Source organism: Perognathus longimembris, chromosome 10 (genome assembly GCF_023159225.1).
Source record: "Perognathus longimembris pacificus isolate PPM17 chromosome 10, ASM2315922v1, whole genome shotgun sequence".
Taxonomy (NCBI): domain Eukaryota; kingdom Metazoa; phylum Chordata; class Mammalia; order Rodentia; family Heteromyidae; genus Perognathus; species Perognathus longimembris.
In genome coordinates this window covers 30,875,044-30,947,132 of record NC_063170.1, presented here as the reverse complement: position 1 = coordinate 30,947,132, position 72,089 = coordinate 30,875,044, and the positions used below count along the sequence as shown (strand labels likewise).

At 38.0% G+C, this 72,089-nt stretch overlaps 4 protein-coding genes across 4 annotated transcripts; all 4 read left to right on the top strand.

The window, feature by feature from the left end:
* Positions 1-29,535: 29,535 nt before the first annotated feature.
* Positions 29,536-30,489, top strand: LOC125357919 (olfactory receptor 4Q3-like). Its single transcript, XM_048354763.1, has one exon. The coding sequence runs from the start codon at positions 29,542-29,544 to the stop codon at positions 30,487-30,489; it is 948 nt and encodes a 315-aa protein (XP_048210720.1). The 5' UTR covers positions 29,536-29,541.
* A 19,677-nt stretch (positions 30,490-50,166) lies between these two features.
* LOC125358467 (olfactory receptor 4S2-like) lies at positions 50,167-51,105 on the top strand. Its single transcript, XM_048355621.1, has one exon. It carries the CDS (start codon positions 50,167-50,169, stop codon positions 51,103-51,105), a length of 939 nt encoding a protein of 312 aa, XP_048211578.1.
* Positions 51,106-62,290: 11,185 nt separating this feature from the next.
* Positions 62,291-63,232, top strand: LOC125358070 (olfactory receptor 734). The gene has a single exon (XM_048354919.1). The coding sequence runs from the start codon at positions 62,291-62,293 to the stop codon at positions 63,230-63,232; it is 942 nt and encodes a 313-aa protein (XP_048210876.1).
* Positions 63,233-67,808: 4,576 nt separating this feature from the next.
* LOC125358511 (serine incorporator 3-like) lies at positions 67,809-69,885 on the top strand. The gene is given in 3 exon segments (XM_048355692.1): positions 67,809-68,277; positions 68,506-69,295; positions 69,298-69,885. Coding segments are annotated over 3 exon segments (1,395 nt in total). The 5' UTR covers positions 67,809-67,872; the 3' UTR covers positions 69,498-69,885.
* The last annotated feature ends 2,204 nt before the right edge of the window (positions 69,886-72,089 follow it).

Below are 72,089 nucleotides of genomic sequence, written 5' to 3'. Positions count from 1 at the left end.
GACATGGCATTGGACATGTTCATAGATAAAGTAGGGTCACAAGATGAGTTATATTCAGTGCAGTTTTTCAACCACACACCAAAAGGTCCCCAATCATACCAAGTATGCTGGGATGTATTCCAAATAGTTGGAAAAATTCCTCGACAACTTTCCCAATGTCTTTCAGTAAAGTTCAGGTTTAGGTAAGTAAAATTGTCACATTTAGGCAGGCCAGCAGGAATAGGATAATTATCTAATTCATAGGTATGAGATCCCACAGACCAGGAAGACAGTCTAATCAATCGAGTTCTACTGGAGTTATATGAACCTCCATGCTGAATCCAATATTGATATCTAAAAGGGTAACATGGGGAGCGGCCTAGACAGATAGCTTTAGAGAACTGAGAATAAGAGAAGTTAAATGATCTTTCCTCTTCCATAGGAAAGACTGGAATGCCAGACCCATAGGGGGAGAGAGTAAATTAGGAATAGATGTAAAAACAGAGACAGGGGCTTTTGTCCATAAATATGGACGTAATAAAGGAGGGTTAGAAATATAGGCCCAATACATTACCTCTGATGTAGCCCCTACAGGTTACCAGTGCACACCTGTCCATTAGAATGGCCTTATCACTTGGATGAGAATGTTTCACCCCGGTCTTGATGCACAGAGGGGTGTTTGTTGCTGGATCCACTGGAGCAGGTGCTAGAAAGATGGGCTGTCTTCTGTAGAACATAAGCATACCCTCGCCCCTGGGTTAACTCCCCGGGACCCAATCTAGCCCAACCCCCAATCTATTCCAAACTGGCTGTGGTTTGTTTTGCATAGGCGGAGCTAGGAAGTGTCGCTCAGCTCTTGCTAAAACATCTCCTTGAGGCAAATTTAAAAAGTTAAGGACAAATAGTGCTTCTGCAATAACGGCTCGGGCTGTTTTATAAATACTTTTCATAGAAGTTGCATATCCCTCAGTACTATCCATACTCCCCCTCTTTAGTTTTTTAATTTGTGTTTTTAATGTATAATGAGCTCTTTCTACTATACCTTGACCTTGAGGATTGTATTCAATTCCTGTAACATGAAAAATGTTATGAAATTCTAAAAATTTTCGTACTTGTTTACTGGAATAAGTTGGTGCATTGTCAGTTTTTATTTGAGAAGGAATCCCCATGACTGCGAATGTTTCTAGTAAATGTTGAATGACATGAGTCCCTTTTTCCCCTGGTAGAGGAGTTGCCCAAATAAAAGAAGAATATGTATCAATGGATACATGCACATATTGTAAGCGGCCAAATTCAGGGATGTGTGTTACATCCATTTGCCAAATTTTATTAGGAGCAGTTCCTGACATGTCAATTAATTTTTGAGGGCTACATAAATCCGAATCTCCTTGAAGAATGGAAAATAGATTAGGAATTCTGGGAATTCCTAAGGAAGGGCGAAGCCAATTGATGTCCCTAGTAACTTTTGAAAATTAAGAGTTTTAAACTCTTCAGTACAAATTTTTATTAATTGGGGGGTAATTACTTGTCTTCTAACTAAATATCCCAGATACTTAAATGGTTCTTCTGTTTAAATGAATTTTATCAGGGGAAATTATTAAATTATACTGTTGAAAGTCTAAAGGCAAAATTTGTAACAATTTTGATTCAGTATTTTTATCAGGTGTAGCAAATAATAAATCATTTTATTGAAAACCTGTAAAACAAACTGGAGTAGTAATTAAACAATCATCTTGATAGCCATCGTTTTCCTATATCCAACTTAAAACAAACATTTTAAATTTCATATCTCAGAATACATTTTTGATCTCAAGTCTTTTACCAAGCCTGGTTGTATTAAAAGAAATCTGGAGCCTAGGTATCACCCATTGCTTCATGCTGCTTGTTTTTCACTTCCAAATTTCTTATCTAGAAAGGCATTCTAAAACCTTTTAAAGTAGAGGCTTTCACACCTTTACCTCAGCCTGTATTTGCATAGAAAAACTGAAGCCCAGGGGGCACATTGCCTCCTGGTTGTCTGCTTTAAAAGAGCCATTTTCCTATATACAGAGAGTTAATGAAAGTTGTGTACTTCTATCCTCCATTAGTTTATATACTTTAAAATATTTACCTGATTATATGTGACTTAAGATAGTTAATCTTACTGTTACAGTACAGTTTACACTTAAAAAATTTAGTACCTGATTCATTAAAGTGATACCCAAAACAATTGTAACAAGAGTACACTTAGCAGTGTGCCCCAGAATTATAACCATGAGATTTCAGAGTTAGCATATTTGCCTTTTTAATACATCCAAATTGCAAACCTGTACAGAAATCGAGTTATATCAGGTAAATAAACTTTTAACTCTCCTTTAAGATATTCCAATTTTAATCCATCCTAAGGGGCAGTTTTAGAAGTATCAGTCAAATCATACATTTTACCCTGAGGTTTCCAATGTTTATACCTGAAAACAAAAGAAATAAAAGAAAGGCCTCCATTGGCCTGTCCTGTAGAATGGGCCTGTCTCCATCCTACTCCTTAGAGCTTGATGAACTGCCTTGGGGCCAGCTTGCCCTCTCCCACTATGAATGGACGCCACCCTACGGCTGTCCCATCACGTGGATCGGCTAAACTGTACTTTTGTCAGTTTACCCCTCACTACTGAGGATAGGTTCAAGGGCCCATGCTAAGATCTTATTTATTTATTTATTTATTTTTAACCATGAATTAAAGAAATTTTTTAACTATAGTTCCTTTTAAAATAAATAATCCTTTAAAGCTTTTGGTAATGCCCAAATTCGATGATCTTTTGAAGTTTAAAGTTAAACTAACCTATTTTTACATCATACATTTTTAATCTTGAACACATTCACACCCACATACATTTGTGCACGTGCACACACACATACATACATTTACATATGTAGGTATTAATGTAAAAAGAACTTAAAAGCAGTCCAAACAACTATCAGCCATACATTTTTTAGTGGCAAAAGATGTATTTTCCAATCTTACTCTTGTAATGACCAAAACTTAAACCAAAACCTTTAATGAATGATTTTAACATTGTTTAGTCTTATTCACTAGGGCCTATTAGTTTTAGAAAAGTATCTTAGCATACTAAACACTGAAGATAACTGGGTTGGGGTCCCCTGGAGTATTACTGAGTCCACCTAGCACTTGACTCTTAGTGTTTACTCTCAGGCTAAGATTAGCCTAGCCGGCTGTTTGAACTCAACTCTTAGCAGCCTGCACTTTTTCTGCCTTCTTGCAGAAGGAGACACAGTACCTAGTAAATGTTTTGCCCATAGACATGTAAATGGACAACAGAAATAAGGGAAACAAAAGTTTATGTTTAAAACTGGTACTAATCTCAAAGACAAAACTAGTCAAGACAAAACAGAACATAGAAACCGAGGCTTTTATGCCTTGGATGGCATGTCCAGCGTCCACAAGCTGCCAGCCAGAGTGATGGAAAGTCCATAGGGCCCTGAAAATTCTCAGGGGGATCCTCCCCAGTGGAGATTTCCATCCCCTGGCAATCAACCTGCCGAGGCCGCCCACCAGAGGACTTTTTCCCCAATTTAGCACTCCACACGAAACACAACTAATCAAACAAGGACAAAGACACATGAAACATGTAGCGCAGGCGCAAATTAAAAGTGCAATTACAGTAAAAAATTCTCTTGAGAAGTAAAAGAAAAATCACTAGTCCTTCCCCAATTCCAGGCTGATGGACTAAAACAGGGAGTGTCAGCTCCCCTGCTAGTGCCTGGTTGTAAAGAAAAGATGATGGGGAAGCCTCCTTCACTGGAAGGGAGCCATGAGACGGCCCTGTATTAGCTGTCCTAAATTGAGTGAATCTGGTCAATATCTTGATAATGACGGGGCTGTGCCACACCTCTGGTTGGAGGGGGTTCAATGACAGGAAAAGTTTGATAGTAAGAGAGAGAAGCAGAACCATAGGACTTAGATTAGTTAAAGTAAAAGTGGGCTCCACGGCCACAATTATTTGTTCTTTACTTTCACCTTCCTGACTGCCCCTGGCAGATCGAAAGAGCATCTGTAGCACTTTGACTGCACTGCTGAGCTGCCTAAATTAGCATCATTCTCTGAAGGAGCATAGGTAGAGGCTGAAGGCTTATTTGATGTTAATTTTTCTTTAACAAAACTGACAGGAGATAGTTCAGGTGTTGCCATGTCTTTTAGCTCCTGCCCAATTTGAGTTTTTACCTCCCCGGACAAATTATAAGCCTTCATAGCTTTTTCCACGTCAGCCTCTGGCTCAGCAGCTGATGTTATGATAGCATCAGGAGACATCATGCTCACGGCTGTATGTATTAATGCCCAACCAGACCAAAATATAACTGGAATCTTGTCTCCACACCGATATTCATTTTCCATATCATTCTCTACTCGTTCCCAGACTTCTAAATCTAAAGTGTCTCCCTCCGGGAACCACAGATTATACTCTACTACCACCTGTCCACACTCATCTCTTTGTGAACACGAGACCATAGCTCCATCCCATTTCAATACATGGTGGATAAAATTAGAAAATGGAGTTGGTTTAGCTTGTCCCATAACCCCGTAATTTTTTACGAATAGGAGCTCACCACACAGATCCCTTGTCTCCTGTGAATTACACACAGATCCCTTGTCTCCTGTGAATTAAAAATATCTCTCACCTCACTCGAGAGCTCGGCAGTTCCGCAATCTCCTGTGGATCAATTGTCAGGTCCCTGGGTCCGGACGCCAGATGTTGAGCCTGGGTAACTGCAGTCGAAATCAGGACATGGGGGATGCAAGGCGAGTGAACCAATGCATACTTTATTTCAAGAGGGCCAGGGTTTATATAGGGTTAGAAACCAATATTACAATTACAGGGTAAAAGATCAATACAGCATGACATTTGTCTCAAATACAGAAGTGGAGGAAATTTCCTACTGTGAGGGCAGGAACTTGATACAAATGCCTTTCTAATTACAGGAGGTAGTGACTACAAAGATTATTGATATCAAAACAAGGAACTGTATACAACCGAGGTAGAACTATAATTATCTCCTAGCTACTATCTCCTTAAGGCTAGATAACATCAATCTTGACTTCTCCAAATACTTGTGAAGTAACAGTGAGGAGACTTTCCTGTTTACAGTGAGAATCTAGTGAGGAGACTTTCCTGTTTACAGAGAGAATCTAACACTAAAGGCAGCTGGTCTAGCAAGTCTCCTCAGAGAGACTTGCTAAGTAGGGGGAAAAAGGAGATTCTCACAACAACTGGTGGCTTCCTTTGGCCCACAAACACCAGAAATTCCTTACTGGGAATGAGTTCCCAAGGGCCTATTAGTGTGCTAATGAGGCATCGGAGTAACCGTGCCTGGGCTAAATTTTTCCACTGGTTGGTGACTTTAATTCTCCAACAGTGGTGGTCATGTACTCCCTGAAACACTGAAACTTTGTTCTCAGTTTTCATGTATGCATACTTATACATACATATGCCTATACATATAGGTGATTAAAAGTACACTTTTTACTGTGTGTGTGTGTGTGTGTGTGTGTGTGTGTGTGTGTATTTGATGCTGGTACTGAGGCATGAACTCAGGACCTGGCACAGTCCATTACCTTTTCCATTCAAGGATGGCACTCAGCCATCTCATAGACTTTCCTGCCATGGATGCCTTCAAACCATTATCCTCCTATCTCACCCTTCGAAGTAGCTACGATTATGGGGTGATCTATTACTTCTCTTTTTGCTAGAATATGTGTAGTACTGTAAGTACACTATAAGTCTAGTACCAACTGGAGGTGATATTCATCTTTTACCCCATGTTTCATAGCATGCTCTGTTTGTCATATTTCAAATACTTGTTGCTAAAAGGCAAAATGCCGTCTTGCCATGTCCATATTCCCACCAGGGCTTAATAGTTCTAAGCTACTGCTTCACACTTGTCATCCAGTCCTCAGAAATTCTAGGGTCATCCCGTTGCTTGCTTCTTGCTACTCTGAGAATTTCATTTCACTAATGTGAGGGCCAGTTCCTGTTTAGTCTCTTCTATGGCAAATTTCCCCTCAGGCAGGAAATCCCTTCTTCTTACATCTGTGGCAAAAGGCAAAATTTCCCCCAAGGAAGAGAAGAGCCAAAAGTTCAGACCAGAACATTTGCCAGCAACAGTGATGTACTTGTTCCTGTTCCAATCAAGTGATAAATGATAATAACTTCTTTTCTGAACCCTTTCAGAGACAAAGATTGAGGTAATGATTAACCAGGCCACTCCTGTGATGAGAATGATTAATCACTATGCATGCCTCTTGTCCTCCATTCCAATTCTCCCTATTTAACAAGGAAAAGCTCTATCTATAACCCTGATGATAGACGATGGCTTAGATGTACTGGAGTGTTGTTTCCTGTAGGTGCACACAATAAGCTTCCTTTCTCTGCTTCGTGCCTTGTTGTATCTCTTTATGTGGTTTATAAGGGCAAGTGACAAGACCTAACATCTGGAATGACTGGATTTTGTGTCTGGAGTCTGACACTGGTTTCATATGTATTCCTCCCTCCCCCCTAAAAGTAGAACCCTGGTTTGGTACTAGCTAATGGTTTTACAAGGCCCCAAGCTTTGTTTGTAATGATAAGAATTATTTCCTAGCAGGCTAACCACCTTAAAAACTTGGGGAATATTAAGAACAGAAATTCACACATTTAAGGTTCCTACAACAACATCTAGTTTATATTAAGTAGTTTATATTAAGAGGAGTAAAAATGCACTTGTGGGACTATAAAGGTAATTAAAGAATGTAATCCAGGGTTGCTACATCTAACTTTGAGACAGAATTCATTTCTTTGGCTTTAGTGTTGGAGCAGGATTTGTTATATATAATATAATAATATATGTTATATAATCAATATATTATATATTACATATGATATATTGTTTTGCTCGAGTTCAGGACCCCCGAAAAGACACCAAAGACCAAGACCGATGTAAGCAGCAAAGGGGCATTTATTGCGAGCTAGCTTGGACCTACACACACACAGCAGCAGCTGGTTGCTCTCACAGGCCCTGAGCCAAAGTCTAGTAGTTTTTTTATATCATGAAACAAACAACTCTTAAGCAATCTGGGGAAACTTCCACACAGTCAGGCATATGTTTGATTACCAATCACATCACACTAAGAAAGCAGAGGGAAATAGGCTAACCTTATCTATAGTTAACTTTGTCAGCAGAGGGCTAAAGTTAAACTTTGTTAGCAGAGGGCTATAGTTAACTTTGTTAGCAGAGAGCTAAACCGCATTCGTTCCTCTTGTCCCTTGTCTGTCTCAATCTCTGTTTATATTTAACATAGATCTTCAGCAGTTTTTCTTTTTTTTTTTTCTCAAATTTTTATTATCAAACTGACGTACAGAGAGGTTACAGTATCATACGTTGGGCATTGGATACATTTCTTGTACTGTTTGTTGCCTTGTCCCTCATGCCCCCCTCCCTCCCCCCCTTTCCCTCCTCCCCCCTGGTGTTCAGTTTACTTACACCAAACAGTTTTGCAAGTATTGCTTTTGTAGTTATTTCTCTTTTTTTACCCTGTGTCTCTCGAATTTGGTATTCCCTTTGAATTTCCTACTTCCAATACCAGTAAACACGGTTTCCAATATACTCAGATAAGATTACAGAGATAGTGTAGGTACAAACATAGGAAGGTGATACAAAACATTATCTATAATGAAAACTACACATACACATAGGACGTTGAAAGTGGTTACAACTGTGATATATCACTTGTTTCCATAACATGGAGTTCATTTCAATTAGCATCATCTTATGTGTTTCTAAGGGTATAGCTATTGGGCCTTGTGATGCTCTGCTATGGCTTGCCTAAACCTGTACTAATTATTCCCAATAAGGGAGGCCATAGAGTCCATGTTTCTTTGGGTCTGGCTCACTTCACTTAGTATAACTTTTTCCAAGTCCTTCCATTTCCTTACAAATGGAACAATGTCATTCTTTCTGATAGAGGCATAAAATTCCATTGTGTAAATGTACCACATTTTCCTGATCCATTCATCTATGGAGGGGCATCTGGGTTGGATCCAGCTTCTCGCTATGACAAATTGTGCTGCGATGAACATTGTTGTGCTGGTGGCATTACTGTGATTTTGTTTGTGGGCTTTTGGATAGATACCCAACAGTGGGGCTGCTGGGTCATAGGGGAGTTCTATATTGAGCCTTCTGAGGAATCTCCATACTGCTTGCCAGAGTGGCTGAACCAGTTTACATTCCCACCAACAATGAAGTAGGGTTCCCTTTTGGCCACATCCCCTCCAACAATTGTTATTATTAGTTTTCTTGATATATGACATTCTTGCTGGGGTGAGATGGAATCTCAATGTTGTTTTGATTTGCATTTCCTTTATGGCCAGTGATGTAGAGCATTTTTTCATATGTCTATTGGCCATTCTCATTTCCTCATCAGAGAAGTTTCTTTGTAAGTCTTTAGCCCACTTGATGAGGGGGCTATTGGTTCTTTGCAGTTTTGTTTTGGAAGAAGGTAATTTTTTTAGTTCTGCATATATTTTAGAGATGAGGCCTTTGTCTGTTGAATGTCCGGTAAAGATCTTCTCCCAGTCTGTGGGCTTTCTGTTTATCTTGAGAGCTATGTCCTTTGCCGTGCAGAAGCTCTGGAGTTTGATGCAGTCCCATTTGTCCAACCTTTCTTTGATTTGTAGCCTTTCAGGGTCTTTGTTAAGGAAGTTCTGTCCTGTGCCAAGGAGCCCAAGTGTTTCTCCTACTCCTTCCTTTAGTGTCTTCAGGGTGCCTGTTTTGATTTCAAGGTCTTTAATCCATTTGGAATTGATTTTGGTGCAGGGTGATATATAAGGATCTAGTTTTAGTTTGTTGCATGTGTTGAGCCAGTTTTGCCAGCACCACTTGTTAAAGAGGCTATCTTTCTTCCATACTATTGTTTTAGCTCCTTTATCAAAGATTAAGTAGGCATAGTTCTGTGGGTTTAATTCTGGGTCTTCAATTCTGTTCCATTGGTCTTCAGGCCTGTTCCGGTGCCAATACCAAGCTGTTTTTATTACTATAGCTTTATAATACAGCTTGAAGTTGGGTATTGTAATTCCTCCAGCACTGTTCTTTCTGCTTAGGAGTGTTTTTGCTATTCTAGGTCTTTTATTGTTCCATATGAATTTCTGGATTGCTTCCTCTATTTCATTAAAGAATGGTGTTGGGATATTAATGGGTATTGCATTGAATTTGTAGATAGCCTTTGGCAATATTGCCATTTTGATTACATTAATCCTCCCAATCCAGGAGCATGGGAGGTTTTTCCATTTTCTTAGTTCTGACTTAATTTCATTTTTCAAGCTTTTAAAGTTCTCTTCAAAGAGGTCTTTCACTTCTTTGGTTAAGGTTATTCCTAGGTATTTTATGTTTTTGGGGGCTATTGCAAAAGGAGTTGCTTTCCTGATTTCAGCCTCGGTCTTCGGGTTGTTAGCATAGAGAAAGGCCGTTGATTTTTGAAGGTTTATTTTATATCCTGCAACTTTGCCAAAGTTTTGTATCAGCTCTAGTAGCTTGGGGGTAGAGTCTATGGGATTCTTTAGGTATAGGATCATGTCATCTGCGAAGAGAGAAAGTTTAACTTCATCTTTTCCTATTTGGATCCCCTTTATATTCTCTTCTTGCCTAATTGCTCTGGCTAGGAATTCTAGTACTTTGTTGAAGAGCAGGGGAGAGAGTGGACATCCCTGCCTTGTTCCTGATTTTAAAGGGAAGGCTTTAGTTTTTCACCATTTAGAGTTATGCTTGCTGTTGGTTTGTCATAAACTGCCTTGATTATATTCAGGAATGTTCCCTGGAATCCCAGTTTTTCCAGGGCTTTTAGCATAAATGGGTTCTGGATTTTATCGAACGCTTTTTCCGCATCCAGCGATAAAACCATGTGGTTCTTTACCTTGCTCCGGTTGATGTGGTAGATTACATTAATTGACTTGCGTATATTAAACCAGCTTTGCATCCCTGGGATGAATCCAGTTTGATCGTGGTGTATGATTTTTTTGATGACCTGTTGAAGTCGATTGGCCAGAATTTTGTTGAGAATTTTTGCATCTATGTTCATCAGGGAGATTGGTCTGTAGTCCTCTTTCCGTGATGAGTCTCTGCCTGGTTTTGGGATGAGGGTTATACTGGCTTCATAAAATGAGTCTGGCAGTGAACGTTCTCTTTCAATTTCATTGAAGAGTTTGAGAAATATTGGAGTGAGTTCTGTTTTGAAGGCCTTGTAGAATTCTGCGGTGAATCCATCTGGACCTGGGCTTTTCTTGGATGGGAGATCATTTATTGCTGTTTCTATTTCAATACTGGATATGGGTCTGTTTAGAAGGTTTAAGTCTTCATAGTTGAGTTTGGGGGTATCAATTTTTTCTAGGAAATCATCCATTTCTTCCAAGTTCTCGAATTTGTTGGCATAAAGGTTTGCAAAATAGTCCCTTATTATTTTCTGAATTTCGGTTATTTCTGTGGTGATGCTACCTGTTTCATCTCTTATCTTGTTTATTTGAGTGTGCTGCCTTTGTTCTTTGGTCAGGTTTGCCAGGGGTCTGTCTATCTTGTTGATTTTTTCAAAGAACCAACTCTTTGTTTTGTTGATTCTTTCGATGGTTTTTTTCGTCTCTAATTGATTTAATTCTGATTGGATTTTAATTATTTGCCTCCGTCTATTGACTTGGGGTTTGGCTTGCTGTTCTCTCTCCAGAAAATTAAGTTGCTTCCTTAAATTACTGAGTTGCTGTTTCTCCAGTTTGTTGATGTATGTACTCAGAGATATAAATTTTCCTCTGAGTACTGCCTTTGCTGTGTCCCAAAGGAGCTGGTACTTTGTGCCCTCAACTTGGTTGAAGTCCATAAACATTTGAATTTCTGTTTTAATTTCTTCAATGATCCACTGATGGTTCAGCAGTGTGTTCTTTAGTCTCCATGAATTGTGGGATTTTCTGTGGTGGCTGAATGAGTTGAGCTCTAATTTTATTCCATTGTGGTCTGAAAGAATGCAGGGAATGATTTTGATACTTCTGAATTTGTACAGATTTTCTTTGTGCCCTAAGATGTGATCTATTTTGGAGAATGTTCCGTGTGCTACCGAAAAGAATGTGTATTCTGTCCTTGCTGGGTGGAATATTCTGTAGATGTTGATTAAGTCTAGTTGGTCTATGCAATTGTTTATTTCTGTGGTTTCTTTGTTCAGTTTTTGGCGTGTTGATCTGTCCAGAGGTGATAGTGGAGTGTTAAAGTCCCCCACTATCATTGTGTTTGGGTCTATGAATGTTTTTAGAGCCAGTAGTGTTTGTTTGATGAAGTTGGGTGCTCCTGCATTTGGCGTGTAGATATTTAGGATGGTTATTTCTTCCTGTTGGAGAGATCCTTTTACTAGTATGTAGTAACCTTCTTTGTCTCTTCTTACCTTTTTTAATTTGAAGTCAATTTTGTCTGATACTAGGATTGCAACTCCAGCCTGCTTATGGGGGCCATTTGCTTGATAGATTTGTTTCCAGCCTTTCACTTTTAGAAGATGTTTACTTTTGCTGGATAGATGTGTCTCTTGGAGGCAGCAGAAAGATGGATCTTGATTTTTCATCCAAGTTATGAGCCTATGTCGTTTGATTGGAGAATTAAGTCCATTAATGTTGACAGTTAGGATTGAGAGGTGATCGTTTGTTCCTTTCATTATCACTATCTTGTTTAAAGCTGTGTCTTCCCATTTCTTGATCTAGTGTTTACTAATTAGGGTTCATTTCTCTGTCTGTGTTGGGATCTTGATTATTTTCCCTGTATAGTACATCTTTAAGGATTTTGTGTAAAGCTGGTTTGGTGGAGATATATTGTTTCAGTTTTTCCTTATTGTGGAAGACTTTTATTTGACCTTCGGCTATGAAGGAGAGTTTGGCGGGGTACAGAATTCTTGGTTGGTAGTTGTTTTCATTTAGAGTTTGGTATACTTCATTCCAGGCTCTCCTTGCTTTCATGGTCTCTGCTGAGAAGTCTGGGGTAATTCTGATTGCTTTTCCTTTATATGTGATTGTTTTCTTTGCCCTAACAGCTTTGAGTATTTTTTCCTTGCACTCTGCTGAAGCTGTTTTGATCACAATGTGTCGGTGGGAATTCCTATTCTGGTCTGGTCGATTTGGGGTTCTAAATGCTTCTTTTATCTGTATAGGCCTTTCCTTCTGGATGTTTGGGAAGTTCTCAGCTAATATTCTGTTAAATAGGTTGCCTATCCCATTAACCTCTTTCTCCAAGTTTTCCTCAATACCTATTATCCTTAAATTGGGCTTCCTGATTGTGTCTTGAATCTCCTGTAGCGATCTGTTTTGTTGATTGGACTGGATTTGTATTGATTTTTGATCTTTCTCCATAGAATCTAAGGAATCTTCAGCTCCTGAGATTCGATCCTCTGCTTCAGTTAGTCGGGACTGTAGGCTAGCTACTTGATTTCGAATCTCTTTTCCTTCTGACTGGTCTTTCCTGATGATTTCCATGTCATTTCTTAGGTCCTGTATGGACTCCTTTACTTCATTAACTTCATTACTTTGGTTTTGAGTGTTGTCTCTCAAATCTTTAAGTTGGGTAGCTATCTTTTCATTTGACTCTTGAAGCTCACTTATCTTTCTATTTGTGGATGCCATGAAATTATCCATTAATTTTTGCTTTGCCTCCTCACGCTCTAACATAATTGACTGAAGAGATTCAAACTTTTCATTTATCATGTTTATCAGTAAACTTTGTAGAGCATTTTGGGGGTTTTCTTCTATGTTTTTGATTGACTGCTCTGCTTCCTGCTTGTTTTGGGTGGGGGATAAGACTTCATTATTTGCCATCTTTCTTGTGTTTCTTCTGCCCATTTGGATTGGGAATGCCAGTCTACCAGCACCTGTGAGCACCGTTTAAGACCCAAAACAGCCCTTACCAAGCACTGTTGTGTAAATCTTACAATTTCACAATTATATACAGATAACTTGTATACCTGTCTATAAAGTTAGATTTGGTGTTCCTAAAGAATACAATTTCAATATAACAACTGATCCTGGGCCCTGTATTCAGTAGTTACTTATTTACTGTTACAACCTTATACACAATTCTTGTTTTTATATTAAGTTCTTTTAGGACTGGCTTTCTCTATGAACCCCTTTGATTCACTCGTATTAAGCTGGGATATCCTCTATCCAATAACCAGGAGTCAATGGAGCCTGGAGGTCCAGGCAGTAAGTCAGGAGGGTAAGTTGGAGGTAGTAAAGAGAATAGAGTAAAGTGTATTGGGGGGGGTGGTGGTGATTTTGGTTTAGTTTCAGTGACGTGGAAATGTGGAGAAGAGTAGAATCAGTAGAAAGCACATTGATAAAATGACAGACACTGGAGAGTTAGCAGAAAAGGGTGTAGTTGTTATTTATAGGAAAGTAATTTTTAAAGGAAGAGGACGCAACGAGAGAAATGAAGTAAAAATACTGGAAGACAGATACACAAAAGAGAGAAAAATTATTTCAAGGAAGCATAAGTAAATAAAAAGGAAAATAACAGAAAAGGGACACCCAAGCAAATAAACAAACACAAAAAAAACTTGATAAAACAAACCAGTAAAAATGGAAAACAAACAAACAAACAAACAAAAAAAACAGCCAATGATGTTTCAGGTGTGAAAAAATTAAAAAGAAAATTTAAAAGAAAAGTTTAAAAAAAAAATGTTTGAAAAGAAAAAGAAACCAGTCTCAGGTTTCCCTGCAGTGGACTGCAGTCTATTTTCCTGATTGGCTGGTTTGACTTGATTTCAGTTGGCAAGGGGTGGATCTGTTCTGACCTTCTCCCCTGTTGGTGCAGTCGTGGGTCTCTGAGGTTCGCACAGCTTGCAGGCAGGCCTTGGGCGTCCTCTGTCGATGGGGACGTAGGCAGTCACAGGAACTGTGGCTCCTCTGTCTGCTGTGGGGCCGCTGCCATTGATGCCTGGACTTGACTAGACTGTGAACTCAGCAGAGCGTGGCGCCTCTGGCCTGTTTTGCTCCACTAAGAGTTGCTTGCCTGAGGGAGGCGGCCTCTTTGGCATAGGTAGCTATGGAATGCAGCTCCGTTTTGGGCTGGGAATTAGTTTCCTCTGTGACGGGACCGTTTAGCTGTTCCCGGAACTGTTTGTTCCTCCTTCTGTTGTTTCCGTGCCCCTGGTAGCTGCTCGCAGCTTTTGCTTTAAGTTTAGAAGTTCCGGCGGGCAGGGCGGGGCATCTCTGGATAATCCCCGGACTCGCCTCCCGCCAGGGCAGGGGGCGTTCTTCTGGGCGGAGCTGGTTCTCACTGATTCCGCCCCTCCTGCCCTTTTCAAAGATGGCTTTTTTGACCTCGCTTTCCCCAGGCCCGCTTCAGTTCCAGTCTGGTCTGACCCTATGCCAGTGGCAAAGATGGCGCTTTGCTCTGGCGGTGGGGACAGGGATGCCTTCCAGAAGCTGGACTGTAGGCACAAGCGAGAATAATTTTTTTTTTTTTGCGGGGTACTCACGCTGTCTCTGCGATGTCAGGTCCTCCGTGCTCAGCTGCCGTCTGGAGTATTTCTCGCTTTAGCTGCGCGGAGTGCGGGGGGTTGTGCCCCGCACTGTGCCAGAGCTGGCGCTGGCACTGCGGCGGGACGCCGCCCGGAGCTCAAAACTGTGTTTTCAGACCAGCAAAGTCGATTTTTCCTTCCTGTTCAGAATCCCTGTACTGTTAGAACTTACTTTGGCTGTCTTTCTCGGAGAAAGAGTTTCTATGAGGTGAGAAAACTACGATATCGGAGGGAGCTCTGCAGGGCTCAGCCACTCCTCCGCCGTCTTCCACCGAAATCCAGCAGTTTTTCTTAAAAATGTTTGTGTAGGCTTTAAGATGGAGTCACTTAGGTCTTTTGTGATCTCTTCATTCTCCCATTTCTTTTATGAAGCTTGGAAAGCAATAATGGGTTCCTCTGAGTTAGTTTATGAGATTTTTTACCTTGCCATAGCATGCAGGTTGGTACTGGGCTCGTAACACTATTAATTAAACAGCATTAACTCTGTCTTTTACAAAGGCAATAAGTTTGTTAATTATACAGGGTCCAATAGTAAGCACAAGCAGAAGTATTATTAGGGGCCCATAAGGGTAGAAATTAAGGTAGTCAGCCAAGGGAAGTTGCACACCCTTTTCCTTAGGCTATACGTAATGAGCGAATCCAGGCAAAACCATCTCAGTGAGGCAATCAAGCAGTTACAGATATTCACATGAAATCTTTCTGGTTTACATTTAGATGACATCATACAAGTCCCTTACCCCTGCAGATGCAGGTACAGATAAACATCGTTTCACGCCGAAACCCCAATTCTGACCCTATTTATATTATAGCCAATTTGATTATATACCAACTATACTCATAAGCTCTAATTTTAAGACATACTGATACTACTTGCTACATACTCAAACTTTCTAGGGAATGTCTTCCTTTTTCTAATCTAAAGGGAATCATTTGTCTTCCCCAATTCTCTTTCTAAAGTCTTTCCTTATTCCCATTCATGCCCTCTTCTACTTACTCAGACCATCAGTAACTTACTTGAACATTCTGTGACAATTGACAAGCCTTACTTTTCAAATACCTTTCTTATCCAGAGGAAACCATTTTGTTTCCTCCATCCCTTTCTCCGAGGCTTTCTATACTAACTTTCCTCTTTACATTTCCTGGGGCTTCTTTGCTGCTAGAGTTTTAAACTGTCTACATTTTCTTTTCCTCTGGTTTGTGGAATCTAGTTTATCTAATTTACTGTGAATTCACTCACAGGCTGTTGGGGAAAACAAAGATGGGGCAAGTGTCAGTCCGATGGGACTGCTGCTCCTAAGAAACCAGACCAGAGCCAACTATCATGACTTACTATTTTAGAGTGGATTTCTCCAGTTTCCAGTGCCTCTAAGTGCGTAAGTTGGCCAGTGGCATCTGTAATATCTGCCCCCAGGAGGGCTCCATGAAGATGCCCCCAGCAGTTTAAATCTCTGTCCAGTTACCTTGGTAACTGGCACACCTGATGGCAGTTACCTCCCTTTCTTCTCCGAGGTCACACCCTAATCCATCTGGACACACTCCAATACACTTGGACACACCTCCAACCCCAGGCATTGCCTGGAAGTGACTCTCCAACTTGTCATACATGCTTTGGATTTAGCAGCAGGCCATCAGTTTCATGGAATTGTCTACTTGAAAATCTCTTACAATATCCAATTTTCTTAATAGAGGTAGTTAACTCCAGTCAACTCAAGAATGTCCCTCCAAAATTTTAGTTTCAGCAGATCCAAAGCACTTTCCAGAAGAAATCAGCTGCTTGTGATAGAGTCCCATCTGTTTTTACCAAGACAAGGCTGCACAGGGTGAAGATGTAGATTCTTTCAGATGACTGTCAGGCAGGGGGTGTGGCAGCAGCAGGCAGCAGTGCTTCCCAGTGGCTCCAATAGAATGTCACACCTCCTGCTGGGCTGCCTGCAACTCTGCATAGAGTCTTTGTTAAGAAATATTCTTACACATTACCTTTAAAACAACCTAAGCTTTGATTTTTATGAACTGAATGATAATGATATCAACATTCAGTAATCAAGTTCATGCTAAAATAATGAAAGTAAAAAAGGTTGGCCTACCTTTAAATTAGCTTCACAACATAAAAAATGTCAGAAAGCTCCATGTGGCAAAGGTCTTTCATTCATTTCTAACTTAAACTATTTTACTGCACCACTTACTACTTTCAGTAACTAAACCTTTTAAATTACTAATATTTTTTATAGGCCAACATAGAAAATTTGGCCTGCAATCATCTCTCACAAGTGCAGTTTTTACACTGTTTACCATTTAACTACTCTATCCTGCCTCATCTCCTAGACTGACTCTGATCTTTTTTTTTTTTTCAAATTTTTATTATCAAACTGATGTACAGAGAGGTTACAGTTTCATACATTAGGCATTGGATACATTACTTGTACTGTTTGTTACCTTGTCACTCATACCTCCCTCCCTCCTCCCTCTTTCCCTTTCCCCCCATGAGATGTTCAGTTCACTTACACCAAACAGTTTTGCAAGTATTGCTTTTGTAGTTGTTTGTCTTTTTTTACCCCGTGTCTCTCAAATTTTGGTATTTCCTTTCAATTTCCTAGTTCTAATACCAGTATACACAGTTTCCAATATACTCAGATAAGATTACAGAGATAGTGTAGGTACAACCACAGGAAGGTGATACAAGAACATCATCAATAATAGAAGCTACAGATACAGATGGGATGTTGAAAGTAGTTACAACTGTGATATAACAATTGTTTCCATAACATGGAGTTCATTTCACTTAGCATCATCTTATGTGTTCATAAGGGTATAGCTATTGGGCTCTTGTGATCCTCTGCTATGACTTACCTAAACCTGTACTAATTCTTCCCAATAAGGGAGACCATAGAGTCCATGTTTCTTTGGGTCTGGCTCACTTCATTTAGTATAATTTTTTCCAAGTCCTTCCATTTCCTTACAAATCGGGCTATGTCATTCTTTCTGATTGACTCTGATCCCTTGATCTCAAAGGGGAGCTGATGGGTGAAGATCATCCATCTTCTGTAATTTCTTCAAGCTGACTCATGGGTATTGCTTACCTAGTTAGGATCCTATTACCTTAAACTACTTTGCCAAGGGGCAGCAGGATCAGAAGTCCTTTAGGAGCTTTACTCCATACTGGAAATTAGTAATCATTTAACTTTTAACAATTATACAAACCCTCTATTGGGCTACAGCACTGTAGCTTCTTAACATTTTAATTTGCATAGCATTTTTTTGACTGGCTGAGGAAACCTAACAATGCCTAAATTACCTTTGTAGGCCTAGAACTCAATAAAGACAATTTTAGGTCCACAAGCTTTCTTTCCTGAACAAATATACCAGCTCAGAATTCTCGTTGCCAATTAGAACTTTGAGTAGATGCAGGGATTTGGGATTTTAAACTATCCCCCCATGAGACAATCTTATCACTACTACTCACTATTACAGATGGCTGGCAAGTTCCTGCCCAGTAACAGACATGGGCATTAGAAAGGCATGCTTACAATTTATTCTTCTAGGACCCCCTGGCTCTGATTAACTTTTGAAGGGCCAAGCACACATGACTCTAGGATCTGACACCATCTCTGCCATTTAAGCAGTGGCTTACTGCATCCGGATGCTCCATCCTTTTTGTCCCTGGTGTGACTTTTCCATTCTGAGGTAAATGCACCTTTGGCATTTTGCTTGGTCCCTTGCTGGGCTTGGGCTGGGGGCCTGAGTGCTGTCCCTCAGCTCTCCAGCTTAAGGCTAACACTGCCACTTTTGAGCTCTAACATAACTCACAACTCTGTTCCCAGGATTCTGCTGACTGATTAGAGATGAGACTCTCACAGGGACCTTTCTTTGCCTGAGCTGGCTTTGAACCACAGATCATGAGGCTGTAAGGCCACTTTATATTCCATTTAAAGCAACAAGGTGGTCCACACAGAAATAGTTTTTAAGCATGATCTTACCTGGAACTTAAAAGGACCAAAGTTACATCTGACAAACTTGTAGGAATCATCTGTCCTCCATGAACCTGTCTACAATTTTTACAGAACACCTGCAAAGTAAACTGGAGTAGCAATTAAACAATCATTTGGTAGCCATAATTTTCCTTTATCCAACTTAAAACAGACATTTAGGACAGGTTTTATTTCCAAATCTCATATCTAGAAATCCAATTTTTTTTGTTTTAAATTTAAAGTCTTTAACATTTACTCTCTAGCACTGTAGCTGTTCAAATTCTTTATCTAGAAATGTATTTTAAAGCCTTTAAAAGTAGAGGCTTTTACACCTTTGCCTCAGCCTTATTTGCATCTGAAAAACTCTGAAACCCAGGGGGCATCCAGCCTTCTGGCTGCCTGTTTTAAAAGAGTCATTTATTTATTTATTTATTTATTAGTCTCAACTACTGCATGAAGACCTTTAAACTCAAAACACAATTATTCTTACTGAAAGAATTACAAAATTAGAAATCCCCATTAGTTTAATATATACTTTAAAATATTTACCTGATTATATGTAACTTAAAATAGTCTCACTATTATATCACAGTATAAACATAAAATTCAGTACTTAAATCATTAAACTGATACCCAAGACAATAGTAACAAATATACATTTATCAGTGTGCACCAAAATTACCAACAGGAGAATCCAGACTTAGCATCTTTGCTTTTCCAATACATCCAAATTGCCAAATACAAATAAACCTTTCAATTCTCCTTTAAGGTTTTCCAATATTAATAATCCATCCTAAGGGGCAGCTTTAAAAATTCCAGTCAAATCATTTTTTACCACCAAGTTTCCAATGTTCACCTGAAAACAAAAGAGAGAAAAGAAAGGCCTCCATTGGCCTGTCCTACAGAATGGCCTATCTCCATCCTACTCCTCAGAGCTTGATGAACTGTCTTGGTGCCGGCTTGTCCTCTTCCACCATGAATGGACACCCCCTTATGGCTGTCCCACCATGTGGATTCCCTCCAGGGCCTGTGCCACCACGTGGACTGGCTAAGCTGCACCTTTGCCAGATCACCCCTCACTCCTGAGGATAGGCACACAGGCCTGTCCTAGGTTTTTCCTTTCCTTTCCTATTGGTCTCTGACTGAGAAACCCAAGCAGTTTTTTTTTAACAGTGATAAACCTTTACATCCAAAGTTCTAACACTTAGCCCTGATTTTTTTTTTAATTAAAGAAACATTTTTTTAAACCATGGTTTCTCTTTAAAACAATGCAATAATCCTTTAAAGCATTTGGTAACGCCCAAACTTTATACCCATTTGAATTTAAACTTAAATTCACTCAATTTTACATCATACTAACAGTCTTGAACATGTTCACACTCACACATGCACACACACATACATATTCAAAAGATCTTAAAGAGTGCAAGATAAACATCGGCCGTACATTTTCCAGTGGCAAGAGTACTTTTGCCAATCTTACTCATGCAACACCCAAATTGTAAGACAAAACTTTTAACAAATGATTTTTAGCATTCTCCAGCCTCATTTTCCACGGTTTGATAGTTTTAGCAAAACATTTTAGCACACCAAATAATTTTCTGCTGAAGAAGGCTGGGTGGGGGTCCCCCAGAGTTCTTTTTGTGGACACTCACACTCTGATTGTGAGCTGTCGCCTATACATCTTTCCAATGAGCTAAACATAAATGCAGGGAGGTAGAGGGAGTCTGTCCCATTTTGTCCGTCACAGTCAGGAGATACAGAAAACAAAGAAGAACAGTCCAGACCAGTCCTAAAACAATACAGGCAATTTTTCCTTTTCTGCAACACAATCTTTTCTAGTATCTGACTGCATTTGATTTGCTTAACAACCAAAATCAGTTTTTACAGTATCCACTCAATCCTTTTCCACTTTCTGCTTCCAATCCCAACTCCTCACCCTTCTCTTCACTTCACCCTCACATTCAAGCCAAAATTCAATAATCCTTTCTATCAGTAGAGAACATTTACCATGTCAGATTGGTTTAAAATATGCAACACACAGTAATATACTTAAAACAAAAGCAATACCATAAAATAAACAATAAACACCTAGGCCTTCGTGGTTTGGGGCCTGCTTAAGTTCTGAGGGGACCTCTTCCCCCTCAGCCAGAGACAACCAAAACAACCAAACAACAAACACCAACACAAATGTTACAAAAGAACTCGCTGCGCGGCGTGGATTGCTAACCGGAGACCAAAGGCAGTTGCAGACAGAAAATCCGTCACTAACAAATACAGGTGCCTTTAGAATGGGGCAATCCTCTCAGAACCGGAGGAGAAGGGGACGTCTCCCACAGACCCCATTGGCAGCCCTATAGTGCGTCCACCAGAACCCTTTGCCTTCCCTTCTCTTACTGGCCGGATTTTCACCACCTCTCCATCAGGTGTTTGGGTGGGCTTGGGGGGGTATCCTGGAGAGCCCCCAATGTCTTGCTCGAGTTCAGGACACCCGAAAAGACCACCAGAGACCAAGACCGATGTAAACAGCAAAGAGGCACTTATTGCGAGCTAGCTCGGACCTACACACACACAGCAGCTGCTGGTCACACTCAGAGGCCCCAGCCAAAGTCTAGTAGTCTTTTTATATCATGAAACAACCAACTCTTTTTTTTTTTTTTGGCCAGTCGTGGGCCTTGGACTCAGGGCCTGAGCACTGTCCCTGGCTTCTTCCCGCTCAAGGCTAGCACTCTGCCACTTGAGCCACAGCGCCGCTTCTTGCCGTTTTCTGTATATGTGGTGCTGGGGAATCGAACCTAGGGCCTCGTGTATCCGAGGCAGGCACTCTTGCCACTAGGCTATATCCCCAGCCCAACAACCAACTCTTAAACAATCTGGGGAAACTTCCACACAGTCAGGCATATGTTTGATTAACAATCACATCACACTAAGCAAGCAGAGGGAAATAGGCTAACCTTATCTATTGTTAACTTTGTTAGCAGAGGGCTAAAGTTAAACTTTGTTAGCAGAGGGCTATAGTTAACTTTGTTAGCAGAGGGCTAAACCACATTCGTTCCTCTTGTCCCTTGTCTGTCTCAATCTCTGTTTATATTAAACACAGACATTCAGCAGTTTTTCTCAAAAAATGTTTGTGCAGGCTTTAAGATGGAGTCACTTAGGTCTTTTGTGTCTCTTCAATATGCATAATACATATGTTATATAATATATTTTTATTTACATAATTTGTTTATGTATAATTTCATGCAAACAGCAATTAGATGTGGTGAGATATAAACTGTGATGTAGGATTTAAAAAAATTATTATCAAACTGTTGTACAGAGAGGTTACAGTTTCATATGTTAGGCATTGGATACATTACTTGTACTGTTTGTTACCTTCTCCCTCATCCCCCCTCCCCCTTCCCCTTTCCCTTTCCCTCCCTGAAGTGTTCAGTTCACTTACACCAAACAGTTTTGCAAGTATTTCTTTTGTAATTGTTTGTCTTTTTTACCCTGTGTCTCTCAATTTTGGTATTCCTGTTCAATTTCCTAGTTCCAAGACCAGTATACACGGTTTCCAATATACTCAGATAAGATTACAGAGATAGTGTAGGTACAACCACAGGAAGAACATCATCAATAATAGAAGCTACAGATACACATGGGATGTTGAAAATAGTTACAACTGTGATATAACAATTGTCTCCATAACATGGAGTTCATTTCACATAGCATCATCTTATGTGTTCATAAGGGTATAGCTATTGGGCCTTGTGGTGCTCTGCTATGACTTGCCTAAACCTGTGCTAATTATTCCCAGTAAAGTAGACCATACAGTCCATGTTTTTTGGGTCTGGCTAACTTCACTTTGTATAATTTTTTCCAAGTCTTTCCATTTCCTTACAAATGGGACAATGTCATTCTTTCTGATAGAGGCAGAAAATTCCATTGTGTATATGTACCACATTTTCCTGATCCATTCGTCTACTGAGGGGCATCTGGGTTGGTTCCAGATTCTAGCTATGACAAATTGTGCTGCGATGAACATTGTTGTGCTGGTGGCATTACTGTGATTTTGTTTGTGGTCTTTTGGATAGATACCCAAAAGTGGGGCTGCTGGGTCATAGGGAAGTTCTATATTTAGCCTTCTGAGGAATCTCCATACTGCTTGCCATAGTGGCTGAATCAGTTTACATTCCCAGCAACAATGAAGTAGGGCTCCCTTTTGGCCACATCCCCTCCAACAATTGTTATTGTTAGTTTTCTTGATATATGACATTCTTACTGGGGTGAGATGGAATCTCAATGTTGTTTTGATTTGCATTTCTTTTATGGCCAGTGACGTAGAGTATTTTTTCATATGTCCCTTGGAGATTCTCAATTCCTCATCTGAGAAGTTTCTTTGTAAGTCTTTAGCCCACTTGATGAGGGGCTATTGGTTCTTTGCGGTTTTGTTTTGGAAGAAGGTAATTTTTTTAGTTCTGCATATATTTTAGATATGAGGCCTTTGTCCATTGAATGGCTGGTAAAGATCTTTCAAAGTTTTAAAGTTCTCCTCAAAGAGGTCTTTCACTTCTTTGGTTAAGGTTATTCCTAGGTATTTTATGTTTTGGGGGGCTATTTCAAAGGGAGTTGCTTTCCTGATTTCAGCCTCGGTCTTTGGGTCGTTAGCATAGAGAAAGGCTGTTGACTTTTGAAGATTTATTTTATATCCTGCAACTTTGCCAAAGTTTTGGATCAGCTCTAGTAGCATGGGGATAGCATCTATGGGATTCTTTAGGTATAGGATCATGTCATCTGCGAAGAGAGAAAGTTTAACTTCATCTTTACCTACTTGGATCCCCTTTATATTTTCTTCTTGCCTGATTGCTCTGGCTAGGAATTCTAGTACTTTGTTGAAGAGCAGGGGAGAGAGTGGACATCCCTGCCTTGTTCCTGATTTTAAAAGGAATGGCTTTAGTTGTTCACCATTTAGAGTTATGCTTGCTGTTGGTTTGTCATAAACTGCCTTGATTATATTCAGGAATGTTCCCTGGAATCCCAGTTTTTCCAGGGCTTTTAGCATAAATGGGTGCTGGATTTTATCAAACACTTTTTCCGCATCCAGAGATGAAACCATTTGGTTCTTTACCTTTCTCCAGTTGATGTGGTGGATTACATTATTTGACTTGCATATATTAAACCAACTTTGCATCCCTGGGATGAATCCAGTTTGATCGTGGTGTATGATTTTTTTGATGACCTGTTGAAGTTCATTGGCCAGAATTTTGTTGAGAATTTTTGCGTCTATATTCATCAGGGTGATCGGTCTATAGTCCTCTTTCCTTGATGAGTCCCTGCCTGGTTTTGGGATGACGGTTATACTGGCTTCATAGAATGAGTCTGGAAGTGAATGTTCTCTTTCAATTTCATTGAAGAGTTTGAGAAATATTGGTGTGAGTTCCATTTTGAAGGCCTTAAGAATTCTGCAGTGAATCCGTCTGGACCTGGGCTTTTCTTGGATGGGAGATCATTTATTGCCGTTTCTATTTCAATACTGAATATGGGTCTGTTTAGAAGGTTTAAATCTTCATGGTTCAGTTTGGGGATATGAATTTTTTCTAGGAAATCATCCATTTCTTCCAAGTTCTTGAATTTGTTGGCATAAAGATTTCAAAATATTCCCTTATTATTTTCTGAATTTCGGTTATTTCTGTGGTGATGTTACCTGTTTTATCTCTTATCTTGTTTATTTGAGTGTGCTGCTTTTGGTTTTTGGTCAGGTTTGCCAGGGGTCTGTTTATGTTGTTGATTTTTTCAAAGAATCAACTCTATGTTTTGTTGATTCTTTCGATTTTTTTTTTGTCTCTAATTGATTTAATTCTGATTTGATTTTAATTATTTGCTTCCGTTCATTGACGTGGGGTTTGGCTTGTTGTTCTCTCTCAAGGAAATTAAGGTGCTTCCTTAAATTATTGAGTTGCTGTTTCTCCAGTTTGTTGATGTATGCACTCAGAGATATAAGTTTTCCTCTGAGTACTGCCTTTACTGTGTCTCAACGGAGCTGGTACTTTGTGTCCTCAACTTGGTTGAATTCCATAAACATTTGAACTTCTGTTTTAATTTCTTCAAAGACCCTCTGATGGTTCAGCAGAGTGTTGTTTAGTCTCCATGAATTGTAACATTTTCTGTGGTGGCTGTTTGAGTTGAGCTCTAATTTCATTCACTAATTTCATTGCATTGTGGTCTGAGAGAATGCAGGGAATGGTTTTGATACTTCTGAATTTGAACAGATTTTTTTTGTGCCCTAAGACGTGATCTATTTTGGAGAACGTTTATGTGCTGCCGAAAAGAATGTGTATTCTGTCGTTGCTGCGTGGAATATTCTGTAGATGTCGGTTAAGTCTAGTTTGTCTATGCAATTGTTTAGTTCTGTGGTTTCTTTTTTCAGTTTTTGGCATGTTGATCTGTCCAGAGGTTATAGTGGAATGTTAAAGTCCCCAACTATCAATGTGTTTGGGTCTATGAGTGTTTTTAGAGTCAGTAGTGTTTGTTTGATGAAGTTGGGTGCTACTGCATTTGGTGTGTAGATATTTAGAATGGGTATATCTTCCTATAGGAGAGATCCTTTTACTAGTATGTAGTAACCTTCTTTGTCTCTTCTTACCTTTTTTAATTTGAATTCAATTTTGTCTGATACTAGGATTGCAACTCCAGCCTCCTTATGGGGGCCATTTGCTTGATAGATTTGTTTCCAGCCGTTCACTTTTAGAAGATGTTTACTTTTGCTGGATGGATGTGTCTCTTGGAGGCAGCAGAAAGATGGATCTTGATTTTTGATCCAACTTATGAGCCTATGTCGTTTGATTGGCGAATTAAGTCCATTAATGTTGAGAGTTAGGATTGAGAGATGATCGTTTGTTCCTTTCATTATCACTATCTTGTTTAAAGCTGTGTCTTCCCATTTCTTGATCTGATGTTTACTAATTAGGGTTCATTTCTCTGTCTGTATTGGGATCTTGATTATTTTCCCTGTATAGTACATCTTTGAAGATTTTCTGTAAACCTGGTTTGGTGGAGATATATTGTTTCAGTTTTTCCTTGCTGTGGAAGACTTTTATTTGACCTTCAGCTATGAAGGAGAGTTTGGCTGGGTACAGAATTCTTGGTTGGTAGTTATTTTTAGTTAGTGTTTGGTATACTTCATTCCAGGCTCTCCTTGCTTTCATGGTCTCTTCTGAGAAGTCTGGGGGTAATTCTGATTGCTTTCTCTTTATAAGTGATTTTCTTTGCCCTAACAGCTTTGAGTATTTTTTCCTTTCACTCTACTGAATCTGTTTTGATAACAATGTGTCAGTGGGATGTCCTATTCTGGTCTGGTCGGTTTGGGGTTCTAAATGCTTCTTGTATTTGTATAGGCCTTTCCTTCTGGATATTTGGGAAGTTCTTAGCTCATATTCTGTTAAATAGGTTGCCTATCCCATTAACCTCTTCCTCCAAGTTTTCCTCAATACCTATTATCCTTAAATTGGGCTTCCTGATTGTGTCTTGAATCTCCTGTAGCGATCTGTTTTGTTGATTGGATTGGATTTGTATTGCTTTTTGATCTTTCTCCATAGAATCTAAGGAATCTTCAGCTCTTGAAATTCGCTCCTCTGCTTCAGTTAGTCAGGACTGTAAGCTAGCTACTTGATTTCGAATCTCTTTTCCTTCTGACTGGTCTTTCCTGATGATTTCCATGTCTTTTCTTAAGTCTTGTATGGACTTCTTTACTTCATTAACTTCATTACTTTGGTTTTGAGTGTTGTCTCTCAAATCTTTAAGCTGGGTAGCTATCTTTTCATTTGAGTCTTGAAGTTCATTTATATTTCTATTTGTGGATGCCATGAAATTCTCCATTAATTTTTTTCTTTGCCTCCTCACTCTCTAGAATAATTGACTGAAGAGATCCAAACTTTTCATTTATCATGTTTATCAGTAGACTTTGTAGAGCATTTTGGGGGTTCTCTTCTATGTCTTTGATTGACTGGTCTGCTTCCTGCTTGTTTTGAGTGTGGGATAAGACTTCATTGTTTGCCATCTTTCTTGTGTTCCTTCTGCCCATTTGAATTGGGGATGCCAGTCTACCAGCACCTGTGAGCACTGTTTAAGACCCAAAGCAGCCCTTACCAAGCACTGTTGTGTAAATCTTACAAGTTCACAATTATGTACAGATACTCTGTATACCTGTCTATAAAATTAGATTTGGTGTTCCTAAAGAATACAATTTCAATATAACAACTGATCCTGGGCCCTGTATTCAGTAGTTACTTATTTACTGTAAAAGCCCTATAAGCAATTCTTGTTTTTATATTAAGTTCTTTTAGGACTGGCTTTCTCTATGAACCCCTTTGATTCACTCGGATTTAGCTGGGATACCCTCTATCCAATAACCAAGAGTCAATGGAGACTGGAGGTCCAGCCAGTAGGTAAGGAGGGTAAGTTGGAGGTAGTAAAGGGAATAGAGTAAAATGTATTGGGGAGGGGAGGTGGTGATTTTTGTTTAGTTTCACTGACATGGAAATGTGGAGAAGAGTAGAATCAGTAGAAAGAACAAGGTTGAAATGATAGATAATGGAGAGTTAGCAGAAAAGAGTGGAGGTGTTCTTCATAGGAAAGTAATATTTAAAGATAGAGAATGCAAAGAGAGAAATAAAGTAAAAAAAGAGGAAGACAGATGCACAAAACAGAGAAAAATTATTTAAAAAAGAAAAAAAATAAAAAGGAAAAAAATCAGAAAAGGAACAACCCAAACAAACAGCAAAGAAAAAAACTTGATAAAACTGTTGTGCCAAGTCGCGAAACCACCACCAAGAAGACCACCGAGACTCAGACATTCCAAAATGCAAAAGCAAAGCAAGGCTTTATTTAAGTGAGCTGCAACTCGGGCCTCGTCCTACCCACCAACACAGCGGAGGTTAGGAGGGAGCCCCGAGCTGCGGTTACACAGGGCTTATAAAGGCAAAGAACAAGGTTACAACAATCAGGTGTTCAAGCAAGCAAGATTAGGATACAGGTACAAATCTGATTGGCTCAGGGTTCAATTCTTTAATGGGGTTCACGTGGTAAAATGGGGTTCACGTGGTAAAATGGGGCCTGACTTCAAAGTCTGGCACTTCAAAACAAACAGGTAAAAATAGAAAACATGAAAAAAAAAACCAACGATGTTTCCGAAGTGAAAAAAAAAATTTTTTTAAAGTTTAAAAAATGTTGAAAAAAAAAATGGAGTCCTCCTTGTTTGGGAGGTCTTTCCCCAGTCTCTGGTTTGCTTGTGATGGTAAGCAGTCTATATTCCTGATTGGCTGGGTTTGGCTTGATTTCAGTTTGCTCCTCTGTCTGCTGTGGGGCCACTGGCTTTGAATAGGCTGTGGTCTCAGCAGGGCGGGGCACCTCTGGCCTGTTTTATCTGGCTCAGAGTTGTTTGCCTGGGTGAGGCTTCTCCCTCCTGGGCGGGGCGGCCTCCTTGGCGGAGGTGGCTAAGGAAAGCAGCTCCATTTTGGCTGGGAATTGGGCTTCCTTTGTGACGGGACTGTTTAACTGTCTCAGGAACTATTCGTTCCCCTGTCTGGTGTTTCCGTGCCGCCGGGAGCTGCTGGCTGTTTTCGCGTTAAATTTAGAAGTTCCGGCGGGCAGGGCGGGGCACCTCTGGCTAAGCCATGGCCCTGGACATGCCTCCCCCCTGGGCAGGGGGCGTTCTCCTGGGCAGAGCTGGCTCTCACTGTTCGGTCCCTCTTGCCCTTTTCAAAGATGGCTACTTTGACCTTGCTTTTCCTAGGCCTGCTTTAGTTCCAATCTGGTCTGACCCTATGCCAGTGGCAAAGATGGCGCTTTGCTCTGGTGGTGGGGGAAGGGCTGCCTTCCAGAAGCTGCTCTGTGGGCACAAGTGAAAATATCTTTCGTGGGGTACTCACGCTTTCTCTGCGATTTCAGGTTGTCCATGCTCAGCCGCCATAGAGAGTATTTCTCCCTGGTCTCCACTGTGTGCTTTAGCTGTGTGGAGTACAGGTTGCTGTGGCAGGTGCTGTGCTTGTGCTGGCACTGGAGTGGCAGTGGGAGGCCACCCAGAGCTCGAATTTGTGTTTTCAGATGAGCAAAGTCGATTTTTCCTTCCTGGCCAGAATCCCTGTACTGTTACAACTTACTCTGGTTGTCTTTCTAGTAGTAAAAGTTTCTATAGGGTATAAGGGACAAGGTAACAAACAGTACAAGTAATGTATCCAATGTCTAACGTATGAAACTGTAACCTCTCTGTACATCAGTTTGATAATAAAAATTTGAAAAAAAATTCCATACCTGCAATATTGCATCTGAAGTTGTAAGTGTAGAGCAGAGCAGAAACAATGATATGGCACTATATATTGTCTTATGTTTATCTATTGTCATTGAAAAATTCAGAAACAACGTGATTCTCTTTTTATTAATTAATTTATTTATTGTCAAGTGATGTACAAAGGGGTTACAGTTTAATTTGTAAGGCAGTAAGTACATTTCTTATCAAACTTGTTACCTCCTCCCTTATTTTTCTCTCACCTTCCCTCTTCCCAAGCTCTACCCCCCTCATTGTACAGTTGGTTTACAGCATATGTCTTGTAAGTATTACTGTTGCCTTGGTTTGCCCTTGGTTCTTTGTTTCTCCATTTTCTTGTTTTCCTTCCCTTTCCTAAATCAGATAAATGTATATACAAGAAACAGAGTAATAAATTCAAATACACTGTCAAGAGGAGATAAACCAAAGGAAAAAAAATGAAAGAAAAAAAAAGTAACTTCACACAGAGCATTAACAACAACACAAAACATTTCTAATAACTACAAATGTTTGTTCCAAATTACAACTCTTTGGTTGCAACAAATTAGCTCTCCTTTCAATTCTTTGGTTCTCACTTTGTTTTGGTGTTATTGAACTTCTGCTCTACCGTAAGCATTGTGGTGTGATTACAAAAATGAGATACACTTATTTCCTCATTCCTCACTATATTTGCTTTGGTCTAACTTATGTCTCTTGTTCAAATTTGTTCCTTTAGGCCCTTTGGTATTCTTGGCACAATGAATAAAGAAAATGACTCTAGTGTAACAGAATTTGTACTTATGGGCCTATCATCCCCCTGGGAGATACAGTTATTTCTCTTCCTAATATTTTTGCTAGTTTATGTTGCTATTGTCCTGGCGAATCTCTTGATAGTGGTAACAGTGCAAGCTAGTGCTCACCTGCTCCAGTCTCCTATGTACTACTTCTTAAACCACCTCTCCTTCATTGATCTGTGCCTCAGCTGTGTTGCTATGCCTATATTAGGGAATTTCCTACAGCAGGTCAAGACCATCTCTTCTTCAGGTTGTCTGGCCCAGATCTACTTCCTCCACTTTTTGGGAGCCAGTGAGATGTTTTTGTTGACAGTCATGGCCTATGACAGGTATATGGCCATATGTAATCCTTTGCACTACCTGACAGTCATGAACTGCCAGCTATGTCTTCAGTTGGTGTTTGCCTGCTGGTGTGGAGGTTTCCTCCACTCCATCACACAGGTAATACTGGTCATTCAGTTGCTGTTCTGTGGCCCCAATCATCTGGATAACTTCTACTGTGATGCTCCACAAGTCATTAAACTGGCCTGCAGAGATACTTATGTGGTCGAGGTGCTGATGGTCTCCAATAGTGGTCTGCTATCTCTTATCTGTTTCTTGGTCCTGCTATTCTCCTATGCTGTCATACTGATCACTTTGAGAACTTTCCTCCATCAAGACCAGGGCAAAGTACTCTCTACCTGTGCCTCCCATCTAACAGTGGTCAGCCTGATCTTTGGGCCATGCGTTTTCATCTATTTGAGGCCGTTCTGCAGCTTTTTTGTGGATAAGGTGTTCTCTGTGTTTTACACAGTGATCACACCTATGTTGAATCCTCTCATCTATACACTCAGAAATGCTGATATGAAGACAGCTATGAAGAAGCTGAGAAGAAAGCATATGGCATCCTGCTGCCTTTTAAAAGATGAATAGGAAGCCTGTAATCCTAGTTATTTATTGTTACTTATTTAGGTGGCTGAGATCTGGCTTCAGAAAAAGGTAGAAGTACTGCTGTGGCTTGAATGGCACAGTGTTAGCTTTGAGCACAAAGAGGCTCAGGGACAGTGCCCAGGCCCTGGATGGATAAAAAAGATGACCAAGAAAAGGTGCTAAAGAAATCATACCCATTCTTAGAACACTATTATGCTCTACGATCATGCCTAATTATTTTAAAGATGTAGCTATGAAAGTCAAGGCAGAATAAAATTGTAATGTTTTACGTGTGTGTGTGTGTGTGTGTGTGTGTGTGTGTGTGTGTGTGTGTGTGTGTGTTGGTACTGGGGCTTAAACTCAGGGCATGGGCACTGTTTCTGAGCTTCTTCACTCAAGGCTAGCACTTTGGCTTTTTGCTATTTAGTTGGAGACAAAAATGTCAAAAACTTTCCTGCCTGGGCCGTCTTTGAATTGTGATCCTCAGATATCAGTGTCCTAAGTAGCTAAAATTACAGGAATGATCCACCACTGGCCTAGCTAATGTATCAGTTTTGATAATAATTGGGATAATAATGCAATGCTACATAATGGGAATAAGAGGGTCAGAGGATACTTCACGAGAACCTTTTATCCTTTTGTCTACAGCCAGCCCACTTATTCTGTTTATTTAGTATTTAATTGTGTTAAAATGAAGTCAAACATTACACTTCCTGCTCTACCAGTGTCTAAGATTCCAATTTTTGAAACATCCTTTTGGTGTTTCATCACTTTTTGGGAGCAACATGAGTTCCATTGATTTTTTCCCTTTTAACATCTATAAGCAATACTGGTTTCCCTATATATTAGTACTCATCTAGGAAATATGTTCCATACTGTGCCAAATTTTAGAAACAAGTCAGTTGAATGACCATGTTTTCTTAGGAGAGTTTATATATGAGAAAACAAGTCTGGGAATGGATGTGTGATAGAAGCTACTAGCATTCTATAGTAGAAGCATCTCTGGGAAGGATCATTTCCTTTTGATATTTATTTTTTACTCATTTTATATTATTTCTTTAATGGTGGTATGGTTTGAACTCAGGGCCTCGCACTGTTTAGACAGATGTTCTTACTTTGGAGCTACACTTCCAGCCAAAATTTTGCTCATTATTATTATTTTTTTGTACTGTGGTCTGCCTTGCTGTCAAAGTGTGTGTCTGAGCATAATCCATTTAGGGTAGCCTTCCTGTCTAGCTAGGATGAGGGTTACAAGAGCTTTTCTATTTGGGCTGGCCTTGAAAGGCCAGTCCTTCTAGTTTCACCTTCCACAATAGCTAGGAATACAGTTGAGGGCCACTGACATCTTGCTTAAATTGAACTTCTTTGAATTAAGTTATAGGGATGGTAAATTTGCAAATGTCAATTGATCATAGTGTTTAAAGAATTTAAATCCAAAGAAAAATGAAAAAGGGAGAGAAAAAAATGATAAGCTGCAATTGAAAGCATTCTCCTTGTCCTTGAAGGGCTCCTGGTTATCATTGCTGTGTCAGAAATCTGCTTTGAGGAGTGGGGAGTATCATTTGACTTCATTTTCTACCAATGAACTCATAGCTGTGAAGTGACTTGCTCAATGCATATTCCAAAAATATCAGCCATCAAGACAACGAATAATTTTAGACAATCTATATTTTCCCTCAATTATATGGTATTTCGATTATATGGACAAATTGCATAGTTTGTTCTTTATATATTTAGGAACTGCAGAGATAGACGATTACTAAAAAGGTTCACTTGACAGTAACATTGAAGCTTACCCTTCCTTCCTTCCTTCCCTCCCTCCCTCATTCCTTCTCTCCATCTCTCCTTCCCTTGTTCATTCATTCGTTTGTTTGTTTCTTCCCTCCCTCTCTCCTTCCCTCGTTCGTTCGTTCGTTCCTTCCTTCCTTCCTTCCCTTGTTCAATCGTTCATTTGTTCATTCCTTCCTTCCTTCCCTCTCTCCTTCCCTTGTCCGTCCCTCCCTCCCTCCCTTCCTCCATTTTTTCCTTCCTTCTTTCTTTTTTGGTGCTGTTCCTAGGGGTTTGAACTCAGGCCATGGGTACTGACCCTGTCCTTTTTTCAAGGCTAGTGGCCTACCACTTGAGCCACAGCTCTGCTTTCTTCTTTCTGTGGTTGATTGGAGATAACTGTCTCATGGACTTTCCTGCCTCGGCTGGCTTTAAACTGTGATCCTCAGATCACAGGCTTCTGGCATGTGATTAAGCTTATCTTTAAAAATTGATTGATTTATTCTCAAAGTGATGTACAGAGGGGTTACAGTTTCATACATAAGGTAGTGAGTAAATTTCTATCAAACTTGTTACCTCCTCCCTCATTTTTCTCCCACTTTCCCCCCTCCCCAATTCCCTCTTCTGCCAAGTTGTACAATTGGCTTACAGCATGTAGTTTTGTAACTGATTTTGGTACCATGGGTATTGTATATATGCTTATTGGAAGGAGGGAGGGATATGGGAACATCAAAATGGAGAGACAAAACCTTATCTATTTCTCACATAAGGCTTCTTGCAAAATTTTTATGTGTATGAACATTTATTTTTCCTATTCATTAAGTGATGGGATAATCATAATTAAAAACTTTTGGCCATGTTTTTATATTTGCTAAATTAATTTCCCAATGAATTGAGGATTTTCTGGTTACTTAGCTGAAAACCAACTGAGGAGGGAAAAATATGTGAAACTTCAATAATTACTAAGACTTAAAAGTTAATTGGCATTACTTTGTTCATATAAGATCTCTTTATAGTGGAACAAAGGATGGAGTTTTTCTCTTGGACATTGTTTTTAAGAATCTTTATGCTTTAGCTGAGTCTTGTGAATTGGTTAAAAGTCCCACAACTTTGTATCTATGCCCTTTGATCTGAGTTATACTCTACTGTAGTCTGCTAAGAAAACATGTTAGCAGGAGGAAGGCAAATGTCTCCTCAAACAGTGTCTCTTACTTATCATCTTAAAGCAAACAGCTGAAAAAACTCAGCAAGCCATCTTGTTTCTGTTCTGTTCCAGAAATAAATGACAACTACTCTGGAAATCCTTGAAGGACAAAAACTGAATAATTCCAAGTTATACCTTCAAATTGGGACTGTTTTAACTATGTAAATCTTTCTCTCTCTATGCCCCCAATTCTCCCTTAAGCCAATGTCTATACCGCTGAAGAAGATGAAGATGTATTGAAGTATTGTCTTCTCTCTGTAATTAAACTCTGTTCTCTACCTTCTTTTGGTATATGGGGGATAGTGGTCCTAATTTGGGAATCCTAGACTTGGGTTTGGGATCTCAAACTTCAGTTTTATATGTATGAATGCATTCAGTAAAGCTAAACGTTGCTCAGAAGGACTCCTTACAGAGCCAGAACAAGAATGCTGCCTGGAAGATTTCTAAGTAGTATGTCTCAGAGTGAGAGTTGGGTCTCTCAAGTAGACAACACCTCTCTTGTTCCTTAATATTCTACTCAACATTTCCATAAAGCTTTTTTTTTGTCTATAGTGAACACTCTAAAGTGTATGCTATATTGAAAATAATATCCTAAAGAGCAGTGAACTAAACCAGAGAGTAGTGGGGGGAAGGGAATAGAAAGATTTAAGTGGTGCTGTAGATACTCAGCCAGACATATTTCAAGAACATGGAACTCCAGGCTATCTGGAATAAGGTGGTAGTTATTAGCATTTCCTCCACCTTAGGTACCCAGCCCCTCCCATTAGCCCCCAGCTCCACCCAGCCTCCCTGACCTAGAGCTTCCACTTTCTGTGCAGACCTACCTGCCTCCCCTCTAGCCCCAGAGTTCCAGGCAACCACCTGGATTAAGGTGTAGATACCATATTGATCCCACTCCCATGGGATATATAGCCCCATTAATAAACCTTCTTATAAACCTTCTTCTCTTGTCTGTGACTATCTCTGTATGGTCCCCTGGGATGGCTGGGATGGATTCTCTCAGTATTGAAAAAATCTTTTTCTGCTGTCCCCTTTCATTGAAAAATTCGTGTTCTTGTCAAGTAATTGTAAATGTCCTGGTGATAGTTCAAAGTGGCATCATTATGTTAAGAAAAACAAGTATTTTGTGTACTCCTATTTTCAGATCCAATACATCAATACTTGGCTCAGCATTTACCTATATTAAAATTATTTTTATTTATAAGGCAATAAAGTTTTTGGTTTTTCAGATTGGTACTACTTAGGTGTGTGATGCAGAAGAATTCCTTATCCTGATAATCCCAGTTCTAGAGCCTGCACGAGTCTCTTTTTTTGGGTATATTCTTCTGAGAGTGGACAATACCTCTAGTGTGTACATTCTCTAGGCATTAGGGGTTGGCGGGACACTGTGTGAGTGTGTGAATGACCAGAACTCTGGGATTCAGGGTCCTTATTCACATGTAGGAGGACTCTTGCAATAAGATTTGGGACCAGAAATGGTTATTGGAGGCTGAGGGACAAATGTCTTCTCTGTCTTTGCTGCTAAATTCAAATGGAAACTTAGCCTTCCAATTGTTACAAAGGCCTGAAAAGATACCATATTTCAATTTTGTTACATTGAGCATAGATTTACCATAATATGCTGTGTCCATTCTTACTATTCTTTAGGTCCTATAGATATGTGATGGAGTGATGATGAGGGATCTTGCTCTTTATTTCAGCACTGAGTTATTAAATGAATGAAAGGAGATAAGAAAAGTCACATTCATGAAATAATTAGAGAAATATTTAAAAAGTACTCTATGGGACTAAGGTTATTTACATTCATAGACTAGCTCTAATGTCCACATTTTGAATGAACCAAACATAAATTAGGAAACTCTAGCTTTCTTTGCCCCAAATTTAACTCTCACCATCCTAGAAAGTAGAGTATAATAGTCTAGAGAAGCCAATATGTCTATACAACATTTACTCATAAGTTAGAGAAAATATATTTCAGATATTATTCTAATCAATAGATATTAAGGTATCTTTTAACATTCAATAATTCATTAATAATTCACATTAAATTATTATCTATTCATGAATTCTCCATCTGCTATCTATGTGTTGCTATGTTTCTGGAAATGTGGCAGAGGTCTTATCTTTTGGACCTTTAACCAATTATCAATAAATCACCCAAATAACTAATTACAAAATCTCTCAATATCCAAAGAGAAGGGTTAAGAACTTCTAAAATAATCTGTGAGCTTAGATGACTGGAGGTGACTGAGGGGTCAAGCATAGCTGTCCTAAATTTTTTACTCTGTATTTGCATGGCTGTATCAGGAATCTCCCACCTACCTGGCAGTAAATTACTTGACTCCTCAATATCCTTTGTCCATGTTATACACAAAAAAGTATTATCTACCTCACTAGATTCCCAGAAAATAAGAGGACCTAATACGGTGGAGATTAATAAGAATATATATATATATATATATATATATATATATATATATATATATGTTTACATATGTCTCAATTAATTGGACTGGGACTGGTTATGTTACTATGATTATTAGCTGCTCTTATCTGGAGGCGAAACAAAGCTGAGATAATATAACTGCTTGATTCTACAGGAAAAATGGAGAATTTTCCCCTAGATCATTACCTTGTAAAAGCAAAATCTCTAATAAGCTATTCAATATATTGAAACAAGTCTTGACACAAAAATTTCAGGTTAAGTGATATCTGTGTTCTCAAAATTATTTTTAAAAATCATACTGTGTTTACAAATGGTCTGTTTAACAACATGTGTTCAAGTGCTTTATACAATTAATTTTAATATTAATAATAATATAATAATAATAATATAAATAATAAAAATAACATTAATTAATAATAAAAAATAATAATAAAGTTGGGTAGCTTTAGATTTATAGAAAAGTCACAGTAATTGTACATACAGTCTATGTAAGGGGACTTAACAACAACAATTTTTGTTAAAATGCACTGGATACTTACTTGGGCCCATGAACTAACTAAAAACAGAAGAAAAACTTGATACTTTGCCTCCATCTTAGACGTATCTCTGCTCTGAGCCATCCTTTCAGAAGTCACATCGCAACTTAGGCTGTGGGAAAAATTGCATGATGGGTAACATCCCATGACAATGGACCAAAAGTACTACATGAAATAATAAAGCCACCTCAGGATAGACCACTTCCAGAGCAATGGTGACCTAGTTATCCTGACTGATGATGACAATTATCATAATTTCTCCAGAAACTCCTCCCAAAACATAATGTAGCAATAAATGAGGTCATACTTTGACTCAAACTATTTAAAAATTATGCATACCTCCTTCACATTGACCCTAACTCTCTGTGTATGAAATCCAAAACTCATGTCTATGTTCCAAAATGACTGAACATGGGTTGAAGTACTGTCATGGCATATTATATAATAAATCTCTATTGTCTATTTGTCTCCACGTTCTTTAATTTGGTGTACAGTAGCAAATGATAGCACCTGACACGTGAACTGGAGTTTGGGCCTGAGGTCTAAAGACTTCTCTTTTTGTACACCTTAGTCCATTTCCTCTTGATGGCATATTTATCATAGCTATGAAGCAATATTGGTGCATTATTATTAACTTAACTATATTTTTTATTCAGTTATCATTAAAATTTCCTTAATAAGCAGTAAACTGTCTCTGCTGTATCATCTTGTTAGTTATTAAAGTATATGGGATACTTTCTCTCATTTATAAAGACATTTTGAGGAATTCAGAACAAGATTGAGGAGAGGCATACACCCTTGACTATTTAGTTAGGTGTAAAAATGGTGCCGTAGCAAGATTCAGAACAGTATAAGGGAATATTTTGCAAACCTTTATGCTATCAAATTGGAGCATCTGGAAGAAATGGAAGAATTCCTAGAGAATACTGATATAGAAAAACTAAAAACAAGAAGAGTTGAACCAACTAAATAGGCCCATAACAATTAATAAAATAGAAATGGCAATAAATGACCTGCCATCGAAGGAAAGTCCCATCTAAGAAAAGTCCAGGACCTGTTGTATTTACCACTGAAATCTATTAAGACATCAAAGGAGAACTTACTTCAAAACTTCTCAAACTCTTCAATAAAATAGAAAAGGAAAGATCACTACCAAATTTATTCTATGAAGCCACCATTACACTCATCCCCAAAACGAATTGGGACTTATCAAAGTAAGAGAACTATACATCTCTTTGAAGAACATTGAAGTAAAATTTTCGAATAAAATTCTGGCCAACTGAATTCAATAACTAACCAAAAAAATCATACCTTATGATCAAATGGGACTTTTTTCCCAGGGATGCAAAGTGGTTCAATATACTCAAGTCTATTAATGTAATTAAACATGTCAACACGAGCAAGGACAAGAACTAAATTATCACCTCCACAGATACAGAAAAAGCATCAACATCCCTTTATGATAAAAGCTTTGGAGAAGCTAGGAATCCATGTAACATTTCACACTATAATAAAGGCTGTATATGACACCTATATGAAGCATTATACTTACTGGTGAAAAGTTAAAACTATTTCCTCTAAAATCAGGAATGAGACAGAATGCCCACTCTCTCCACTATTCTTCAACATATTATTGGAATTCCTAGAAAGAGCAATAGGCAAGAGAAAAATATAAAAGGGATCCAAATAGGGAAAGAAGAACTAAAACAATTCCACTTTGCAGATGACATGATCCTGTATTTAAGAACTCCATAGATTTCTCCCAAGTTACTTGAGCTGATCCTCAACTTTGACAAAATAGCAGGGTATAAGATCAATGCACAAAAGTCAGTAGCTTTTCTGTATACCAACACTGAGAAAGTCAAGAATGAAATCAGGAAAGCAATTCCATTTTTTATATCCTCAAATACCTAGGAATTAACTTAACTGAAGATGTGAAGAAACTCAATTATGAAAACTTCAAAAATCTGAAAAAAGAAATTGAAGCAGATTTAAGAAAAAAATACCTCCTATGATTCTGAACTGGAAGGACTAATATTGTGAAAATGGCAATACTCCTCAAAGCTATCTAAAAATTCAATGAAATACCCATCAATATTCCAAAAACATTCTTCAATGATATAGAAAAAAAAATTCATATGCAATTAATGTAATTCATCACATCAACAGGAGCAAGGCAAAGAATCACATGGTTATATCCCTAGATGAGGAAAAATAATTTTTTTTCAAACTTTTATTATCAAACATGTACAGAGAGGTTACAGTTTCAGATGTTAGGCATTGGATACATTTCTTGTACTGTTTGTTACCTTGTCCCTCATTTCCCTCCCTCCCCTGAGGAAAAAGAATTTGATAAAATACAGCACCCATTATGATAAAAGCCTTGGAAAAACTGGGATTCCAGGGAACATTCCTGAATATAATAAAGCTGTCTATGACAAACCAACAGTGAGTATAATATTAAATGGTGAAAAGCTAAAGCCATTCCCTTTAAAATCAGGAGCAAGACAAGGATGTCTGCTCTCTTCTCTCCTCTTCAACATAGTACTAGAATTTCTAGCCAGAGCAATTAGGCAAGAAGAAAACATAAAGGGGGTCCAAATAGGAAAAGATGAAGTTAAACTTTCTCTCTTTGCAAACGACATGATCCTATACCTAAAGAACCCCATAAACTCTACTCCCAAGGTACAAGAGATGATCCAAAACCTTGGCAAAGTAGCAGGATACAAAATAAATCCTCAAAAACCAGTGGCTTTTATATATGCCAACAACCCAAAGAACGAAGCTGAAATCAGGAAAACAACTCCTTTTGCAGTAGTCTTAAAAATCATAAAATAATTAGGAATAACCTTTACCAAAGAAGTGAAAGAACTCTATGATGAAAACTTTAAAAACCTGAAAAAGGAAATTAAGGCAGAACTAAGGAAATGGAGAAATCTCCCATACTCCTGGATTCGGAGGATTAACATTGTGAAAATAGCAACATTACCAAATGCTATCTACAAACTGAATGCAATACCCATCACTATCCCAACACCATTCTTCAATGAAATAGAGGAAGCAATCCAGAAATTCATATGGAACAATAAAACAACAACGAACAGCAAAAACAAGTAGAAAGTAGAAAGAATAGTACAGGAGGAATATCAAAACAGCTTGGAACTGGCACAAGAACAAACCCGAGGACCAATGGAACAGAACTGAAGACACAGAAATGAACCTGCAGACCTCTGGCTACCTAATCTTTGATGAACTAAAAGAATAGGTTGGAACAATACAGCCTCTTCAACAAATGGTGCTGGCAAAACTGGGTCAACACCTGTAACAAATTAAAACTAGATTAGTGGGGCTGGGGATATAGCCTAGTGGCAAGAGTGCCTGCCTCGGATACACGAGGCCCTAGGTTCGATTCCCCAGCACCACATATACAGAAAACGGCCAGAAGCGGCGCTGTGGCTCAAGTGGCAGAGTGCTAGCCTTGAGCGGGAAGAAGCCAGGGACAGTGCTCAGGCCCTGAGTCCAAGGCCCAGGACTGGCAAAAAAAAAAAAACTAGATTAGTATTTATCACTCTGCACCAAAATCAATTCCACATGGATCAAAGACCTGGAAATAAAATCAGATACCCTGAAAACTCTACAAGAAGAAATAGGAGAAACTCCAGAATTCCTTGGCACTGGAGGAAACTTCCTCAAAAAAGGTCCAGAAATGCAAAAAATCAAAGAAAGGCTGGACAAGTGGGACTGTATCTAACTGCAGAGCTTCTGCAGGGCAAAGGACACAGTTTCCAAGATAAACAGAAAGCCCACAGATTGGGAAAAGATCTTTACCAGTCAAACAATGGACAAAAGCCTGATTATCTAAAATATACACAGAACTCAAAAAGCTAAATTCCTCCAAAACAAATCCTCAAAGAATAAACAGCCCCTCAACAAATGGGCTAAAGACCTAAAAAGATACTTCTCTGAAGGGGAAATGAGAATGGCTATGAAAAAGAGCACATGAAAAAGTGCTCTACATCATTGGCCATAAAAGAAACGCAAATCAAAACAATATTGAGATACTACCTCACCCCAGTAAGAATGTCCATTATCAGGAAATCTAATAATAACAAATGCTTGAGAGGATGTAGCCAAAAGGTTCACATTATTGGTGGGAATGCAAACTTGTTCAACCCCTCTGGAAAGCAGTGTGAAGGTCCCTAAGAAGGCTAAACCTAGAGCTCCCCTATGACTCAGCAGCCCCACTTTTGGGCATCTATTCAAAAGACTACAAGCAAGTCCACATTAAAGCCACCAGCACAACTATGTTCATCACAGCACTTGTCATTGCTAAAACATGGAACCAACCCAGATGCCCCTCAGTAGACGAGTGGATCAGGGAAATGTTGTACATATACAAAATGGAATTCTATGCCTCCATCAGAAGGAATGGCACTGCCCCATTCCTAAGGAAATGGAAGGGCTTGGAAAAAATCATACTAAGTGAAGTGACCCAGACCCAGAGAAACAAAAACCCTATGGTGTCCCTCATAGGGAATAGCTAGTACATGATTAGGCTAGTCATAGTAGAAGATCAAAATGCCCCAATAGCTACAGCCATATGATCACATAAGATGGTGCCAAGTGAAATGAACTCCACCTTAAGGAAACAAGAGTTATATCACAGTTGTAATTATTTTCAACATGCATGTGAAACGGTACCTTTTTTCTTTTATTTGTTTTTTTTCTTGTATGTTTGTTTGTTTGTTTTGTTTAGTTTTGTTTCTTTTGTATTCCCTTTCTGTAGTTGTACCCCTGCTACCATTTTATCTCATCTGAATAACCTGGATACTGCTCATATGAGTATTAGAACTAGGGAAGGGAAAGGGAATATCAAAACCGAGAGACAAAGGATAAAAAGAGAACTGATTCTAAAATCAATACCTACAAAACCATTTGGTGTAATCCAACTGCACAACTCTTTGGGGAAGAGGAAAAAGAAGAGGGGAGTGAGGGGGGAAATGAGGGAGGGGGTATCAAGTTGAACAAGAAATGTACTCACTGCCTTACATATGATTCTGTAACCACTCTGTACTACACTTTGACAATAAAGAAAAAAGTTCTAAAAATTCATATAATTAAAGACCCCAAATAGTAAAGAGGAATATCAATACCAAACTTCAAACTTGATTATAAATCTATATTAATAAAAATAGCTTGCGATTGGCACAAGAATAGGCATGAAAGGGTTGGTAAATTGCTCACCTCCTATACATGAAGCCCTAGGTTTGATTCCTCAGCACCATATATATAGAAAATGGCCAGAAGTGGCGCTTTCGCTCAAGTGGCAGAGTGCTAGCCTTGAGCAAAAAGGAGCCAGGGACAGTGCTCAGGCCTTGAGTTCAAGCCCCAGGACTGGCAAAAAGAAAAAAAGAATAGGCCTAAGGACCAATAAAACAAAATAGAAGACCAAGAAACGAACCCATAGACCTACTGCCACCTAATACTTGATAAGGGAGCCAAAATACAGGATGGGGGAAAACAACATCTTCAACAAATGGTGTTGGCAGAGTTGGCTATACATGTGCAAAAAACTGCAGCTAGATTCTTACATATCACCCTGCACCAGAATCGATTCTATATAGAAAAAAGATCTCAGTATAAGGCCAGACACCATGAATATATTACAGGAAGGGATGGGAGAAACTGTAAGACTCTTAGGAATGGGTCAAAACTTCCTTAGATCTAAAATCCTAACAAATCAGAGAAGATTGAATAAATGGAATCACATCAAATGGAAGAGTTTCTGCATGGCAAAAGCAAAATAAACAAAGTCCACAAAATTGAGAAAGATTTGTAATAGCTATGCAAAAGACAAGAGCCTCATATCTAAAATATACATGGAGCTGAAAAAAATAAACACCCCAAGCATATGTCCTCAAAAAAACAGCAATCCAATTAATAAATGGGCTAAACACTTAGACTTCTCTGAAGAAGAATGGCCAGAAAACACCTGAATAAAGGTTCAACATCTCTGCCCATAAAAAAGCAAACCAAAAGAACACTGAGAGTCCACCTCACCCCAGCTAGAATGGTCATTATCAAGAAAAGGAACACCAACAGATGTTGGTGGGGTTGTGGCCAAAAGGGAACAGTACTACACTATTGGTGTGAATGCAAACTTGTTCAACCACTCTGGAAAGCATTATGGAGGTTTCTCAACAGACTAAACATAAAGCTTCCAGACAATCCAGCAATCCCACTCCGAGCATTTATCCAGTAGACCACAAACAAGGTCACCCAGATGCCCCTCAGTAGATTAATGGATCAAGAAAATGTATATATGCACAGGAAATTCTACGTTTCCATCAGAAAGAATGTTATTGCACCATTCATAAGGAAATGAAAAAACTTAGAAAAAATATATTAAGTGAAGTAAACCAGACCCAAAGAAAAATAGAGTGCATGTTTTCCCTCATTTTTGTTAACTAGATAGTGCCTATAAATCTACAAGGAAACACAGTGGATGGTAAAATGCAAAAAAAATTACACGTGGACACAATAAATCATATAGGACCATAAACATTCACACAGTGAGATCAAAGGAGGATATTCTTAGGAAAGGATCACAAAGGCTCAATAGCTTATGTGCATATGATCATATAAAATGAGGGTTAACAAGTTTGTTTTGGGGAGAGTAACAGGGAGCAAAGAAATGCAGTGCCTTTACAGTTCCTACAGACAAATTTTAATTTTTAAAAATTTTACTGTTTTTTTGTATATATATATATATATATATGTATGTATGTATGTATGTATGTATGTATGTATGTATGTATGTATGTATTTAGTAGGGCTGGAACTCAGGGCCATGAGCTTTTGTTTTGCTCAAGGCTAGTGCTTTATTACATTAGCCGCAGCTCCACCTCTGGCTTTTTCTGAGTAGTTAAGTGGAGGTAAGAGTTTCACAAAGTTTCTAGGCCAGGTTGGTTTCAAAACTCACTCCTCAGATCTCAGCCTTCTGACTAGCTATGACTATAGGCATGAGCCATTAAAGCCCAACTTACAAGGTTTTGTAAAATAATTTTTTCTCTTTTAATTTAATTTCCTAATTTTTTGTTCATGTGGTACTAAGGAATCAAACCCTAGGCCTCATTCATACTTAGCAAGTACTCTACCACTAAGTCACACGCCCATCCCTAGTCAATTTTTAAGCAGTGAGATTTAATAGTTTTATAAGAAAGTAAAGTATTTTGTTGCTGGGTTAGTGTGACCAAATAATTTAATGTAGTGACATAAGCATAACCCTCTCCACCCCCAGTTTGCCCAAAATTGTGTATGGAAATGAACCCATCTATTTATTAATTAGCTACTTGATAAGTACCCATCCAGCAATTCCCTTAGGGTTTTAGAGAGCGTAAATATTGTTGAAACTTTCTTCTTTTGAGTAGCCAGACATATAGGAAGAAGCTCTTACAGATGCAGACCAGAAGCAATGATGGAATGTTATAAATTAGAGCTATAGAAAGAGAGGAGGGATGAGAAAAATCAACTCAGGACCTTATTCTTAGGCTTTTGGAGAGGAAATATAGCACATACACAGTACAGTCCTCAATCTCCTAGTGTGCATATTTGAGTATAGACCACATGTTTAATCCTGTTTATATCTAAGGTACCAGCAAATTCATATCCACAAGGTGGGGATCACATTCAAGGAGTCCACCAGAGTAAGTTTGTCATCTGAAATGATATTTTAACCATAGGCAAAAGAGGCAAGAATTGTTTTCATTAATTTAAATTATGTTTATGGATAATAGTGACCTTTATATTTTAATCTTTTTAACATCTGTTCTAGTATTTCTACTAATTTAAGAGATTGTACTATAAATTAAAGCATAGATCACTATTAAAATTGGAAATTAGTTTTAGCTTTACAACAAAGAGAAAATTAGATTATTAAATTTCTTCTTAGTGCTTTATTTATTTTATCAATGATTAAATGAGAGAAGTAAGATGATTTTTAGGATCCTTTTTGTGGGTCCTTTATAATCTGTGGTCTAATCTAAGAAGACTTGGTAAGGCAATATAAAGATATTACTCCAAAATGAATGGCTTTATCTCTGAAATTTCACTTATTTATCTTTCTGTGGTTACATCCACAAATATTTCTAAATTTATAGATAAATTAGTGTAAGTTCTATGTAAAATATAGAAATATACAAAATATAGAAATATACAAAATATAGAAATATATAGAACACATATATATTTTTCAAAATTACTTGTTCAGGCTCTTTTTTCGTCTTTCAGCTCCACTATTAGAAAATTGTTTAATCAATTGTGACCAATTAAAAGATAGGGTAGAATTGGTAGGTAATCAAATGTGTCAAGTGAGCAGAGACAGCAATGCACCTGTATCATGATTTGGCACTCCTTACTGTTAGGAAAGAGCTGCCAGAAACTCTGATATGTAACCTTCACCTGAGGAACTAAGACTAAATATTTCATAGAGTATTCAGAAACTTTGGTCTCTGCTAATTATTTTATTTGAAAGAATTTAGGTAGGTTCTTAGAATTAAATAATGGAATAACATTGGCTTGGTTCTTTTTTTTTTCAAATTTTTATTATCAAACTGATGTACAGAGAGGTTACAGTTTCATACGTTAGGCATTGGATACATTTCTTGTACTGTTTGTTTCCTTGTCCCTCATACCCCCCTCCCTCCTCCCCCTTTCCCTTCCCCCCTGAGGTGTTCAGTTCACTTAAACCAAACGGTTTTGCAAGTATTGCTTTTGTAGTTGTTTGTCTTTTTTGGCTTGGTTCATTAAAAACAAATTCTATTATAATTGGTAGACATTCTTTGGTTATGCCACCATATTTAACTTAAGCACTTGAGCCCACTGGCAAAAACGATCGGTCTGCGACCCATACAGTTTAGATGTCTGATTCTGATGTTCCTGAAATACTACCACTTAATGGGTCATAGATTTGCAGATCATTATTGTCTTTATGTCCGTTATCTAACTTGAACCTTACCATGGTAGCATTATTTAACAGGGGAGGACCTAGGAACTTTGCGTTAATCCTCTAAGAGACGGAGCTATCTAACCAAGGTAATCCTATTTATTCTTTTTGTTGCCAGTAGTGGCACTTGAACTTAGGGCTGAATTGCTGTCCTTGAGCTTTAGTGCTCAAGGGTGGCACTCTAGTACTTGAGCAACAGCTTCATTGCCAGCTCTTTTTAGCGGGGGGAGGCTTGTTAGAGATAAGTGTCTTATGGACTTTCATGGTTTGACTAGCCTTACCCTTGATCTCCAGCTTTTTGAGTAGCTAGGATTACAGGTATGAGCCACTGGCGCCCTGACCAACTATTCTTTTTAAAATCCTGTCCTCTATCTTCTATGAAAGGTGTACAAATATTGGGTCTTATGCACTGGTTAATTTGTGAGCTGCTGGAAAAATATGGGTGTTGGATAAAGCTGAGGTGCTGCTGGTGCATAGGAAGAACAGAGCAGCTTTCCTACCCTTCTGCACCTACCCTACCATCCTGAACATAATCTTGCACTTTCCTCCACATAGAGTTAACTCATTTCTCAAAAGTTCTCTCAGTGATAACCTATTCTCGAAAGATGACTTTAACTGAGAAGTGTGATAGTTTATGTGTAGACATATTCCATTTGATTACCAACACTTGCCAGACAGAAACATCTGGATTAATAAGCAGCAGCACACCATGTGTTATTGCAAACTCCTAATAAGTTTAGTTTGAAAAAAATTGGGCATGATCTGTATCACTGTGCTGATCTTTGTAATTGCAAGTTCAGATTTTGCTTGCAAACAGGTACAGTTTAAATGCTATTCATTGTTAGCATAAAAAGAGTTTTTATAATTAGAGCAAGAATAAAGAAATTTAATAGGTGGTTCCTATTCTTAAAGGCCTCCCAGTTTAATTGATAATGCCACATAAAAACAGAAAAGTTTGACAAGTCACAAATCACCAAAGAAAATATTTTACATAGGAATTTATGAGCACATAGATGCATGTGTAAATTAATAATGTGTAAATGAGTAGCATTTTTACAGGTGTTCATGGGATAAAACTTCAGCATGGACTTTATTGAACAGGAAGAACTTCAATGGTAGATTCTTCAAGGATGGTAATGACAATAAGCAGGGAAGAACAGCAAGAATATTCTAGGCTGCTGCAGAAGCTTAAGCAAAGTACTCAATCATTTTTATTCATAATATACTGTATTGTCTTACTATTTATGATAATGTTTCATAAGGCTATATTTTTAGGAATGGCTGGAATAATTCAACAAAGGCTGGTGCAATTACTGCATTATGACTTCTGTAGTGCTTGAGAGTGTTTGGTCTGTAATTTCACATTATAACCTAGTAAGACCCAGAAACTAGTTAGAAACGCTTCTCTCCTATATGACCTGCAGAATTTCTATGGATTGGCTTTAGAAATGAACAGGGAGGCATTTTGAATTGTTAAACAAAGAGAACCATTAAAAAATCTTAAAAGACAACTAAGAGCTAAATCAAGGCTTCCTGTCAATGAGTAGAATCAATGTCTGCTGCACAGATGAAATAGAACAGTGGGGAGCATGGCAGTAAGATTTCCTTCTTTAAAAAAATTGTATTATCTTTAATCAGTTGTTCAAAGGAGTTGCCATTCAACAAAGCAGTTTATGAATATAGTGCATCTTGATCAATATCATTCAACACTCTCCTTCATCATTTCTAACTCTCTGTTTTCCTCACTTTTCTGAAATTTTGAACTTATGGTTACTTTCAAGATTAAAGACTTTCAAATGAGAAAGAAATATCAGGTGTTTTTTCAACCACCAGCCCTAGCACACTCATAGTTATGAGAAAATAAACTAAGAAAACTTTGTTACTTTAAGTTTAAATACCAGTGCTGCTTCCAGAGAAGTTATTCAATCTATGATTCAGTTTCCTCAGCTCTAAAGCAGGGCTAATGCAGATAGTTTACTGTATAAATTGAAATGAGATTTAAGTGAGCTTAAATACATAAAACACTGGTGCACAATATGTGCAATTTAAGTGTTTTATACTACCATGACATATTTTTCTCTTGTGCCACTATTTGGGCTTCATGCTCTCTACCACTTCAGTCACATTTCTACTTCTGAATTTTTGGGGGTTATGGAGATAAGAGTCTCATGAACTTTTCTCTCAGGCTGCCTTTGAACCTCAATCTTCATATCTTAGCCTTCTATATAGGTAGGATTACAGATGTGAGCCACTCACAGCTACCCTGACACTTTGTAATTCTCATGCTTTTTCCTGTTAGTGATGAGAGTAGCTTGGTTTGCTAGTGTATTATGCAGAACATCAAAAAAAATTAGAAATGTTTCTTTCCCCCGCCTTTATTTTCAAAGTGAAGGACAGAGGGGTTACAGTTTCATATGTAAGGCAGTGAATAGACTTTTTGTTCAACTTGTTACCTCCTCCCTAATTTCCCCCTCCGTCTTTCCCTCTCACTCTATGAGCTGTACAGTTAGTTTACACCAAATGGTACTGTAAGTATTGCTTTTGGAATGGTTTGTCTTTTTATCTTTGTATCTCGATTTTGATATTCCCTTTTCCTTCCCTAGTTCTAATACACATATATACAGAATCCAGAGTACACAGATGAGATACAGTGATAGCCTGGGCACAACCACAGTAAGGGAATACGAGAGAAACAAACAAAGAAAAAAGGTACGGTTGTATATGGCATGTTGAAAATAATTACATCAATGATATAACACTTATTTCCATAATATGGAGTTCATTTCACTCAGCATCATCTTATGTGTTATTAAGGGCATAGCTATTGGGATATTGTGGTCTTCTGCTATGACTAGCCTAAACATGTACTAATTATTCCCTATGAGAGAAAACATAGAGTCCATGTTTATTTGGGTCTGTCTCACTTCACTTAGTATAAATTTTTTACAGGTCCTTCCATTTCCTTCCATGTCCTTCCATTTCCTTCCATGTCATTCTTTCTGATAGAGGCATAGAATTCCATTGTGTATATGTACCACATTTTCCTGATCCACTGGTCTACTGAGGGACATTTGTTGTTTTTTTTTTTTTTCATATTTTAGCAATGACAAATTGTGCTGCGATGAACATTGCTGTGCTGGTGGATTTAGTGTTTTCTTGCTTGTAATCTTTTGGGTAGATGCCAAGAAATGGGGCTGTTGGGTCGTATGGGAGCTCTATGTTTAGCCTTCTGAGGAACCTCCATACTGCTATCCAAAGTGGTTGAATAAGTTTACATTCCCACCAACAATGTAGTAGGGTTTCCTATTGGCCACATCTCCTCCAGCGTTTTTATTGTTAGTTTTTCTGATAATGGACATTCTTACTGGGGTAAGGTGGAATCTCAATGTTGTTTTGATTTGCATTTCTTTTATGGCCAGTGATGTAGAGCACTTTTTCCTGTGACTCTTGGCCATTCTCATTTCCTCTTCTGAGAAGTCTCTTTTTAGGTCTTTAACCCAGTTGTTGAGGGGCTCTTGGTTCTTTGAGGATTTGTTTTGGAGGAATTTAAATTTTTGAGTACTATTTATATTTTAGATATCAGGTCTCTGTCCATTGTATGGCTGGTAAAGATCTTCTCCCAAACTGTGGGCTTTCTGTTTATCTTGCAAGCTATGTCCCTTGCCTGCAAAAGCCTTGAAGTTTGGTGTAGACCCATTTGTCCAACTTTTCCTTGATTTGTTGCATTTCTTGGCCTTTATTAAGAAAGTTTCACCCTGTTCTGAGGAGCTCAAGAGTTTCTCTATTCCTTCTTGTAGTGTTCTCAGGGTATCTGATTTTACTTCAAGGTCTTTGATCCATTTGGAATTGATTCTGGTGCCTGGTGATATATTAAGGATAAAGATTTAGTTTGTTACAAGTGTTTAACCAATTTTGCCAGCACCATTTGTTGAAGAGACTGTCTTTCTTCCATCCTATTTTTTTAGCTCCTTCATCAAAGATTAAGTAGCCATAGTTCTGCGGGTTCATTTTTAGGTCTTCAGTTCTGGTCCATTGGTCCTCAGGCCTGTTGTTGTGCCAGTATCAAGCTGTTTGAATTACTATAGCTTTGTAATACAGCTTGAAGTTTGGTATTGTAATTCCTTCAGCACTGTTCTTTATACTTAGGATAGTTTTTGCTATTTGGGGTCTTTTGTTGTTCCATATGGTGTTGGGATAGTGATGGGCATTGCGTTGGATTTTTAGATAGCCTTTGGGAATATTGCCATTTTCACAATGTTAATCCTCCCAATCCAGGAACATGGGAGTTTTTTTTTTTTTTTCCAGTTCCTTAGTTCTGCTTGAACTTCCTTTTTTAGGTCTTTAAAGTTCTCATCATAGACATCTTTCACTTTTGTGGTTAAAGTTATTCCTAGTTATTTTATGTCTTTTGAGGCTATTGCAAAAGGAGTTACTTTCATGATTTCAGCCTCACTTTTCAGGTTGTTGGCATATATAAAAGCCACTGATTTTTGAGGATTTATTTTGTATCCTGCTACTTGGCCAAAGTTTTGGATCATCTCAAGTAATTTGAGAGTAGAGTCTATGCTCAAGAAATAGGAATAATTTTCTCTACTATGTTTAGCATTACAGATATTTTCATGTACTTGTGTCTGCTATGTTTGTCTACGTTTACAAGGGTTATAATGTATTCTTTTCTTTTTCCATAGAACCAAAGCAGCTTCAGTTGTCCTGCTTGTGCCCCATGGAAGTCGTCAGCAATGTTACTGAGTTTATTTTCCTAGGACTTTCCCAAGATCCTGGAATGCAGTTGATGTTCTTTACATTATTCCTCCTCTTCTACATTGTGATTATGGTGGGAAATTTACTAATTTTGCTTGTGGTCTTTTCTGATCACCAGCTCCACACACCCATGTATTTCTTCCTTAGTAACCTGTCCTTTGTGGACATTGCCTATTCCTCTGCCACAGCCCCCAAGATGATTTCAGACTTTATATCTGAAAAAAAGACTATATCCTACTGGGGATGTGTGGTCCAAATGTTTACTTTTCACTTTTTTGGTTGTGCTGAGATCTTTGTTTTGACTGTCATGGCTTTTGACCGTTTTGCTGCGATCTGTCACCCTCTTCGTTATACCACCATCATGAGTGCCAATATTTGCACCATTCTGGCATTATTGTCCTGGGTGGGTGCCCTGGGTCATTCCTTTTTCCAGACCCTCTTAACCTTTCGGCTGCCTTTTTGTGATGCTCAGGTCATTGACCACTACTTTTGTGATGTTCACCCAGTCCTAAAACTTGCCTGTGCTGATACAACCCTGGTTAATATGTTGGTGATTGCCAACAGTGGTCTCATCTCCTTGGGGTGTTTTATCATCCTTCTGTCCTCCTACACAATCATTTTATTTAGTCTTAGGAAGCGCTCTGCAGAGAGCCGGCGTAAAGCTCTCTCTACCTGTGGATCTCATCTGATGGTAGTGACTTTCTTCTTTGTCCCTTGTATCTTCATTTATCTTCGCCCATCCACTACTTTCCCACTGGATAAGGCTGTATCTGTGTTTTATACCACCATCACCCCAATGCTAAACCCACTCATCTATACTCTGAGGAATGAGGATGTAAAGAATGCCATGAAGAAATTATGGAATCACAAAGTCTCCTCCAAGGAAAAGCAGAAGAGCTAGTTTGTCAAAATTGCAAAATCCGAGAACTATCTTATCTTCAGTGAATTATTAATAATTCTAAGAACTAGTCCTTCATATTGTTAAGGTTTACTCTTCTGGCATGAAAGAGTAAAAGTCTACTCAATATCTTGCCGCATTGTTATAGCTACTTTTTCTTCACATCAATCTCTCTTAACTTATACTGATGGTTTAACATGGTGTTACATGAGTTATCTCCAAGGAATTAAATTGTTTTCGTGTGTGTGTGTGTGTGTGTGTGTGTGTGTGTGTGTGTGTGTGTGTGTGTGTTATTACTAGGGCTTGAAGTTGGGGTATTTGCACTATCACTGAGATTTTTCGTTTGAGACACTTACTTCTAGCACATAAGCAACAACTACTGTGCTCATTTTTGGTGATTTGGAGATAAGTGCCTTCATAGACTCTCCTGCCAGTGCCAGTTTCAAATCACAATTCTCATTTCTTAGCCTTCAGAGTAGTTGGAATGGCATATATGAACCACTGGTGCCTGTCTCAGATAATTAAAAAAAGAGTTTAAATTCGGAGATGCTATATTCATATTCCCTCCTTCAATTTGCTGTATATCCCCTCTTCCTTCATTTTATCCCTTTTTCTTCCCTTTACTTTTATTTCATCTTTTTAATTCTTTTTTTTTAATACAATTTATTGTTACTGAAGAGGTTACAGTTACACAAATCAAGTAATGAATATATATTTTTTTCACCATGTCATCCCTTCTCTTGCTCTTTCCCAGTTTTTCCCTTCCACCCTCACCCACAAGTTGTGTAGTCCATTTTCCATATAGTGTCTAGTGAGTACCACTGCTGTTTTGTTCATCCTTGTCCCACCTCTTTTGTGTCCCACTTACTGTCCCAAGGGAAAATAAACTAACGAAACAAGAGAAAGAGAACAAAAATACCAACTACAACAACAAAAAGTCTTGTTTCTATTTGTTGGAGTTCATTGCATTAAGACATTGGTTATTTTATGATTATATGCTCATTGTTATTTTTAGATCCACTCATAAGAATATCCTACCTTTTGGTCTCATTGTGTGATTGTGTCTAGAAATCTATATAATTTATCATGACCAATTATAGATGTTTTTAAACCATCCAGTGTGTTTACTTGTAGATTTGTAGGCACATTCTAGTTATCAGAAGTGTGGGACACCATGCACCCTATGTTACTAAGGATATGGCTTAAATCACTGAATATAATTTTTTCCAATTCTTTCCATTTCCTTATAAATGGTGCAATATTATTCTTTCTGATGAAAACATAGAATTTCAATATATATATATAACATTTTCCTGGTTAGTTCATCCACTGAAGGGCATCTGGGTTGTGCTAGTTGCTTTAGTGTGGCCTTGTTTGTGTTCTATTGGATAAATGCCTAGGATTAGAATTGCTGGGTACTAGGGAAATTCTATGTTTAGTCTTTTGAGGAACCTCTTTACTGCTTTGCACATTGGTTGTACAAGTTTACATTCCCACAGTGTAGTCATGTTTCTTTTTGGTCACATCCCCACCAGTATTTGTTATTTTCAGTTTTCTTGATAATGGCCATTCTAACTGGGGTGAGGTGGAATCTCAATGTTGTTTGGATTTGCACTTCTTTTATGGATAGTGATATTGAACATTTCTTCGTGGCCATTCTTCCACTGCAAAACCTTTCTTTAAGGCATACCCATTTATTGATTGGGTTGTTGTTTCTTGAGGATTAAGTGGGTTGCTCATTCTTTATGGGTTTATTTTGGGGGTGTTTAAGTTTTTGAGCTCTAAGTATATTTTAGATACTAAGCTCTTGTCTGATTCATAGCTAGTAAAAATATCCCATTTTGTAGGCTTTCTATTTATCTTCCTAGCTATGTACTTTGCCGTGAAGAAACTTCAGTTTGATTCAATCCCATTTATGCAATATTTTTCATTTATTGTGATTCTGGATCTCTACTTAGGAAATGTTGACCCATGCCTAGGAGCCCTGGTGTTTACCTTATCCCTTCCTGTAATATTTTCAGGGTATTTGACCTTATGTTGAGGTCTTGATCCAGCTGTCTGTGCACAGACAATTGTGCCAGCACCATTTTTTGAAGAAGCTATTTTTTGTCTATTGTTTTCAGCTCCTTTATCAAATATTAGGTGACCACTGGTCTGGGTGTTCATTACTGCGTCTGTCATTCTATTCCATTGGTCCTCAGGCCTATTCTTGTTCTAGTAGCAAGAGTTTTTTGTTACTATGGCTTTGTAAGTAGAGTTTGAAGTTTGGTATTGATGTTCTTCCAACACTATAATTCCTGTAAAGGATTGTTTTTGCTATTAGGTGTCTTCGATTAGTCCATATAAAATTTTAGATGACTTCCTCTATATCAAATTGGCAATATAGCATTCTTGTTGCTTTTCTCTATGTAAGACACCCTTAAGTATCTTCTGTAGTGCTTTGATGAAGATAAATTGTTTCAATTTTTCTTTGTTATGCAATGTTTTTATTTGTCTTTTGGTATTGAGGGAGAGCTTTGCTGGTTGCAGTATCCTGGGTTGGTGATGGCTTGCTTATAGGGTTTGGGATACTGATGTAAGTCTCTTCTGGCTTTCATAGGGTCTGAACTGAGAAATCTGTAATCATTTTGACTAGTTTTTCTGTATAAGTAATCAATCTTTTCTCTCTGACAGCTTTAAGGATCCTTTCATTGGTCTCTATTGATTCTGTGAGGATTATAATTGGGAAGGAGGATGTTCTTTTCTGGTATGATCTGTTGGGTGTCCTAAAGTATTTTTTAAAATCTGAATTGGCCTTTTAGGGGATTTGGGAAGTTCTGTGATAGAATTCAGTGAAATACATTTCCTATCCCCTTAGTTGCCTGCTCTCCTTTCTTGATACAAATCAGCCAAAAATTTGGTTATTGAACTGAGTTCTGAATTTCCTACAAGCTACTTTCCTGTTTCTTGGGTTTCTTCTGTAAAACCTCCTTTAACTCTATGATTTCTCTAGCTTCCATTCCTGAGACTCTGTCTTCTGTATCATCTATTCTACCACAGAGGCTTTCTAATTCATTGTTTCATTTATGTTTTCTGTTTGGCCATTTCTAAGGGCTCCTTCTTCTTTTGTTGAAGTTTTGTTTTAGGATTTCTAAGGACCTGTTTACATTACTGATTTGCTTATTTGTATTTTCCTCAACCTTTTTTTTAAGCTGGGTGGCTTCTTTCTCATTGTATTCTTTTGCCTTCTCTTGGAGTTCATTTAGCTTCTTGTTTGTGTTTCTGTGAATTCTTCCATCATTCTTTGGTTATTCTCATCATGCTCATGCATTGTTTTGCATATGTTTTCAGACTATACATTCATTAAATTTATCAGCAATGTTTGTGATGCATCTTGTGAAATGTCATCTGATTTCCTGTTTCCATGCTCTATTATTTGGTTGTTTTCTGTGAGCATTGTTTTCCTTGGATTTATATGTTTCCAGTATTTCTGTGAAATATTCTGCCCATTTGAAGACCTTTTTGGCCTTATCTTTTGGGAGTCTATGATCTTCTAAATGGACTATTTCCTCTATTCCTGGTTGACTAGGAAGCTGGGAGTTTTTTTCCCTTCATTGTTATTTATTTACCTTGTTTCCAGGATTTAGAGACTTTTGAGTGAAACATGAGTACATTGTTCAAGCAATTTATGCAGTATTGTATTTGAACATATTTCCTTTTTCTTAAGGATACAGTATCTTTCTGAGACTTTTTTTGGGACAGTACAGTTATAAATGTACATCATACATCACAACATTTTCACTCCCAATCTTGGAAATTTGATGTTTTTCTTACTCATTCAGAGTAACAGAAAGTTGTCTATTTATGAGTATTGTATGAAATACATAACATAAATTGTTCCCTTAGGGCTTTATTCCTACCTGGTGTCTTTGGACTCCAGAGATTTGATTTCCACAGCTATAATCCATGTTTTTACCATATTGTTACGTCAGAGCAGAAGAAAAAGCCCTGTGTTGTGGATGTGGGAAGAGGTATCTTCTACCTCCTACTCACAATAACTACTCCAAGATTGGCAAAATAATTGGTAGGTGGGTGAACAGGGATGCAGTATTTACAGAACCATGTTATTTTTGAGATTAAGTGATATAAAGATAATAATAGCTATGGAAAACTGCTCAGAGATAAGTGGGGAAAAGAATAATGCCTCAAGTAAGGAACTGTCTTAGGAAAAACAGGTGGTAGTGTACAGTAGGACATTGAGTTGGAGGAAAATTATTTCTTCTCTTGATTGAATGCAATAATGAAAGCCTTTTATACATGTGTGGATAGGACATTGAGAAGACACTTGGTTGTTTCATACTTATATGAGCCATCACTTGCAAAGGATATTCTGGAAAAACAGAAAAAAATTCCCGTCAGTCTCATAATGCAGTGAGGAAAAGCCAAGAAATAGTCAAGTTGCTGGTTATGACAGTTGCTCATGGTGAACCTTGTGAAGAAGTTGGAGAAAGTGAGATTGTTATTTTATTTAGAAGGGATTAGAATTGGTAGAACTATCCATTTTGAAACTGAATGGGAAAGAAAAATATAAACTTAAAATAAAAAATACTATTGCTAGAAAGCAATGTGGGTGGGATAGGTATTTTTAAAAGATAATTCACAACAAAGAGAAAGAGAAAGAAATGAATAGAAAAAGACTAGAAAGAAAAGTAACAATAATAAATTACAGGAAACAAAAAAACAGGATTTATGAAGAAGAGTTAGAAAAGACTAAATGAATTAGTGAAGCAATCAAGTTTGGAAGTATTTTAAAATTTCTCTTTCAAAGTAATTTATTCATTTATCTGTTCGTCTAAAAGTCATTGATGGAATAAACTAAATGAGGACCATTGTATTTCCAGAACTACCTTAGGCACTAGATATGTTTGTGAGAGACATGCTGTATGACTTAGAGGGCCTCAGAATTTCTGTTATATTAAAAAAAGTGGAAAATTACAATATTGGAGTTAAAGTTTCTATTGGAGGTGTAGATAGAATACTGCTATGGAGACTATGAGATAGACTACTTTAGAAATAATTCATCCAGCCAAGTGCTGGTGGCTCACACCTATAATTGTAGCTACTCAGAAGGCTTAGATATGAGGATAGCATTTCAAAGCCAGCCTGAAAGAAAAGTCCATGAGGTGCTTATGTCCAGTTAATCACCAGAAGACCAGAAGTGGGGCTGTGGCTCAAGTGTTAAAATACTAACCTTGAACAGAAGAGCTCAGGGACTGTGCCTAGGCCCAGAGTTCAAGCTCCATAACTGGCAAGAAAAAGAAGAATAAAAGAAAAACTCATTCAAATATTCATGTATTTTGAAGGGAGGCCTTGTGGGAGCACAGAAGGGGTTTATCAGCATTTATGTGGGACTGTGTATCTGGTACAACATGTGGAGGTGGTACTGTTTAGAAGTGAAATGTTCTTGTTTTCAGCTTTCAAATATTTCTTAGGTAACTATTTCCTAGACTAAGGATAATACCTGGGGATAGAGAAATGTAAGCTTATATTGTAAGAAAATATTTTGGAAATCCCATGGTAGAATGATTATTTTCCTACTGAAGTTAGACTAATACTAAACTTATTATGTATTAGCTATGTGGCATGTATTTTCTAACCTTTGTATGTATCTATTCATTGATTACTACAATGTACCTCTGAAGTAGGTATTATTTTCTCGCTACACTGTTGGAATATGCTGAGAGAGAGGGATAGAAGTTGCCCAAGAATTCACAGTAACTAGTGTAGCTGTAGTATCAAGGCACTAGTTCTCTTGCAACAAATGACTCAAAAATTCTTATATTGAAAATCAGTCATTTTCTGATCTGAATACTTTCTGGTGGTATAGATTACTATGACCAGCAATGTGTGCAGGAAACCAAGATAATTATATACATCTTGATATCATCTCCTACTGGTTTATTTGTGAGGTTCAAGGTCCCTGAGACTCCACACACCCATGTATCTAGTGAAGATAGGTGAGCCAAACATATTGTGTGTGTGTGTGTGTGTGTGTGTGTGTGTGTGTGTGTGTCCTTAGGCTTGAATTGAGGGGAGGCCTGGGTACCATCCCTTAGCTTTGTTGCTCATGGCTACTGGAAAAGCAACTACATTATTTTTTATTGCTGGTCGCTGGCTTGGACTGTGGACCTTCCCTGAGTTTCTTTTGCTCAAAATTAGCACTCTACCACTTGAGCCACAGCACTACTTCTCTCTTTTTCTGTGATTAATTAGAGATTAGAGTCTTATGGTCTTTCTTTCCCTGGCTGGTTTTGGACCACAGTCCTCAGATCTCAGCCTCTAGAGTAGCTAGGATTAAATTGAAGGCATGAGCCACCAGCTCCTGGCTTCCTTCCAGGGTATTTACACTTAATTGGAGATAAGTTTCAAATGGTTTCTTGCCTAAACTGGCTTTGAACAGCAATCCTCAGATCTCAGCCTCCTTACTAGCTAAGATTACAGGCATAAGCTACCAGCACCTGGCCCAAGTTTGATATTTCAAGAAAAGGAAAATTGGGTTAACTATTTATTTTAGATCTCGTATATATCCCAAATGTTGGTTAGTTCATGTGTTTTTTACACAGTAATGGATATAATTCTTCCTAGATTTAGAAGTTTAGAAAAATTACTTCAGGTTAAGGTTAAATGGCATTCTCAACATTGTAGAGATTTTGTGCCTGAGTAATGATATACATGCAAGTTGTGTTGCTTAGTGCTTTTCTTAGCTGCCTTTCAAAGTGGAGTGTCATTACATGACACATTACTTCACACTCTTGAAAGTTCAATTCCTTGAGAAGATTTTGGAAATATGAAAAAAAAGAATTGCCTCATGTAGATGTGTATTTAGGTGTTTATGTGGAATATTTATAGTTCTAAAGCTACAGTGAGAGCCTTCAAAGATTGAATTTGCTCATATGATTCCTGTCTCACTGTTTTAAATATTTTTTTCAATTAAAAGCTTTAGAATGGACTTTACTGAGATAGCAGTCTCTGTGATAACCTTACATATCTCCACCCTTTTGAAAGGTTTAGTACATCCCTTCTGCATTTACATTTTCCCTTCACCTCTGATTTTCCTATCCCTCAGTGTTTCTTTTGCTCTTTTTAATCACTAATATGCTATATACCCTGAACCTTTTCTCTGTGAAAGGCCAAAGAAACTTTCTTACCTGAGAAAGAGTTTTCAACAAAGTATCACTTGGACATGGAAGAGATGAAAGGGATGACATTGACAAAGATTCGCTGTAATCATATACTGCCTTGATAAATGGCAGTTTCCTTGTAGTTGCTTAAAAGTAAAACTAAAATCAACAACAATGTCTTTGTAACTTTTCTGCCTTTCTTTTTTTCCCCTTCCCCTCTCTTCCCTTCCTTCCTTGCTTCACTTCTTTCTTTCTTTCTTTCTTTCTTTCTTTCTTTCTTTCTTTCTTTCTTTCTTTCTTTCTTTCTTTCTTTCTTTCTTTCTTTCTTTCCTTTCTTTCTTTCTTTCCTTCCTTCCTTCCTTCCTTCCTTCCTTCCTTCCTTCCTTCCTTCCTTCCTTCCTTCCTTCCTTCCTTCCTTCCTTCCTTCCTTCCTTTCTTTCTTTCTTTCTTTCTTTCTTTCTTTCTTTCTTTCTTTCTTTCTTTCTTTCTTTCTTTCTTTCTTTCTTTCTTTCCTATGCTGGTACTGGGACTTGAACTAAGAGACTGGCTGCTGTTTATTAGCCTTTTTCATCATGCATGTGTTCTACCACTTGAGCCACAGCTTCATATCTGGCTTTTTGGTGATTGAGATTAGAGTTTCACAGACATTTCTGTCCAGGCTGGTTTGGGGCTGTGATTCTCACATCTTAGTCTGTTGAGTAGCTAGGGTTACAGGTATGAGCCACAGCAGTGGGCTTTAAAAAGAATATTTTCAATCTACCAATAACATTGTATTGTTATTCTTAAGTAAAATACAGGACTGACACAGTTTTCTTTAACAGCTTCCTTTTCCTATTACATAATCATTCCTTGTTTCCTTTTCCTTGGTCTTTCTATTTCAGCTTAATCCTTCTTCCTGATGTTACTCAAGTACATGTAGCATTTTTCCTACTTGTGAATTTTTTTTATTAAAAAATTATGTTTTATTCTCTTTTTGTCCCTGTCTTCTTTTTGCTCATGGCTAGGACTCTACCATTTGGGCCACAGGCCACTTCCAGATTTTTCTGTTTATATCGTGCTGGGAAATCGAATCCAGGACTTCATGAATGATAGGCAAGCACTGTACCACAAAGCCATATTCCCAGCCCCTTACTTGTGATTTTGTGCTTATTCTGGAGTAGATGTAATGAGTGACATTTACTCTGGGAGACCACTGCTTCTTCACATACTCATCTAAAGACAGAAAATATACCTTGGTTGTAGATTATAACTGATTTTAAAATAAAAGCCTTTTGTATGAGTAGGATCCAGTACTGTCTGTATTCTCTAATTTTTCACTGGTCCTGGATCTGCATGTGAGCTCTCTTTTACTCTTTGAATTCTCTGTGTGCTTACTCTGAGGCTGACTAGATTCATGGGAAGATTTTACATTTTTAGTGGGGAAGATTCTTAATTCCCCAAAGTAGAATTTTCCCCTGAGTAGAATTCATACTTAATTCCTGGATATTTTCATAGGTATCCTCTAGATATTTCATCCCTCCATGGTAAAAAAATAGGAATTAACTAGGTGTTGTTAGAAGAAGAGCAGACTTGCATCCATACATCTGGAAGTAGGTGGAAGTTGTAGAGTGAAGTGAAACCTAGTTGTTTAGGGCAAGTACTTGGTTGGAATAGCCACTTCTAAATGAAAGCTTTGGAAGGATATACCCTAACTCAGTCTCCAAGGATGGTTCATTTCCCCCATGAATTCTTCACAAATGTAGTTCCTTGTTCTCCATTTTAATCGCACAGCTCCTGAACATTCTAGGAATGTAGCAAGATCTGTCTGCATCTGCTTGGTTGTATTAAAGACCTGAAATGCTTCTTGGTGAGCATATTGTAGACCTAGAAGATGACTTCCCTTTCCTTCTACTCTTCCTGTTCCTCCACCTGCTCTTCTTCCTTCTTATCCTTTTCCCCCTCCACCCTCTTTCTTCCTTCTCCTCCTTCATCTCCTGATCCTCCTTCTACTTGCCTTTTCAATTTTTTCTTTTTGGTGTCAGTACTGAGGTTTGAACTTAGAATGTAAGGGCATTGTTCCTTAGATTTTTTCACTGGCCTGTGGTTCTACCACTTGAATCAGAGCTCCACTCTAGCTTATGGGTAGTTAATTGGAGGTAAGAGTCTCACAGACTTTCCTGGCCAGGCTGGCTTTGAATAGTAATCCTCAGATCTCATCCTTCTAAGCAGCTAGGATTACTGGGATGAGCCACTGGTGCCTGGCCATAAATCCTTCTTTTCAGTTGTTATTGTGGAGCTCAAATTCCACTCATCTTTAGTAGGATGAGAGGAGTACATGTAACTTGATATTAAATCTTAAATATTTTCTAAACAAGTTGTATAAACATCTATTATTGAATGCTTAGTTTAAACTTCATCTCTGTTTTTGTAAATCTTATTAAGCAATTCTGTACATTTTACTTTAAAATATATTGGATAGGCTGGGATGTAGCCTGAGTTAATTCGTTCATTCTTTCTTTCTTTCTTCTCTTTCTTTCTTTCTCTCTTTCTTTCTCTCTCTCTTTCTTTCTTTCTTTCTTTCTTTCTTTCTTTCTTTCTTTCCTTCTTTCCTTCCTTCCTTCCTTCCTTCCTTCCTTCCTTCCTTTCTTCCTTCCTTCCTTCTTCTTTCTTTCTTCTCTTCTTTCTTTCTTTCTTTCTTTCTTTCTTTCTTTCTTTCTTTCTTTCTTTCTTCCTTCCTTCCTTCCTTCCTTCCTTCCTTCCTTCCTTCTTCTTTCTTTCTTTCTTTCTTTCTTTCTTTCTTTCTTTCTTTCTTTCTTTCTTTCTTTCTTTCTTTCTTTCTTTCTTTCTCTCTCTCCCTCTGTCTCCTTACTTTCCTTCCTTCCTTCCTTCCTTCCTTCCTTCCTTCCTTCCTTCCTTCCTTCCTTCCTTCTTTCCTTCCTTCCTTCTTTCTTTCCTTCCTTTGATTACTGGCATTTTTCCACTTCTTCTTTGTTAGGATGGATACAGAGGAAGATCAAGGAGAAACAGGTGTCCATATGACAAAAATTTGAATCATGTTGCTTTCCTCCATGAAAAAATTTTAAGAAATCTTTGGCTCTTACAGGTGTCTTATAGGTGTTCACTGCTTCCAAATATTCACCTCCTTCCAATAATCAGGGAATAATTGTTTAATTAAGAACAAATAACCTATTTCCATATGTCTACATAATGGCTAAAACATGTACAAATTCAGTTAATAGCTTCTAGGAAAGAGAGATTGTTTTTTTTTACATGCTAGTAGATATAGTGTTCAGGGGAAGATAAGACACTTTCTAGTATCTCTAGCAGACAAGAATATTTACTATCTCTAGCATTCCTTGTAACTGTCAGTTACAAGAAATACTGTGAAATGACAAAGTGAATGATTGTCTGTCTCTCCTTGTGTAAGATTTTGCTGTGTAATCTAGTCTGGCTTTGAAATAAAAATTCATCTACCTTAGTATCCCAAGTTCTTGGATTTTTAGCATTTGCCCTTATGCTTGGATTATCTCATTTTTATTTGATGAGTTTTCTTCTATCTGGTTTAATACTAGGCCTTAAACAAAAAATTAAAATAATATATTCCCATTTTCTCTTTAAGATGACAGTTGATCAGCAAAACTCAGTATGTTTTTGGTGAGAAGTAAACCCATTTTTTCAGATGACTATAGCTTCTTTCTACCTTCCTGAAATAGTAGGTAAACTTGATTGTCAATGTAGTTGTCAATGTAGACAGTTGGAGGAAGAATTACTTCTGAGTTTCATAAAAATCAGGATGAATTTCATAACGTTACCTGATATTTGACTTTCAAACATATGATATACTTTATATAGTTTAAGATGCTTCTAATTTGTCAGGTACTTTCTATCTTTTTTCCCCCCAAAATCAATGAGGGAATCACACATATCCTAATGTCAGAGAACATATGAGAAATTTGAAAGCTATGATTTAATTCTAGTTAAATGTTATTTGAATTGAATATAATTTGTTTATTTTTCATAGATGTATGATGAGAAAAAAATGTGAAGAAATGGAACCTGAAAATTACACCAGGGTGACAGAATTTGTTCTCACTGGTCTATCTCAGACTCGGGAGTTGCAACTAGTTCTATTTGTTGTATTTCTATCCTTCTATTTGTTCATCCTTCCAGGGAATATCCTTATCATTTGTACCATCAAGGTTGATCCACACCTGACTTCTCCAATGTATTTCCTGCTGGCCAATCTGGCCTTCCTTGATATTTGGTACTCCTCCATCACAGCCCCTAAGATGCTTGTAGACTTCTTTGTGGAGAGGAAGATGATTTCCTTTGGAGGTTGTATTGCACAGCTTTTCTTCTTGCACTTTGTTGGGGCCTCAGAAATGTTCCTGCTTGCAGTGATGGCCTTTGACCGCTATGCTGCTATCTGCCATCCTCTCCATTATGCCACCATCATGAATCGACGTCTCTGCTGTATCCTGGTGGCTCTGTCCTGGATGGGAGGCTTCATTCACTCTATAATTCAGGTGGCTCTCATTGTTAGACTTCCCTTTTGTGGACCTAATGAACTAGACAATTATTTTTGTGACATCACACAGGTTGTCCGGATTGCCTGTGCCAACACCTTCTCAGAGGAGTTAGTGATGATCTTCAGTAGTGGTTTGATTTCTGTGGTGTGTTTCATTGCTCTTTTAGTGTCCTATGCTTTCCTTCTGGCCATGCTCAAGAAACACTCAGGCTCAGGTGAGAGTACCAGTAGGGCTATATCCACTTGCTATTCCCACATTACCATAGTGGTGCTAATGTTTGCGCCATCCATCTATATTTATGCACGTCCATTTGACTCCTTTTCCCTAGATAAAGTAATATCTGTATTTCATACTGTGATATTCCCTCTACTTAATCCCATCATTTATACATTACGAAATAAGGAAGTAAAAGCAGCCATGAGGAAGTTGCTTAGCAAATATTATTTCTGCAGAGAAAAGTGAAAGCTAGATGATATATTGTATTGTCCTTCTGAAGGTCAATGTTCCAATGAAGGAAGCATTTACAATGGTAATAATGCTATTTTAATTTCCTCCTTTTATTTGACATCACAAATTCTCATTATTTTTTTTACTTCTCTTTATAGTAAGAAAACAAAGACATTAAAATGGAAATAAATGTACTTGTACCCCAGACATCCTGAAATTTCTGGTAGATCATCACTAGAATTTCAAAATTAGTAGCACCTGCTAAATTATTTATTGAGTAACTACTCTGGAGAAATTGACTGTGATAATGTGCTGCAAATAACAAAATAAATAAGAACTAAGGACATAGCCACACTAAATGTGAAGAGGTAACCAGCATACAAATGTGATTAGTTTCATGTTACCAAATTAAATTTTATTTTGGAGCCTTGAATTCAGTGCCTTGAACTTTCATTTGGCTTTTTCGCTCATGGCTGGTGCTCTACTACTTGAGCGATGGCTCACTTTCCACATTTTTGCTGGTTAGTTGAACATAAGATCCTCACAAATTTTCTGCCTGGCTGGCTTTGATCTCAGCCTCATGAGTAGATAGGATGACAGGTGTGAGCCTCCAGCACCCAGATAAATATTATTATTTTAATATTGGCCCAGTAGGTAAACTATCTTCTCAAGTCTAGAAATCAGATCATTTATTTTGTCTTTTACCTTCTCTTCCAAGATGTAGGATTCTTTTATAAAAGCTATCTCAACTTTTATTTCAGGTGGTATTTACTTAATAGCATTGCTAACAGTACTCAAAATTTACCACACTAAGATAACAATTTTTATGAATTCAGAACGGAGTGCAATTTATTTGCAATATAGGACTCCTCTCTTTTCCATTGGTGCCTCTAACCAACTACCAGTTTTTACTTATATCTTTTAGAATGAAAGCCAGTTTTAAGGAAAGGCTCTAGTTTTATTTGGATTAGAAGATATTTAGCTCTGTGAGTTTTACAAAACTGCTGTCTCTTTTGCCAATTTTATTTATTTTTGTCTTACCAATTGTATCTCATGTTAAACTTAAATTAGTAGGGTACTGCTTTTGTTATTGCTCTGAATAATTTTAGAGCTATTTTCTAGGGAGTCATTTTTTAACTAACAAGGGTGATAATTACCTTAGATGTATTGACTCCCATGAATTATTTATTAGGGGTTGATTTCCTCGTCCCTGACAATGTGAACTTTGGCTGAACAGACCTTAAACTTTGGTTAACTCATCTGATTCAAATAAACATATACCACAATGCCCAGCCTATTTCAGTAATCTTTAGAGATATGAAGTCATAGAAACATTGAGAACAAGTCTGAGTCAATATAATTAGTAAGCTGACAGAGTGGCAAACTGCTTAAGGGTCTGCAAACTTTTACACTTCTTGGTGTTTGAAATAGCCTCTCATTTGGAAAATATAGGAAAATTCAGATGGATAAAGTGGGAGCTATATATCCCAGCCTTAGTTATTACAAATACATAGGTGAAACTTTCCTTGTGAATAAAGTTGCCAACAGTATTGTTATCAAAGAATTGTTAAGGAAATTAGACAATTCTAGCTAGAAAAATTATCGAATTATATGTGATTTAAATAAAAGCCTCTTTGATCAGAAACAACCTTACATGCAACAAAGTAAACATGTTAGCAAATAAACAGGCAAAAGGACTTAATACTTCAAAAATTCTGTCTGAAGATTTAATTTTATCCATGAGAACATTCATGAAAGTATTTTAGATCCTCAGATTGGTTGGGGTATACTTATTCATCAATTTCCTCACCATTTGTTTGTGCAAAGAAGCTTGGGAGGAAGGACAGATATTCTAGAAGGAAAAGCAGTTGGCCTGAGGCTCTTCTCAATGTACAGTAGCCGGCACTAGGCCAAACTTACTTTGGCCTCTACTAGAAAAGCAAGAATGAGTTTCCATTCTTGTTTGTAAAAGAAGGCATCTCAATTAAGCTAAAACCACATCTATATTAATCATATTTCCCTATTTATGTCAGTTATTATGGTAAAATAAAAATAGCATTTCAAGGAGATTAAATTTGTGGGACATATAAGATCCATTCTTAGAGTATGAACAATTTCTGCAATGAATTATTAGTGACAACCTCTGACTAGGTCCCTTACAAGTGTTCCCAGGAGTTAAAGTTGATTTTCCCATTTCTCCTTCCAACTTTAAAGGCCTGCAAGAGTAAGACTTTTAACCTTTGACTTATTGTCTGTTACTTTGAACACTGATTTACTTGTGTTCAACTAAACATAATTAAACTTGCAACATATCATGAATTTCTTCTGGGGCAGAATTTAGTAGAGAGTTTTCAAGAAAAGATGTGGAACTGTGAAAACAAATACATGGAGTGCACAGCTTCTGTGATCATAGTGTAGTCTATGGAGCAAGGATTAAAATAAAGGATTATAAAGTTGCCTTTGTGAAGAATACAGTGTTATTCAATTTGCAAAGTAAACAAATCATAAATATTTGGGGCATTTTAATAAAAGGATAAGAACATTCACCTTATATGCAATGAGCTTTAGTATCTCTTTTATTTGATGTTGAAATACACTTGTGTTGACATTGTGGACATGATTCTGTATTCCTGTCAGCACGTGTGTGTGTGTGTGTGTGTGTGTGTGTGTGTGTGTGTCTCAAATACATATATATGAAAGATTATATACATACATACATATTTAGGGAAGATAAAATAATTCCAGATTTACCATTTATATGTATAAACCCATTTCTTAGTTGAGGAGATAATTCATGACCAAGTGCACCTCAGGTACAAAGATAAAGTATTAGGGCATAGAGTTTATTCTTTCCTTTGGAGATTTTCTTTGTGATGACCTTCCTCCATCTTCAATGTTACAGGCTTTCTTTACTAGAAACCCAACAGTCCAGATTGGAGTTAGGATTACTGAAATTTGAATGGACTTCTCATTACTTGGAAATGAATAGAACAGTAGATTTCTTTTGTGTTTTGCAAGTGAACATTAAAAAATGTAAAATAAAAATGATATATATATGCATAATAAATAATTCATTATGTTTCCAGATTTTATATTTCTCTAAATCTGAGCTAGCTGGAACTGCTATTCATTTTGCCACTGTGTCCAATGTAAACAGGATAAATGTTTTTGGAATAAAACCACTGACCTGATATATTTTTCAAACATTAACATACTGCTATTAAATATAATAATTGCTGATAACACTGAAAGTATTTATTTATAAAACACAGAAATAATTTATGAATATTATCTAGAGTCAGACACTAATATTGAGAAGAAACTGGGTATTTTAGGCACATTATTGATTCTTGAACTAGCCTCATTCATAAGGATGTTTGGACTGAGGTTATTCTGCCATCTTTAACAGGAACAGTGGCTAGAAAACATTTTGTGGTCACAAGTGAACTACTACTGATATCTTCTTTTCCTAATCATCCTGTGATGCACAGGAGTCTGACTTAGATGCTTTATTTCCTTAATGATTTTGTTTGAAAATAAAATGCTTTAACAGAAGCTATGAAAATGTACTCCATTTCCATCCAGTGGCATGTTGGATAGCTGTACTGAACTTATTAAGAGCAAGAGAAAATATTGTTAGATAAATGTCTTTGAAAATTCTTCAGAAGCTGTCAGAGTTAAACCCTAGAACTACACATAGGATTAAGTCTCAATGAAATTGAGAATCCAGAGCAAAAAATGAACAGAAGTAGTTGTATAGCAGCTTTTGTATAACAGCTTTTACTCAATTACCTATTCCCCCAAAGATGGGTGAAGATTTACTGAAGTGCTGCCTTTCCATGCTGCTGTGTAATAAGTCACTTTTATCTTCCAAGACACAAGGTCACAAGGTATGTCCAGAGATGGTCAAGGGTGGTCAGAAGAGGCATCAGAGGTGCCTCTTTTGATTGTCTTTCATCTCAGGTTGATCTGGTGAAGCCTAGTTATAGTAGGTGGTCCAGTCTTCCATTCATTATTTCCTAGGTTGCCAGATGGCTGTAAAGTGAGTGCAGGAGAAAATTGCTAAGGGCAAATGACATGTATGAAATAGAGAAGTCTTTGGATGGCTAGTCTTTATCTTTCCCCTAGATAACTTATGTGTCCAAGTAAGGCATCACTAGTCCTTAGCAAAAAGCAACTTTTAAACATCTCTTACATAAAGACAATAAAGAGAAAACTTCCAACTGTGATTAATACTGTAACAAAACAAATGGTGATATACTGTTTTGCATATAGCTTTTTCAATGTTTGAATGTTGATTTTAGAACTCTAACTAAAGAATGCATATTTTTTAAAAAATGAAGTAAGAAGTAATTTCATGTCATTGTGCCACACACATTTCTATCTGGTATGCATGGATGAAAATATCATGAGCATTTCTCTCTTTTTTTTTTTTTTGCTATATCCTGCTGTTATTCTAAGAGTTCCTGGTGAGATTCTCTGAAGCTTTGTTTGCTTTCAAATTCCCATGGTACATCCTCCATTGCACCACAAATTACTTGCTCATTTAAAAGTACAAGGGGCTCAAACCGCGGAGTTTCTGAGGCGACGCCTCAGCTGGTAGTCACCATCCCGTCCTAGCCTCGGCCTCGGCTGCTTCCAACACCATCAGCACAATGGGGGCAGTGCTGGGCGTCTTCTCTCTCGCCAGCTGGATTCCATGCCTCTGTAGTGGTGCATCGTGCTTGCTCTGTGGTTGCTGTCCCACCAGTAAGAATTCCACTCTGACTCGGATAATCTATGCTGCTATTCTCTTTTTGGTCACTCTCGTATGTTTTATCATGAAAATAGAAAAGATAGGAACTGAGCTGAAGAGGATTCCTGGATTCTGTGATGGAGAATTCCAACTCACAGTGATGGATTCAAAATCAGATTGTAATGTGCTGGTTGGCTATAAAGCTGTGTATGGGATCTACTTTGCCTTTGCCATCTTTTTCTTTGCCTTCTTTTTGCTCATGTTAAAAGTAAAAACAAGCAAAGATCCCAGAGCAGCAATACACAACGGGTTTTGGTTTTTCAAAATTGCTGCCATTGGGGCTGGGGATATAGCCTAGTGGCAAGAGTGCCTGCCTCGGATACACGAGGCCCTAGGTTCGATTCCCCAGCACCACATATACAGAAAACGGCCAGAAGCGGCGCTGTGGCTCAAGTGGCAGAGTGCTAGCCTTGAGCAAAAAGAATCCAGGGACAGTGCTCAGGCCCTGAGTCCAAGACCCAGGACTGGCCAAAAAAAAAAAAAAAAAAAAAAAATTGCTGCCATTGTTGGTAACATGGTTGGATCTTTCTACATTCCAGGGGGCCCTTTCACCTCAGTCTGGTTTCATGTTGGCATGACGGGGGCTGCTTTCTTCATCCTCATCCAGCTGGTGCTCTTGGTAGACATGACGCATTCTTGGAATGAATCATGGGTAAATCGTATGGAAGAAGGAAATCCAAGGGTGTGGTACGCTGCTTTACTCTCAGTTACAAGCTTATTTTATATCCTGGCAATCATCTTTGTTGGGATGCTCTACAACTTCTACACAAAGCCAGATGGCTGCACAGAAAACAAATGGTTCATCAGTATTAACTTGATTCTTTGCGTTGTGGTTTCCATTATATCCATCCTCCCAACAGTTCAGGAACACCAACCTCGTTCTGGCCTTGTGCAGTCTTCTATCATCACTCTCTACACTATCTACCACACGTGGTCAGCCATGACCAATGAACCTGATCGTTCCTGCAACCCGGCCCTGCTGAGCATCATTACAAACATAGCTGCTCCGACCCTGAAGTCTGTAAATGCAACCACTGCTGCCCCCATCGTTGCTCCCCCATCAACAGATAGCCACTCCATTGATGCAAATGAGGTTGGGGGGCTGTTAGTCCTCTTATTCTGTCTCGTGTATTCTAGCTTCCGTTCTTCCAGCCACAGCCAAGGAAACAAACTGACCCTCTCAGGGAGCGACAGTGTGATTCTGGGTGATATGGCCAATGGAGCCGGTGATGAAGAAGATGGACAGCCTCGGTGGGCTGTTGACAATGAGAAAGAGGGAGTGCAGTACACTTGATGCTCTGCTTTGCTTTCTTGTATATTATGATGGCCATGACCAACTGGTACAGCCCTGAAGCCAACTTCGAGAGGATGACCAGCACGTGGCCAGCTGTGTGGGTCAAGATGGTTTCCAGTTGGGTGTGCCTCTTCCTCTATGTCTGGTCCCTTGTGGCTCCACTGATTTTTACCAGTCGGGACTTCAGCTAAACTTTGCAATGCCAAGGACTTTGCTGAAGTTCATAAAGGTCTCCTTTGCTGAAAACTCGTATCTCTTTTTAGTTTGCTTCAACTAAACTATTAAGTGAATGCCTTTGCAAATTTGATTATATGCAGATTTATATCAAAAGGCAAGAGTGAATCATGCTTGATGCAAAATCTGAGCTTTTCATTTCAATGTATATTTTGTTAACTTGGAAGAATGTAGCACAAAGGGAATATTTTTGTGTTTTAAAGAGAATTACAGCTGTGCTGTGAAGAGAGTTCTTTATAAAGACCTGTAGGTTCATACAGCTTTGATTTAAAGTATAAGATATAAGAATGTTGAATATTTGAGGCTATCTTTAATATATTTCTATTGCATTCTCCTCAAAAGGCAGAAAAAATGCATTACTATGACATTTTCCTCTGTGAAGGTCTTTACTCTTTAGTGTAAGCTCTTCAGAGGTCTCACATATCTTAGTTTTGGGGTGAGGATTATGTATGTAGTCCTTCCCCAAAAGAGGGGTTGCTGATAAGGCTACTACTTCCACATCTTGAGTTTCTTTACTTTTTTAATACTGTGGCATTGATGCTGCTTGATAAAAGTCCATAGCTTTATTAGATAAGTTCATTTCAATATGCTTTGTAGGTTTGATGAAAGCAAAGACTCACTTGGGAAAACATTGCTATGTTTCTGTAATGATCTTGTTATGAGTATGTAAAAGTAAAATGCATGTCAATTTATTATATTTTCACTATAAAGGTATTTGATTAAACTAGAAAAAAAAGTACAAGGGGCTCAGGACAGGGAATATGGCCTAGTGGTTGAGTGCTTGCTTCGTACATGTGAAGCCCTGGGTGTGATTCCTCAGCACCACATATATAGAAAAAGCCAGAAGTGGCACTGTGGCTCAAGTGGTAGAGTGCTAGCCTTGAGCAAAAAGAAGTCAGGGACAGTGCTCAGGCCCTGAGTACAAGCTCCAGGACTGGCAAAAAAGTTTGCCTCATAAAAGTACAAGGGGCTCTTCCATGAAAACCTATATTTAAGAACAAACGCAGAAAAAAATAGATATTGTCTCTTCTACTGGAAGGAGGTAAGGATTGCTGTGCAGAAGCAGTGTTGGGATTGTTAGAGAGGTAGACATTTTGTCATCCTTCTTATTTGTAAAAAAAAAAGGAAAAAGGAAAACAGATATTGCAACTCTTCATGTGTGATATCTGCTGTCATGTAATGCAAAGATAAGAATTAGATCAAGAATACACTAAAATGTGAGTCTGAATTCAGTAATACACCAGCATCTTTTTATAACATTTAAAATTATTTTATTGAGGATGAATATAATATTTATTGAATAATCAATTGTCTTGGGAATGTGAGTACTGTCATAAACTTACATATGTTTACTAAAACAAGAGAGAACGACACAGTCAATGTTGAAATGCCAGGCACAAGATTAGCTTTTACTTGGTCCCCTCACCCAGCTTGGACAGAGGTTCTCCTTTTACAAATGGTCCAGCATACATTGGTCAGAGATGTTAATAGCGAAACCTGCATAAATTTTATTCTGTAATCTGTCAGACCAATGCAACTGCCCTAAAGAATCACACCAAAAATAGGAAAATGAAATATTTGGCACACATGCACTTAAAACTTGTACAAATTTAAATTTATTAGTATTATTTCACTACATTCTGAAATGGAGGCAAAGGTGAGAAGACACAGGAAGATTAAGTGACTGTTTCAAGATACTATGGTTAAAAAAATGCAGGGCTGAAAGAGAAATACTTAAAGCAGCAGCAGGAGTGGGGGTGAACCCACAGCTGAGCCAGTTCTGAATGCCTCTAGCGTCAGTCTGGGCTTAGAGGATCCTATACCACTACACTGCTCCCATGTTACCAACCCAATAAATATTTGCATCAGTTGAGATGTAAATATGAGATAGGTTCTCCTTCATTTTTCCATTTCAATACTTCTGACAGTAATTCTTCTCTTAATATAGTTAGAACAGAAAACTTGCCTTTACATATGTTCTTGTGTCTTTATTTTTCAGGAGTTTCATTTTATTTAAAGAAACATTCATTTTATGAATATACATCTTCAGTCTCTGATTTTATGATTAGCATGATGTGAGAATCACAGGCACCATGAAAACACTGAGGAAAAGACATCAAAGGAGCACAATGAATGAAAGACAATAGATGGGAATGATTCGTGTGTATTAAGGAGCCAAAAGAATAGAAGTGGACACTCCAAGAAAACTAGCTACCATGGCAGATTCCTAAACATCTAAACTTATAGATACTTAAAAATTTCTTCTTAAATACATCTTCAATTTTTAAGGGAGTATGAAATTATCAACTGCATATGAATGTACAGGATGCATTCAGTTTAAGAGTAAGTTGAAAGATGTGTAACTGACTTTTCTAACAGATTTTAGGCACTAAAACATAACAAATACTAATAACAATTAATAGCCAATATGAAAGAAAGGAAACAAGGAAATAAAAAAGAGAAGAAAATAGGGAATCGATATTTGGTTATATATTGTGCAAATTCTTATATTTTGCTCTTGCTTAGGATGTAATATGAGTGGGTATATA

What these genes read in the sequence shown, in the direction of transcription:
- LOC125357919 (XM_048354763.1), top strand. Translation starts at nt 29,542, where the DNA reads ATGAATAAAGAAAATGACTCTAGTGTAACAGAATTTGTACTTATGGGC.
- LOC125358467 (XM_048355621.1), top strand. Translation starts at nt 50,167, where the DNA reads ATGGAAGTCGTCAGCAATGTTACTGAGTTTATTTTCCTAGGACTTTCC.
- LOC125358070 (XM_048354919.1), top strand. Translation starts at nt 62,291, where the DNA reads ATGGAACCTGAAAATTACACCAGGGTGACAGAATTTGTTCTCACTGGT.